The 50788-nt window shown below is 58.1% G+C and overlaps 1 long non-coding RNA gene across 1 annotated transcript; it reads left to right on the top strand.

The window, feature by feature from the left end:
• Window positions 1-7030: 7030 nt before the first annotated feature.
• Window positions 7031-33272, top strand: LOC117645218. Its single transcript, XR_004587712.1, has 3 exons — window positions 7031-7097; window positions 26616-26658; window positions 33214-33272. It is a non-coding gene; the product is annotated as an uncharacterized LOC117645218 (long non-coding RNA).
• Window positions 33273-50788: the final 17516 nt, after the last annotated feature.

Genomic DNA, 50788 nt, shown 5'->3' with positions numbered 1-50788 from the left:
GTTTGACGCTGGCACAGCCCGCGTTTGACGCTGGCACAGCCTCGCTTTTGTGAGGCTGGCACAGCCTCGCTTTTTGACGCTGGCACAGCCTCGCTGTTTGACGCTGGCACAGCCTCGCTGTTTGACGCTGGCACACCCTCGCTGTGTGAGGCGGGCCACAGCCTCGCTGTGTGAGGCTGGCACAGCCTCGCTTTTTGACGCTGGCCCCGCCTCGCTGTTTGAGGCGGGCCACAGCCTCGCTGTGTGGGTGGCACAGCCTCGCTGTTTGACGCTGGCACAGCCTCGCTGTTTGACGCTGGCACAGCCTCGCTTTTGACGCTGGCACAGCCTCGCTGTGTGGGGCTGGCACAGCCTCGCTGTTTGACGCTGGCACAGCCTCGCTGTTTGACGCTGGCACAGCCTCGCGGGTGTGAGGCTGGCACAGCCTCGCGTTTGACGCTGGCACAGCCTCGCTGTTTGACGCGGGCACAGCCTCGTGTTTGAGCTGGCACAGCCTCGCTGTTTGGGGCTGCCACAGCCTCGCTGTGTGGGGCGGCACAGCCTCGCTGCTTGACGCTGGCACAGCCTCGCTGTTTGACGCTGGCACAGCCTCGCTGTTTGACGCTGGGACAGCCTCGCTGTGTGAGGCGGGCACAGCCTCGCTGTTTGACGCTGGCACAGCCTCGCTGTTTGACGCTGGCACAGCCTCGCTTTTTGACGCTGGCACAGCCTCGCGTTTGGGGCTGGCACACCCTCGCTGTTTGACGCTGGCACAGCCTCGCTTTTTGACGCTGGCACAGCCTCGCTGTTTGACGCTGGCACAGCCTCGCTGTTTGACGTGGCACACCCCTCGCTTTTTGACGCTGGGCCAGCCTCGCTTTTTGACGCTGGCACAGCCTCGCTGTTTGACGCTGGCACAGCCTCGCTGTTTGAGGGCTGGCACAGCCTCGCTGTGTGAGGCTGGCACAGCCTCGCTGTTTGACGCTGGCACAGCCTCGCTGTTTGACGCTGGCACAGCCTCGCTGTTTGACGCTGGCACAGCCTCGCTGTTTGACGTTTGGCCAGCCTCGCTGTGTGAGGCGGGCCACAGCCTCGCTGTTTGACGCTGGCACAGCCTCGCTTTTTGACGTGGCACAGCCTCGCTTTTTGACGCTGGCACAGCCTCGCTGGTTGACGCTGGCACAGCCTCGCTGTTTGGCAGCGCCCCCCCCCCCCCCCCCCACTTTCAGACACAAAAGTCCATTCTGAGCTCAAAAAAAGAAAAATACAGCAAAGTCGCAAATTCTTTGATTTTTGGCTTCTTTCGCTTCGCTCGCGGTTTTTCTTAGTTTTCCTCCATTTTTGGGGGTTTTTGGCTCGCTTCGCCCACCAATAAAGCGTGTGATTAAGCTCTAAAAATGGCAAAAAATGTGTTAAAGTCTAGAATTGTGTGAATTTTTGCTTTAAACTCGCTTCGCTCGCTGGATTTTGGGAAAACTATGAGAGAAGTCTAAACCCTATTGGATGTTGCCCCTTTTAAAGGTAGGCAAACCCCAAAAATTTTTTAAAAAAATTTCGCCCCCCCCACCAGAAAGTACTTCCGGCGGCCCTGGCCGCGAGGCCGTCGCGCTTCCCCTGCCGCGACACTGTCGCGCTTCCCCTGCCGCGACACTGTCGCGCTTCCGTTGCCGCGACACTGTCGCGCTTCCCCTGCCGCGACACTGTCGCGCTTCCCCTGCCGCGACACTGTCGCGCTTCCCCTGCCGCGAGGCCGTCGCGCTTCCCCTGCCGCGACACTGTCGCGCTTCCCTGCCGCGAGGCCGTCGCGCTTCGTCGGTCAAGTCAAAAATATAGGGTAGGTCAACTGTGGGGTGGGTCAACTTTTTTTTGGTAATATTTATATTACTCCTATTTATATTCCCATATTTATATTCTAATATTTATATTAATATTTTTATTAATTAATATATAGGTAGGTCAACTTTGAGGTGGGTCAAGCTACATAGACTCGTCGAAATCCTGGACGCGTTTTGAGCCCCAGAGTCGCTATATGGGGCTCGAACTGAGCGTGTGACCCCACCAATGGATTCCTCGTGCGGAGAGCAATCCATTGGTGGGGTCACACGTTCGGTTCGAGTCCCATTTAGCGACTCTGGAGCTCAAAACGCGTCTAGAGTTTTAGCCGCCTCCACCGGTCTTCTGGCCCACTGTGCCACGCGGGAAGGGCTTTCGCCAATCGGGCCGGCCGGCCTGCAGTCTCGCGGGACCGCTTCCGGCGGCCTCCCTGCGCGAGTGCCACTTGTTCGCCTTGTTTACGTCGCTCGCCCGAATTACTCTGATTTCCGAGCTGCCCGGCCACGCCCTGTCTCTCTCGCGCGCTCGCGCACCGTCAGGGAGCGAGGGAGACAGGGCGACGGAATGAGCGCTGCTGGGCGCTGCCGGGCAGGGCGCCTGTTGCCTGTTTCACTCCTGATATTGCTTCCCTCCTATCAGCTTCCGAAGCACCCCTTTCTCAAGTTTCATGCGCCGTGGAGGCCCACGCCTCTGGAGCCCTCCCTCCCCGCAGGGCCCACGGCCCCGGGGCCCTGCGACGTTCACCCGGCCTCTTATGCGCGAGCCTTCGCCTGTTTTATCTCCTGATTGCCATCGGCCAGGCGTCGGGCGGGCCTCGGGCTGGGCAGGCCTTGGGGTGGCAGATTCGGCAGCAACGCAGTGTTAATTCTGGGGTGGGGGCGGGTTGGTGGTTATTGCGTTGCCTTGAGGTTCGGCGTCAACCACTCCCGCGTGCGTGCGCAGCGCGTGCGTACCCCCAGCGCGCTGACGAGACTGGCACGGACGCGCGGGGAGGTTGGCTGTCACGGGGCTGCTCGCCTCAAAGAGCGTGAAGGGAGTGAAGCCTTCGCGGAGCTATCTCGTGTCGCAGGGAAGGTGCGGGGCTGGCAGCAGTGTGCGGTGTCGTTCAAGGTTGCCACCGGTTTTCGCCGCATACGGTTTTTTGCCGTAAACGGTTTTTTTTTACCGTCTACGGTTTTTTTTGCCTTTTACGGTTTTTTTTTGCCGTATACGGTTTTTTTTTTGCCGTATACGGTTTTTGGCCAGCTGGTGCATCGTGGGAGGTCGCGGCAACACTGCTGCCGTTTGGTTTTGGCCGCTCTTTTAGTTCCTCCGCTGGCCGCCCGGAGCGCGCTGCGCGCCACACTGTTATTGTCCCCGAACCGCTGACCTGGAACACAGGGCCCGGCCCGGGGCAGCCCGGGGCTAATCTGGAAGTGACACACTGGCCCTGTTGTCGCGGCGCGGCCGCCCTCGCCGCCCGCGACGCACGAGGACCGTTGCACAGTGTGCCCGAAGACCGGCGCAGGCGGCTAAAGCTCGAGACACGTTTCGAGCTTCAGAGCCGCTAAGCGGGACTCGAACCGAACGTGTGACCCCACCAATGGATTGCTCTTCGAACGAGGAATCCATTGGTGGGGTCACACGCTCGGTTTGAGTCCCATTTAGCCACTCTGAAGCTCAAAACGCGGTCTGGATTTCGACCGCCTCCCACCGGTCTTCCGGCCCACTGTGAGCCGAGCGCACCGCGATCACTGCGTCATCGACGTGTTTTCCCGCCTTTTTACGCCGAGCAAAAAAAAAAATAACAATAACAAAAACAAGCCTTTTGTTTTGCCGGGACGCGATTGGCTGGGAAGCAGTGAGCAGCGCAGCCAGCGCAGCCAGCGGGGCGGTGAAAATAGGCGCACTCGATGCGGAGACAAAGACATAGGCGTAGCGCCTGTAACGGGGACGAGCGCCGTCTCTGTCGCTCTCACGGGCCGCCCTTTAGTGGAGAGAGAGAGAGAGAGAGAGAGAGAGAGAGAGAGAGAGAGAGAGAGAGAGAGAGAGAGAAGGCTGCTACGGCAGAGGACAGGTTGCACCGCAGGAAGACGGCTGGTCGCGCCCTTAGGCGAGGCTACATTCTTTTCTGAAAGGGTTCAGCGACGTGAGGAAATAATTTGCCACGACGCTGCGTTCCAAAATTATCTCTTTCCGCCGTGCAAAGGGGCAAAAAAGGGGCGGGGGCACTCTGGCGGCTCACGCGGGGCCCGATACCGCTTTCAGCCAATCTCGCACCGAAACGCGGAAAAAGAAGGGATCAGAGTGGCCGATTTGGAATGATGAATAAATTTGGCAGCTTTTTCCTCATGGTGTGCGGGGGCTATGATTGGCCTGCAACTTGCGCTCGGCCGGGACAATGCAGAGGGGTTGCCTGCCTGGAGGGGGCCCTGGAGGGGCCCTGAGGGGGCCCTGGAGGGGGCCAGCTTGTTGCACGGCGGCCACACGGCCACGCCGGGGGAGATCCGATTTAGATGCAGCGGTGTGCACCCGGCGTGAAAACTTGTATATTAGAAATTAGCATTTTGATAGGAGAATCACGCGCGCGCCGTGTCTCTTTCGTGTCCCCCGCGGGCGTGGCGACCCGGCGCGGCGCGGCACGGCACGGCACGGCACGGCTCACGCGCCGCCCCGGGCGTGGCTTAAGAATAACCGTGGCAGGGCACGCGGCGCGCGGCACGCCCGTCGGGGTAGTCTAGACAAAGCAAAAGCGAAATGATACGACCGTTATTATGACTTCAAAAAAAAAAAAAATACAAAAAAAAATTTTTAAACTTGGCGCCCTCGTTTTCCCTCTGTTTTAATTAATTATCCGGCAAGTTCCGATATAGGTTTGGCCGAGTTTAATCACGCGACAGTTTTTTTGCCTCCTTTTTTTTCACGCGCCGCTTTGAAAAGTGAAAGTTTTTGGCGCGAAGAAAGCACTTTGTTTACGTCACTCAAAAAACGCGGCTCCGTTTCCTCCTGCCTCGCTGTGCGTCGCGCTCCCTCGCCTCCAGGCCCGGCGGCGGACTCGGGACTTAACTTTTATTCCGAGATGCCGAATGTGATATTCGCTTTGCCGAACACATCGCGTCAGGCAGCACACACACACACACAAGCCCCTGCGAGTAGCTGTGGGCGCTGGAGGCGGAAGGAGGAGGGGTAAGCAGTGCCAATGAGAGGGTGGCAGTAGCGGCGAGCAAAAAAAAGAAAAAACAAGAAAAAAGAGGGGCATTGGGACAGCCCGCGTGGAAGAGCGGTGGTGAATCGGGTGGAACAACAGCCAGGCAGCCCTTCTGGAGGAAGGCACCTTGCTCACACTCCCTGCTTGTGTCTGTCTGTCTGCCTGTCTGCCTGTCTGTCTGTCTGTCTGTCTGTCTGTTCGCGTGTCGACACTATGTGAGACAGAGAGGGGCGAGGGCCTTGTGGGTCTCTCTAGTTGCCACCAGGCCCCCACAGAAAAAAAAATTCTCCTGGAAGATGCCGCTCTTTTCACTTTTGAAACTACACGCTTAGGACATTTAATTATTTTCGTCTGATTTCGACTCAAGAGACGTGTTTTATGACCACAATTAATGAATGGAAATTTTTGCTCGGAGTGAAAGCGCTTCCGTTTGGGCCCGGCCTATATTTTGTGTAGGGTGGCACTAAGGGTGGCGTGGGCCGTCGCCCCGGTGCCGCGACGCAGCCTCCCCTACCTGCTGCGCCCCGCCCCGCCCCGCCCCGCCCCGCCCCGCCTACAAACGACACCCCACCCTGCCGTACCTTCGGGCTCCGGAAGTCCAGTAGCCTTAGGCAGGAAGTCGTCTGCACAACGCCCCCTCAGCCCCTCGGGGAAGCAATTTCTTTGACTCAAAAGATTTACGGGTCGGATATCAGCGGGGGGATCCCGGTGTCTCTCTCTCTCTCTCGCACCCGCGCGGGCCGCCCCTGGAGTGCGAGAGAGACAGAGAGAAAGCTCCTCGGAACCGACCTGCTGCCCCGCGGTCCGATCGCCGTGTTGCTGCTCGCTGTCTCTCTCGCACTCGCGGCGCAGCGACCCAATCAGACTCAATTTTCCTCTCCGAATTGAGCCGCCGATTTGCAGCGCAAATGTATTATTGGCCCACCTGGCGGCATTATGCCCCCGAATGTAATGAATGAATGAGCAGCCTTCTTCCTGGCGGGAACGAGGCACGGAACGCGTTCTACCCCGATTTGCGTCGGGTACCTGCATTTCGCTCACGTCTTTTTGACCTAGAAAATCTGTCCTCTGATTTGCCCTGCGTTCTGCTTTCGTTCACAACACAATTTCCACCCAGGATGTCATATCATCTGTTTATAAATATTTGAATTTTGTATAACCAAGTAAAATTTGATCTTATCGGGAGACTTTTTTTCTTTCTAGTGGAGAAAGCGCACTCGCAATTAAATGGTAATTACCGACCTTCCCCGCGGTGCTTGATCAACTGTGCCAACAGGTGACGGCGCTCGAAGCCCAAATTAACGGTACTTGTTCTCGGGGCCGGGCTTTGCACCGACCCCCTCCCCCTCTCCCCCCCTCCCCCCGGACGCTCTCAGCAGTCGCTTTGTGTGGTGCGAAACAGCGCACTCACTCCCCATGACCGTGGCAAAACTTTTCAATTTTAAGAAAATATCTGTCATTCCTGTCGTGATATTTCTCCCTCCATTGGCTCTTCCGTGGCCCGGCACTGCGAGAGGAGGGGGGGGGGTAGAAAAATGAGAAGGAAAAGGGGAGACCAGCAGGGGGGGGGAGAGGAGAAGAGGCCGTCGTGTGCTTGCCGGGGTCGTTGTCGACGTGGTGAACGGGTTGGAGGAGGGAAAGAGGGGGGGGGGACAGATGACTGCACGGATGCAGCAAAGGAGGGCACATCGCACAGCAGCAGTCCTCTGGAACACTGGAAAAAGGGGGTGGGGGTAGGGGGAGGGGAGTTCGGAGGACTGCGAGAAGAATCTTGGGAAGGGCGTTCCAAGGCGTTCCACGGTCGCACTTGAGCCCTTGAGGCATGTGATGGATTGCTCCATGGACACGGAAGAACAAACCCAGCACCACACACACACACACAGGGCGCGTTGAACGATCTCTCTATCCGATATCTGGACTGGGATATCCCGGCCAATCGGTCTGGTCTGGTCCCCGCTGGTCGTGGGCGAAACAACAAACCGGCCCGGCCTCGGCGCCTCGGCCTCGCGTCTGATGCCGTCTATTATTGTTGCAGGATGCTGGTTCCTCGTCTCGCCGCCTGGGGGCAGCGGCGGCGGCGGCGCTCCGCCTTGCTGAGGTACGAAACAACGGTGAAACTCGCTGCACGCGTGTGGCAACACAACTTCTTCAAATTTTTTTTTTATCACATTTTTTTACCCTCTTTTTATGGAGTCTTTTTTTTTTGCTATCGTTTTTTTACTTTCTCTTTTTTCTTGCGCTATTTCTTTTCATTTTGAACCTTTTTTTTGAAACCCCCGCAATCTTTTTTTGCGAAGACCTGTTCATTAGGTCCTTGGCGCGAAATTGAATACGGTACATCCGGCGAACATGTGATGGCGGTGGTGACAAAGTGCCCCGGCCTTCCCCCTATGGAGCCATTTGGCTGAAATCTCCCGAATCCATTAGTCGCCGGCCAATCCTGCGATCCTGGACGCGCCGCGCCACGCCGCGCAAAGCCAAGTACAGAGAAGCGGCTATTACCCATCCCGCTAACAACTATCCTCCCTCCCCTCCCCCTCCCCCCTTTCTCCCTTGGTCCGTGACCCCTCTGTCAACGTCATGCTGCCCACAGACCGATTGCTTTTTTTTTCGGTGGACTCCTTTTTTGTGTGCGTGGTTCGAGATGAACTTTGAAACGGTTCCGCCGCAGGCCCGGCAATGGATCCACCCACTGATACAAACAAATCAATTTTTTTTTTAAATACTTAAGTTTTGGACCTATTTTTTTTTTTTAAATTTGGACAGGGTACTCGACATTTTCATAAAACATGCAAATCCCTTGGGCGCGGCTTGTTTCATTTGAAAAACACACTTGCATTGTGATGGCGGTGCCCCGGCGCTGCCCCGGCGCTGCCCTTGCGGTGTAGTGTCTGCCCAAATGGAGCCGCGCCCACGCAGGGCGCCGCAAGCACCGCGCCGCCTTCCTCCCCCCCCCCCCCCAGTTCCCTTCGGCCCTTCAGGCGTCGCCGCCCTGACTGAGGGTTAGCGCACTCTACGGCGCGGCGTGCGACAACAATGGCCATCCCAAAACGGAAATATACATGTGAGCGGGCAGGCTTCCCCCTCCCTCTCGTGCAGGCCCTCAGGGCTCCCCCCCCCCTCGCCCCCTCCCCCTCGCCCACCGGAAGACCGACGGAGGAGGGGCTGCAACACTTGGTCCCGTAGGCCGGGCGGCCCGGGCGGGCCTTGGTGGTGGCCGTGGTGGTCGTGTCGGCGGTGTGGGGCAGCAACTCGGTAAACTAGAAATTGAAACGGCCCCGCCGAGTTAATTCCGGTGCGCACACCACTGCCAAATCAATTGAGGGCGTGATTTACACCGGAAGTGGACTGCCGTCGTCGTGGGGAAGTTACCTCCCCCTTCTTCTTCTTCTCCTTCTTCTTCTTCTTCTTCTTCTTCTTCTTCTTCTTCTACTTCTACATTCTTCGGAATCTCTTCCTCCTTTCCATACATGGGGGGGTTTTCCCGCTTCCCGCTTGACTTTTGATAGCGCCCCCCCCCTCTCTCTCTTTTGCAAGGGGGAAATTTATAGGGAACGGCTTCTTCTTGTTGAGGTTGGCATTCTTTCCGTCATTACTCTGGATTACGGGGGTCCCGGTCTGGCAGCGCGGCCGAGGGCGGCCCAGTGCTGGTCGGGACGGGCCGGGGATCCCGAAGGATTCGGGCGGGACGCGGACGGAGACGGGGGTCTCGGCGACGGCGGGCAGCGCGGAGCGCGGGGGAGCCCCCGACGAGCCGGGCCGGGCCGCACGCGCAACGCGCCAGCGCGCCGGGTTGCCTATCTCGCCATTGACATACCATTACCATTAAGGGCTAGACCACACATGATCGTATGCCATTTCGGGCCCGACACATGCTCGCCTGCACTGCAAAACGAGACATGGCCGTCCTTACTAGGGTGACACGTTATGCCGGCGGAGAAGAACCTCAATTGGCTACATGCTCCCACTCGCAGTATGACCAGTCAGAGAGGAGGTATACATCCCCGGGAGGGAATGCAGGCCTCCACCCCAGAACAGCCTCTTTGAGCACAACCGGGTCCGGTGCCCGCCTGCTTCGTCCCCTTATCTCGGGGATCAACGGCGTCCTCTTGGTCCAAATCTGGATGTATTGAGAAAGGTGTGCTTCGCCCTGCCCCTCTCTTCATGCGACCTGTGTCCTGGCGAGAGCATCCTGCGACCTTGCCGACAAAATAGAAAGCTTCATCCAACCGAACACCCGACCGACTACACACCGAATCGCCGTGCTGTGCATGTTGGTCTCGGATCTGCGATCTGGCGGCAATAGAGACATCCGACTGCTGGCTACCTGTAGACAGGACCGCCTGTGCGCGGCCCGTCACCGCACCACCGCGTCTGTTAAAACGAACCCCAATCGCAGGCGTTGATCTTCGGTCGCAAGGGGTCGGGCTGGGAGGTATGAAACGGTTCCGCCGCAGTGCCGGAAACGGATCCACTCACTGGTCCAAACAAGTAATTTTTTTTCAAATCTTAAGTTTTGGCGGATTTTTTTTGTGGAATTTGGACAGCCCCCGACGTTTTCAGAAGCCGGCAAACCCTTGGGCGGGGCTTTTTTCATTTGCAAAAGGACACTCGCATGTGTTGGCGGCCCCGGCCCCTGCACCCGCTCCGCTTGCGAGCCGTGTCTGCCCAAATGGAGCCGCGCCCACGCAGGGCAAAAAAAAGCACCGCGCCCCCGTCCTCGCCCCCCCGCCCTTCGGCCCTTCGGCGTCGCCGCCCTGACTGAGGGTTAGCGCACTCTCGGCGCGGCGTGCGACAACAATGGCCATCCCAAAACGGATGTCATGTGAGCGGGCAGGCCCTTGAACGTCTGTGCAGGCCCTCAGGCACCGCGACCCACCCGGAAGCCACAGAACCACGGAGGAGGGGCTGGAACACTTGGTCGTGGCCGTGCGGGCCGTGGAGCTGGCCGTGGGAACGGTGCCCCCCGGGGGCAGCAACTCGGCAAACGAACTCAAACCCCGCCGATTTAAATTTCCCGGTGCGCACGGCGAAATCGATTGAGGGTGTGACTTACCCCGGGAAAGTGGAGGCGTCGTCACCGAAGAGGAACGGACTACCCTTCCCTTCTTCTCTTCTCTCTACTGACTTCTTCTTCTTGTTCCTGTTGTGGAGCGTGATCTTGGGTATCTTCTTCGGAGATGCTGATGAGTAATTCTTCGGAGCTGCCTCGTTCCTTGGGGGGTTTGGGCCGCTTCCAGCTTGACTTTTGATAGCGCCGCCCCCGCACTCTCTTTTGCAGGGGGAAATTTAAGGGAACGGCTTATCTTGTTGAGGTTGGCATTCTTTCCGCATTACTCTGGATTAAAGGCCCGGTCTTGCACGCGCCCGAGGGCTGCCGAGGGCGGCCAGTGCTGGTGCCGCAGGATTCGGGCGGGACGCGGACGGAGACGGGGGTCTCGGCGACGGCGGGCAGCGTGAGCCCCGGGAAGCCCCAACGAGGGGCCGGGCCGCACGCGCGACGCTCCGGGGCCCCCCCGGGTTTCCTATCTCGCCATTGACAGGCGATCTTCCTCCACTCGGCCGGCCGGCCGGCCACGTTACCTGTGACCGCCTGGCGAGGCGGCGAGGAGAGGACGCAACGGCACTGTGAAAATGTCGGAAATGCCGCACTTGGCGACGGTTTACTTACATCAAACGTCATCCCTGATGATGACTGAGAATTTCACTGCAGAGAACCGAGGCTGCTCTCCGCAGCTCTCTCTCCTATCTCCCCCCCTCTCTCTCTCTCTCTCTCTCTCTCTCTCTCTCTCGCTCTCTCTCTCTCTCTGTCGTGCCGACTGCAGCGGCTCTCCTTGCAGTGCCGTGTTTGAGCAAGCGGACGCTCCGCCCCGCTTTGCCCCGCTCCGCCACACCGCCAGTTAATGAGTCACGGGAGGCGCCCCGATCGAGCGACCGACCAGAGGACCATTCCCCAGTTGTTTGTTTTCGAAGCGCAAACCAATTCTGACGCTCGGTGCGTGCCAGCGAGTGCCAGCCAGCCTGTGCGGACACCACCATATTTCAGCATCGGCCGGTCTTTTAACACTCGCCGACACAGAAATATGACCGGCATGGCGATGCGTGAGCTATTACCACGGCGACTACACTAGCGGGCGCCAGCGGCGTGGGAGGGGGGAGGGGGTAATCCCGTCCTTGGTGTCATAGTCGTTAGAATGCGCGTCGCAAGGCCGGCCATTGTATAGGTGGGGCCTCGGTGACCGGAAGAGAAGGGGGTGGGGGGCTTCTTCGCACCTCAGTGTCCCCACCCCGCTACTCCATACTGAGTACCATGAACCAAGGACCAGGGTACGGCCGGCTTTTCTTCTTTTCATCCATTCAGTACGGCGCCCCGACCCACCCCGCCCCACCCCGCCCCCCCCCCCGACACCTCCTCGGCCCCATTCAGGCCGTATGAAGCGCGATAAAGTTTAAATGCGATCCCCTCCAAAGTGCGTAAAATAAATTATTGACGCGCCCCCTCCACTCCACTCTCTCTCTCTCTTTCTCTCTCGCTCTCATTCTTTGCACGCGACACTCGCTCATTGTGCAATAAATAACTCTCATCCCGGCCGCTATCTCTCTCGCTCTCCAAGGTGTCGAGTCGAGTAGTGCGGCCTGCCGGGCTCGGCTCGGCTCGGCTCGGCTCGGCTCGGCTCGGCCACACCACACAACACACTCTTGGAATCAGCGAGCCGACAATACAGTGGCGTGGAGTTGGAGCGCCGCCCCGGTTCCCGGTTTGGCGCAGCGCTTAATGTGGGCGGCTTGCAGATGCGTCGCGGTTAAGTTGCGGTCATTTACAGCCCCCCCTCTCTCTCTCTCGCCCTTCCCCGCGATGTAAATTCGCGGCTGCTAACTTATGAAGAGTGCCGGCGCGGGCGAAAATGTTCCGGTGTGCGGCCGCTGTGCATGGCTGTGAGACTGATTCCGAGAGTCGTCTCTCTCGCACCCATGCGGGACGCCCCGCGGGAGAGACAGAACGAGTCGCGGAATCAGTCTGCTGGATGGCCGGATAATGGGCCAGTGTGTAGCCTGCCGCGTGAGCCGGACAGGCACAGAGGTAGATTTCCTGTTGGGTGGGAGAGGGAGAGAGAGAGAGAGAGAGAGAGAGAGAGAGAGAGAGAGAGAGAGAGAGAGAGAGAGAGAGAGAGAGAGAGAGAGAGAGAGAGAACAAAGGGGGAGATAGAGGGAAAAGAGAGTGGCCTGGACCATATGCGGTTTCCTTGTACTTTGTGGCGCAAGTCGAAGCCGTTGAAGCGTGGAAGCGTAAGCCACAGTCCACTTCCTTGTTCGCGCACGCGGCGGCGAGAGGAAGAAGGAGGAGGAGAAGAAGATGAAGTAAAAAATAATGAAGAGGTCAATTTGCATAATTGAGGGGTGGAACATGGTTTGGGTGCTTAGTTAGTGTGCACTGTCTTTGACCGAAGCGAGGGGGGGCTCTCCCCGGCTCTCCCCCAGAGCTGCCTTGGTATCCGGCCAATTAATTTGTCGCTTCTCCCTCTGTTTCGCGTTGCAGCGTGGCAACGGCGACGGGTAGGCAATCCGTCGCACGAGCATTTTTGCCTACCTCGCTGTTGGCGGGCGCTAGGATGCTGAAAGCTCTCCCTTCTTTCCCCCTCTCTCACCCCCCCCTCTCTCTCCCTTTGACTCCACCCCTCCTGGCGTCTCATTTCACCGACGACTCGCCGTAGTGATAGTGTCTCTTCCTGGGAGGTGTGTGACGACTCTCACTCACCCCTCCACCCGGCTCGTTCAATTCAACCCCAGTCGCACTCTCGCAGTGTACCCACACACGCTACCGCACGGTGGAAAACGAACCACAGTGCAGTCTGACAAAACTGAAAGAACATTCAAAATTTGAATGTTTTAAAAAAACCTGTTTTTCAAGGGAAATTATTTAAAAAATGTCACGACACCGGCTTTTGAAAAGACGTCAAAAAATTAGGAAGACAAAAAAAGGTTTAAAACAGCAAAATCGGGTGCCGAAGTTTCCGGACGAAGGCGGACTCGAACGCGGGCTGGGACACGGCATCCGTGCCGCGCCACGGCGGCCATGGCCATGCAAATCCAGGGCGCGGACGGGCCGCGAATCCCAAGCAGACCCAATAGGCGTTGTTTAGCGCACCCTGTAAACGGCCAGTACAAATGCCCAATCGTGTTTTTCATTTAAAAGCGTATTGCTGTTGCTGCTGTCGTCGTCGGGAGGGGTCGCAGACGCCACGTCGGAGTGAAGCCAGCTCTCTTTTTCCAGTGGAGTGCCACTGCGGAGCTTTCGCGGCTGATTTACCTGTCTGTGTTGACGGAAGACGCGTCCCGGGACAATGCGGCTGAGCCCTGAGCCCGCCTCGCCACGCCCGGGCCGGAATGGAACCAGCGGCAAGGTTATCACCGACGCGGGGCCAGACCCAATCTCATCATGTATAAACCTCAGCCTCCCGCCTCCCCCACCCCCTCCCCCTCTGCGAGCCCCGGCGCCCCGGCCGTTCGGGAGAACAGTAAAGACTTCAGATAACGACCGCATCATTATGGTTTACGAAGCCTCGCCGTGCCTACGCGACCTTGACGAAACAAAAACAAAACATAAAAAAGGGGGTGATAGTGATGGAATTTTCCGGTTGCGTCTCTGGTGAGGCGTGAGGCGGTAAACAAGGGGCTGTCGCAGTACTTCGTGCGGGGGGGCGGAACGGCTGACGGAGCGGTGATACAGATCAGTAGACTCTTCGCAGAACAGCGACTTTCTCTTCGCCATTTTTCCAACATACTAAGTCTGTTTGGCCGGAAGAGTTTCCTGTTTTAAACCAGCAACAGTGCGTGCGGGGCCGAGAGGAGTGGCAACATTTTCCCCCTCGGCAAACTTTGGCGGTGTGGTGTGTGGGGAAGTCCGCCCCGCTCTGTTTCGGCCAGAGTCACTTGGCCTTGGTCCTCGGTGTGGCCGGGCTGTGGCCGGACCCCCTCGTCATTATTCCGAACGCGCCTTCGGCTGTCCTCGGCTGTCCTCGGGTGTCCTCGGCTCCTTCGGCATGCCTTCGGCCCGCTTGCGACGGGACGCCAGCGTGACGAATGGCAGGAAGCAAGAGACGAATCCCTGTTTTTTGTATAAGTGGCGTCCTTCTCCGGTCCTCCATTGGCTGTGGAGGTGTGCTGCGGAGCTGCAGCCGGAAAACACGTGTGCAATCCATCTACTTCTCCATTCGGTTCCGGCGAAGCGAAAGTAATGCCCCCTCCCTCTCTCTCTCTCTCTCTCTCTCTCTCTCTCTCTCTCTCTCTCTCTCTCTCTCTCTCTCTCTCTCTCTCTCTCTCTCTCACACACACACACACACACACACACACACAGACACGACGTGTGCGAATGTTTCAAAATCGGTATAAAGACCTTTTTGCATTTTTTCCTAGGGTGAGCAATTAACTGGCTTTTCCTCCGAGCATTGTCGCCTTAAAGTTGGCCAACTTGTCTCTTAAACTATCTCAAATAATTATTTGTGCGCAATATGGCGTGTTTATTTTCCGGCATTCGCTACAAAACTTTGCGCAGCGAAACTCTCGCTTCCCCTTTAATACGCGTCGGCATCCCGGCGTGACGTATCCCTTCTCGCTCTCGGAGCTTTTGCCGTTTGCGCCCGGCGCGTCCAGCGGGCAACCCGCGTAGACCCTCCAGCGCCCCACGCCCTCTCACGTACACACACACGCACACACACACACACACACACACCTACACACACACACACACACACACAGCACGAGTGCCACGTAAACCACACGGCCGTCGACGGCCATCCAGCCGGCCCTTCCAAGGTGACTCCAGTGGTTGCCGGGAGCGCTATGCTTGCCGGACAAACTGGGAGGAGAGAGAGAGAGAGAGAGAGAGAGAGAGAGAGAGAGAGAGAGAGAGAGAGAGAGAGAGAGAGGGAGAGGGAGAGAGAGGGCGCAGCAGAAGGCGCACTGGGGCAGGGCCGCATGTGGGAGGCTGTGCAGACCGGGGTGCAGCCGGGACCCGGGGACCCCGTTGGGACGGGCCCGTCCCATGGGGTCAGCAGTTGTATCAGTGCCGGTCTCTGTCCTTGTCGCACTCACGGGGCGAGCCGAGTGGGTGCGAGAGAGACGGAGCGCTGGTCCGTGTCACGTGCCGGTCCGCAGTGTCCAGGCCCTCCAGGCCCTCCAGGAAAGAGCGCCCCTCCGCTCAAACAATGCCCGGCACGTGGGGGACAAATTAATCCTCGCGGGCTGCTTGCGCCCCGCCCCGCCCCGCCCCACCCCGCCCCGCCCCGCCCCGCCCCGCCCCGCCCCGCCCCGAATAGCGGATGTGGCTAAATCGACCAATCATGGCGGCTCCTGTCCTCCGGGACGCGCGTCTTACCGGACCGCAGAAATATTATTGGCCTGCCTTCGGCCTCGGCGACGCACTGTGTCGGTGGGACCGGATTCCTGTCCGCACCGCGTCGGGCCCGTCACGGTGGCGTGCCTCGCGTAAACAGCCAGCACATTGCTTGGCCCCCGCCAGTGTGTGTCCACCGGCACACTGGCCTGGGAGAGTTCCAACACCTCCTCAGTGTCCTGAGTCGTCTGTTTTCTTCGTTGTTCCGAGTGTATTTCGACGATTTGCGCGGACGAGGTTTCCTTGGCGAGTGGTGGTGATGACCATCACGACCATTACTGCAAATCATCACCACCGACTTCATCATCATCACCACCACCACCGCCGCCTCGAGACGCGAGCATGGTGCCGACTGTCGGGCCGCAGATGCATTACTTCGATAGAGGCGGCGTCTCTCTCGCACTCGCGGGGCGGCCCGCACGGCCCGCACGGGTGCGACAGAGACAGAGCGACGAAGCGGGCCCTCGGAGTGAGTCGGCAGGGAACGCGTTTCGGATTAGAAGAGATGAGTGGGGAAGGGGAGGGGGGCCCCCAACCCCTGCGCTCTTCCCACCCGCAGGCGCCACCACGCCACAAATTGTGCCCAGCCAGGAGCATAGCAGTGTGGTGGCTACAGCAATCGCTCCCCTCATGTAGGTCAAGATATCTAATGCCCCGCCTTCCACTGTCACCACAACCAAAATTTCACTGTAAAAAAAAAAGAAAACATTTTGCCTTTTTCTACCAGTTCCATTTTTTTTCACGCGCCATGGCGTCTTTTTTCCTTCCGTTTTTAACGCAGCTTATTGGACAGCGGCGCGCTTTCATTGGGAAACAGAGGGAAAACGGGGACAATGGGGGGAGGGGGAAGGGGTCGCCTTTGACTCGACCGGAAGACGCGAAGGACGAAGGACCTGCTAGTGTGGTGCCCCCTAGGGCGCGCGAAAGAAGTCGGCCGTGAAAAGAGTGTCTAATTCTTCTCGGCCCGGCGCGTTCCAACACCCAATCGACCAGGCTCGGCTAGTGTTACCCAGTTGTGTTTTGAAGCCGTAGCCAGCACTGTGCGCTGCGCTGAACCTCCGAGATCACAGTGTGCCCTCACCTTTCACCTGGTGGCGGTGTTTGCGCAAGGACGAGTGGTTGTGTTGCGGAGGCATCAAAGGACACGCTCGAGAAGCCCCCCCCCCCCCCTTTCCCAGCGCTCGCCCTCGCCCCACCAACATTTCATACGGAAGAATAACTACGTCCCGGAACATGCATTATGAATCCATTCGGCGAAAGCAGAGCTCTCACTCACACACACAGACGGGGACGCACACGTAAACGCACACATGTACATATGAACGCCCGCAGACACCCCCACACACAGACCGCACTCTCACAGACACAAAAGCGAACGCGGCTTCTTGGCATGGAGACAAAATTCTGCCGTGAGGGTCCCTCAAGCACCACTTAGACAGATGAAATATACCCAAATCACTACTGTGTGCCGGCGGCTGTGGAGCGCTAGCCGGGCACCGCGCTACGCCGCCAGCAATTTCTGACGACAGATCGGTTATACTTTCGTTTACTGTCAAGCGCGGCGAAACCAAGCGGCGAGACGAACAGTACTCCCTTCGCACAGCCAGGCCAATGGCCAGGCCGATGGCCCCGCCCCACGCACAGTGTTTTTTGGCCGAACCCACGTCTATTTCTTGATTCCCCCCCGTCGCCTTGTGTTTGATGCCCTGTGTCTTGAAGGGTGGAGCGGGGCGAGGGCGGAAGGGCGGGGAAGGGACAGTCCCTTTGCTGGTGTAGTGTCTGAGCCCGGACCAGCCGGACCTTGTGTGGAAATAGTTTGAAAGGGTCGACGCGCAGAAATAAAGGACTTGCCCACACCCCGAGAACAACCCGCAGAGAGTCTGGGAAGTCGCCCGGGTTGCGGTAACGCCACAGCGCCTTGGCCAACGATCATCTCTTTCTCGGGTAGGGTGGGCTGTGGGCACTTTCCAAAGTTGATGATCTTCCAGTTGGCCTTGTTCTGTTTCATTCCAACACGCTGCGCTCCGTTCTATTATTCAGGCTGAACGTTTAGGGGAAAAAATCCGCAACTGCTTTGTCAAATTGCTTAACTTGCTGCTTTAAATTTATTGTCACTGCCTTCGGGTCAGTACCAGCACCTCAATAAAATCTTCAGTCGTTTCAACCTTGCAGTGGTTCAAATCCACAGAGTGGCTTGATGCACGGTCGAAACGACGCAAGAATTTTCTGACTACCCTTCCTCCATAACCAAACGGAAAGTCCAAAGCCAGCCAGCAGGGCGCGAGGAGCCGGATGATTTAACCATGATCGTCATTTCCTCCGCGCGTCTCTCCTTTTGTTCCTTATTCTCATGCGAGTGAGTCAGGCTGGCGAGATTGATGCTGAATCCTGCAGGGGATAGATACATCAGGACCGAGGACGGATTCCTCTTATTGTGTCCCGCGGGTCTGATTTGGGGCTCCGGGGCGTTGCACCCCGCCGTGGCCCCGCGGCCCCGCAGGAACCGCGGCCCGAAAGCCCTGAACCGGCCGACCCCAGCTGCAGTACAAGGCGAACGTGACGTGGAGACTCGGCTAGAAAAAGCGCGATGCGCGGAGCACTAGGAAAAGCCGTGGATAGGCTGTTGTTCCACATGAACCAATGCTGCCGTCTTATTCCGGCGATGGTCCTCCCGAGACGGGGTTCATTTTCACCCTCCATTTACGCCAATCTTTATTATGTTCCGACGACCACTCCGACGTTGTCCTCTCGACTTTCCAGCCACTGCGGTGCAGTCGGTGGGGCCGCTTCGTCTTGCTTGCTCTTTGGACGGTGATGTGCGCGGACAGAGATGGAAGATTGTCGGGACTCACATAATTAATTCCCTTTTGAAGGTCTGTCTTCACCTTAAGCTGCTTGCTGACCTCCGTCACCTCGGCGGCCACTGCAAGCCTTGGTCGTCGTCCTGCACGACCTCGGCGACCACGTGCGTCGACGGCGTCCCTCCCACGGCCTCGGTCCCGCGCCCCCTCGAAGGCCCGAAGGCCCGAAGGCCTCCCCATTCTGGCCCCGCCAGCGCCACCAGCTCCGGCCGGGTCTGAGGACATTATTACCATGTCCGGCCCGCCCGTTGTCAGCTCAGGGTCGTCCGGAATAAGATATCTCTCGGCGCTGGGCGAGCAGCCCGTCCGGCCCGCCGTCCGGCCGGCCCTCTGGCGATGCGGACCTTCTGGCTTTCGTCGGGTGTCCACTCGAAGCGTCGCCGGCGACGATATTGCTCGCGCCCTATTGGCCGCCGGGCGTGGCCAATCACAAGGCTGGCTTCACTTCTAAACACCACACTGTGCGGGGCGCCTGCCTCGGCGAGGGTGGCAGCGGTGATTCAGGTCGACGGAAAGAAGGGGTGTGGGGCGTGGGAGGCGGCGGACCGCGCAGCTGAGGCCCACTGTAATGCTACGCAGAGGTGGGCGCCAGCCCCGCCAGCCCCGCCAGCCCCGCCAGCCCCGCCGGGCCCAAGGCGGCCAGGCGAGTGGCAGCCAGGCATACATGTTTGATGGTAGTGGCCGTCCGGGAAGGTCCCCACGGGCCTCGGTGGCGGCGGCGGCGCGGTGGCGGTGTTTGGGGCGTTCTTGGTCCACGGCCGGGGCCTGGGCCGGGGCCTGGGCCGGGGGAGGAGGCCTGCGTATCACAACCTCAAGCTGCTGCCCGCTGCTCCAAAGCGGTCTGGTCCTGCTCCCCTCTCCCCCCACCGCCTCCCTCCACCCACCGCAGTCTCCTGGGAACCCCGCGCACCTGGGTGTCGACGGACACACACACACACGCAGGTGGGCTCACACATTCGCACACGCACGTCCCCCGGACGCACACGCACCTGCTGCACCGCGGCGCGCTCGGCGGCCCCCGCGGCTCCCAGAGGAGCCGGTCCTGCGCATTTTCTGCCGTATGACGTGAGAGACGACACACTGGCGCGCAGCACTGCAAAACGAAGAAAAACAACGATTTCGGTGACTGAAACACCAGAGGTCAAATCAATCGAAAGAGCTCCCGTCTTCTTCGCGGCAAAGTGCAATGAGACGGCAGAATCAACGGTGTTTTCTTTTTATTCTATCTTTTTCTGGAGTGGAGACTGAAGGACGCGGAGCCAGACGGACAAATGAAGGGGAGGACTGAAACAAATTACGAGCTCGCTTTATTAACGCCATCGGAGGAGGTCATCGTCCAAATTACTTTCTTGCGTAAATGAAGAGTTTTTCGGAGTGAAGTAGTGCGACGGCTGCAGTGCTGCTCTGAGAGAAAAAAAAGCACAAAACAAAAAGAAGTCAACTACTTTATTGCACTTAAATAAGTAATAGTTGACACGGTGGGTCTCATGAAGCCTCAGCCCTCAGCCGAGGTATGAGACACGCCTTGCCTTCAGTGCAGGGCTTACGGTGGAGCCAGTAAGGCCCCGCTCAAGGCGTGCTCCTTCTGTTTGACGTTTTGGCTCGTTCTGTTCGCACACTGTGGGTCGCTGCTTTCGTTTCGTGGCCGCGCAGCCCAAGGGACTCCCGCCTGGCCCTGGAAAGGTCCTGGAAAGGTCCTGGAAAGGTCCCGGAATAGTCCTGGAAGGGTTCCGGCAGGTTTCTGGGAGGCGACAGGTGTGCTTTGGCTCCGCCACTGTCGGTAGAAAAAAAGGCCGTGTTTACTTTGCTTTCCCGTTCTGCGGGTGCAGGGGCCACTACGCAAATATGGGGAACGTGTCTCGAGACGTTCTTGAAAATTACTTTGAGGAACCACACCGACACAATCTCGACCCCCCCCCCCCCACACACACACACAAGGAGTCTCTGCGAAGTGTGCACGTGTCCGTGTAACGCCGCTGCACAAGTGCCACTTCAGAGGAAGCGTCGTTATATGTCGTCTCCTTATTTTTTTTAGAACCCGGAGAGTTCGTGCCCGATTTGCGTTCGCGCCCTGTAGATAATAAACGCGTCACAGGAACGGCTGGAGGGACTTTCCGTGGAAGGTGGCAAACATTCGATTTTCCCGTTTCTTAAAAAAGTTTCCACCCTCTTTTCCCTATATGCGACTTGCTTCGCTGTCTGTCTTTTTCTTCGGGGATAAGAGCAGTAAGGAACGGGGAAGTTGCGCGACTCGATTGCAGCATGCCAGGTGCTGTTGTTGTGTAGGTCCGCCATCAGCGCGACTTCACGACGAATTCCCGCCGCCATTTTTTTTGCTTGCCGTCCTGCAATAAACTGCAGGTGGGCGCGTTCGCGATCCAGGCCGTGTGCGATAAAATTGCAAACTCATCAATCTACCCCTCTATCTGTTTGCCGCGAGCGCGTTCGCCCCGCGTGACCCGGCCCGCCTGTCTATGGAGTGAACACACATCAAACCGCGAAACTCCGCGCCACTGGGCCCGGCCCGGCCCGTTCGCACCGCGCCATCCCTCACTGCTGGGCGGTGCGTTGACGTCCGCACTATTGGCGAACACGTGTGCGATATGCGCGTCCCTGCTCGGCCCCGGCGCGGTGCTGCTGCACCCTGGACAAACAAAGAGCCATTCAAGAGATAGCTTGCCGGCCGATGCTCCCTGCACAGTGAAACGACGTCGATCACGAATCAGAACGAGGCAGGTACCCCCCACACCACTGCACTGCGAAAAAGTGGGGGGGGAGTCGACTACGCTTTGTTGATATTCTGATAAGGGACTCACTCAGTACTTATGTTGACGCACAACAAAGTGATTTATATTTTTGTCAGTTAAGCTGTGTTTTATTTTACGCTGGTTGATTGTCTAGGCCTAACGTCAACTACACGAGGCCTACGACGAAAGGCCGCACTTTCATCCGATTCGGCGCTCCTTTTGTAATTTTAACCAGCCATCATGGCGCTCCTTGCGAGATCCGAATGGCACACACTCTGGCGCGCTCTCCGCATCAAATTGACACGCCGTATAGAGTTTGGGGCTCGGTGCGCGCTATGCGTGGCACGGCGTGGCACGGCGTGGCACGGCCGGGGATGAGCAAGGCCCGCAGCAATTACAAACTCGCCGCATCGACAGACCGGGAAATCCCTTTGGACCCTTTTCACCCTGCCTGCGCGCTGCGCGGTGCTGTGCGGTGCTGTGCGGCGCCGGCCCGCGCTGCGGTAACGTATGAACAAAGTTTGGTGCCGATAGGAACACACGTGGGGCGCGGCGAACATACACGCTACACCGTCTGGGCGCGAGGACACGCTTAACGCCGCAGTGTTTAGCAAAGTTTGAATGCGGTGTCTTCGTTCCTCGAGATGCAAATTCCTGCCTGGCCGCGCAGTGCCCGCGCAGTGCCCGCGCATTTAGCGTCCAAAGCGTGTGAAAGTTCGGGGCGCCCTTCGGGGTGGGAGGACGCACCCTAGCCTTGGCGGAGGAGCTAAACACTCTGCAAGTTGCAAAACGATGTTTGCAAATCCGTGCTATTTTTAAAGGGCTGCAAATTTGAAATGACGAAATTAGAATGGTGCTACCTAAAGCTTGGTCACGACAAAGCGACACAGTTAAACTTTCATTGTTGTTCCTTTTGAGGTTGCATCTTTCACTGACTCAGTGCACAGCTTTCGGTTTACACCACCGGGCCTCCAACACGTGCAGATTTTTCTCCTCCGGCGCTGGGCTGACCCACAGGCCCAAGGAAGGTGTCCTTTGTCCGCCGTGACGTCACTTTTTGGCTCGGGGCCCGACCTAGTGCAAGCCGCCACATGCCAGCCAATCAGACGCCGATAAATCTTGCCTCCCCTCCCCGACCCATTTCCGGTCGCTGATACCGTTCTGGTGCGGTCAGGGCGGCGGCGGCGTGGACCAGTGGACCAGCGCGCCTTGGGCCGAGACAGCCGAGGCGGCGTGGCTGCTGCACGTCTATCTCGACGGCCGAGGAGTGATAAAACTGTTTATTCTGCCGTTCGATTTACGGGCCCAGAATGAGGGTGTGCTCGCGATGTTTATCATTTTTTTGGTGTCTGGCATTTTGCTGTGGTGAACGCATGATCACAAAAAAAAATCGTGTTAGATCATGACCGTTGAAGTGACGAGGGATCTGGTAATTTTAAGTCTTTCAGCAGCAGTGGGCCGCTGTCCCCTTTTGCAGTGCAGTGTGCATCAACGGCAGTCCGCGGGGAAGAGGGTCCCGCCGCGCCGATTTGGGTGAAATATATTTATTCCGCTTTATCCGTGGCCCCCGACCGTCCCGACTGTCCCGTCGCCACGCCTGACTTTTCCTCTTGGACTTTTTTTTTTATTTCCGTCGCTGTCGTCCCGCGTCCGTCCGTGTTACGCCAAACCAAGGTGACGCAGCGGGTGGACTCTCTCTCCCTCTCTCTCCTCCTCTCTCTCTCGCTGTCTTAGTCGTTTCCCTCCTTGCACCTTTCTTGTGGTCTTTCCTCCCAGACCTCTTCTCCGATCCTCTCATTGAAAGTCTCTTCTAATGCCGCGCTCAATCCTCTCCCACCTTTCCCTCCCACGATCTTCTCCCACGATCTTCTCCCACGCTCTTCTCCCACGATGTTCTCCTCTCCGCCCCACCCCACCTCTCGATCCGCTCTCTGCCTCCCCCGATCACCGTGCCTAGTAGATCATGGCGAGCGGTTCCCCGGTGGCAGGAAGACCAGGAAGTGCCGCCTGGAGAGGAAGGAGATTTACTGAGCAGAACCACCCCTCCCTTTCCCCACCTCATCATTCCGTTCCCGACCTGCCCTCCACTAATAAATCTAATTGCGTTGGCCAGTGTCTGAGGCGAAATCCGCGAACGCCGCCATTTCGCAGTGGCGCGTTCTGCATGCGATATCGCGGGGATCTCGGCCGCGCCACACACCGGGACTCCTTCCATAAACCTTCGCGAAAACCCTTTTTGCCGTTCATTTATAACCCGGCGGGTTTACAAGGAGGAATGGGGCCTGAGTGCATCGGACCGTTTTTCGAGGGAGCCCGCCACAAGCCTCTCCGTCGCACCGCAACAAGGCGTCCTTGTCGCACCCTTAACTGCCGCGACGCGTCTCGGCTTTCTCACCGCCTGCGTGGCGCGGCGCGTGGCGAGCATTCGTGTGAAAGTGAGAAATCCTCTCGCACCAACGAAGACATATTCACGTATGCTTTCTGCCGATGCGCTGCGTCGCCCCTCGCAAAGGACTCGCCGGGGGGCCGCCTCAAAGAAACTCCGGCCGGCTTAGAGTTGCCAACTCCTTGAGATTCCCGCCGCATACCGCCGGGCCACCGCAGGGCTAGCCCAGGGTACCGCAGCTCGCCGCAGCTCCAGATCCCCGCAAGAAATTGACCGCCACGCCGTCGGCAGGTTGGCCAAGTTGAGCCGGTTTTTCATTATCATCCGGTTGGCAGCCGCGTAAAACACTCCGAAGAGGCTTTGGACCGAGTTCGGTGCACCGCAAGCCCCTTGGTAGAGCGTGTGCGGGGTCTTTGAGGACGGTGGCGACTTGATTATGACTGATGATGGTTTGCGTGTTTGAGTTGACTAAGGCGTCTGGACGAGAGTCAACAACCGCAGCAAATGTTTCATCAATGGTAGGCGCGCTGCGGAGCTCATTTCGACCGCGAATTCGTCTAGTTCATCATTTGCACTATGTGCGTAGTCAAACGACTATGCGCGCACACATGGCAACCCCACTTCGGCTCCAGGGCAACGTTCGGCTGTTTCACGGTCCGTCGAACAGTCAACACCAGCCAGGAACAACTCTGTGAGGGGCCTTGTGGGGGAGACGGGGCATGCGCTGTCGCCGCAATACGAAACACTCTCCTGGAGGTACATAGTGTAAACCACCCCTTACCAACCCTCTTCGAATACCGCCTGCACCGGATAAGTTTCTCAACAGCGCCAGGCCTGCATCAAAGCCGATTTTTTTAAATGCGCGCCGAATTATGAGGAAGGCCGGGCTGGGCAATACCTATTATGTTGGTTCGGATTTCGGACCGTCGTCTGCCCCACCCTCCCTTTTTACCGCGTTTCCGTCACCAAGTTTTAAAAACTTTGTAAAGGGACCCATCGATCCGGCGACACCCCTGTCACACTGCCTCCAGGAATGAGTAAAGTGAAGAGAGAGTTCCACACAAAGCATCCCTGCGCCGGGCAGGCCGTGCAGAGGCCAACAGCGCGTGAAGTGGGGCGGGCGGTGCAGCTTTCTGGTATTCACACACCACTGTGTCTTCCTTTGCGCGGCCCCGCAGCGCCCCGCAGCGCCGGCTGCACTGTAGTGTCGCCGCTCCCACCTTCTGCCCCGAAAGGGGCCCCCAAAAAGGGCATCAAGAGAGAGAAGGGCGCAAAAAGACGAGGAGTTGTCGCAATATCACAGCGCGCTAGCTGCGATGCGGCGCTCAACATCCTGCAGCGATGGCGCGCGCAGCGGAGCCGCGCCGGAGCCGTCTCCGACGATTTAAAAACAGACGAGACGGATAGTTTGATGAAAGAAGAAAGAGTTTCATCCTTTAGCCGCTCCTCCCTTTTTCGCGCGCCAAGGGTTCCCTCTTTCTCCTTTGCGCCCGACAGTCACCCGCTCTCGACGGAGATGAACGCCGGTTTCTTGTGACGGCTCCCTTTTTTCCCCGCGTCTTTTTCCCGCCATCTTCATTGTTTTAAAAAATAACCTGTCATTGTCGCACGCACTGACCATCCTTAGCGAGCATTGGACTCTGCTTTAATATCCAGCGTGACCCTTTTTCCTGCGAGTCCCGTCCCGACTGTAATTATCCTCACCCCCCGCAAAAATGATTGATCTTTCCGCGCCGCTGTGCTCCGCTGTGCTCCGCTGTGCTCCGCTGTGCTTGCAGCGAGAGCTTTCGAATCGGACGCGCGACGGAAGACCAAGTTTAGCTTCCTTTCGGAGAGCGCGCGCGCTCCTCTGCACTTCGGCTCCACTTCGGCGTCCTCTCGGCCACGCTCGGCTGGGTCATCGCCCCGTAATGAATTTTCACGACTTGGTAATGACCCAACGCCAAAGCACCGACTGCAGGGCCAGCCTCGACCGGACGGGCAGGGACCGCGCGTAAGCCGGGTAAACCACGCGCCGACTAACCTTCCCCAACCGGGCGGCCGGCCGCAAGCGTGCAAAGTCCGCGTGGTTTATGGAAGGGCCCGTAGCGCCAGCCAGATTTCAACGGCCTAACCTTGTCTTGAGTTACTGCTTGTACGAGGACTGGCGCTGTGTGCGTGACCGTGAGGGGGATGGAATTCGGGATGGGGTGGGGGTTGCGGACGGCCGGAGGACGGCCGGGCCAGGCTCTGTCCGTGCCGTACCTGGGGTGCAGTTACAGTTTGCCCAATCTCCAGATGTAAATTAAAGCTATATTTTCTCCAGCTTCAGAGGGGCCTTAAAAATGTAGTCGTGTCTTATGGCGATGTTCTTCAGACATTTATACCTTGGAGATATTTTTTTTTTGACGAGTGACGTTTTTTCTCGTCTATACAGGACACTCGACGCTCGCTCTTTCCAGTGCTGTAATTTATGTAGCTTCAGTCGAGCGTATCAGGTTCAGGTGTTGTTTCAACCCACGAAATGTCGGGCTGTCCTTGGTTCTGAAAGTTTATCCTGACCAGCGCTTTCTTTACGCGAGTCCTGAATGGGAGCGGTCCAGGGCATTGTGTGGCGCGACTGCAACGTACTCACGGCGCGTTTGCCCCGCCTTCCAGGAGAAGTTCGGGTATGAGTTCCGGGGTGCGCAGTTCCTGTCCAAACAAAGTATTTGACGCCTTGCTGGGAATCAAGCCATTCGCGCGCAGACACAATGAGCAGTGGCCTTGCCGGCCCACGGCAGCCCTCGGCCCCACGGCACGGCCATGCACTCCGCTGCCCCTCCCTGATGAGTTTCTACTTAAACGGCGGGGTCGAGGCGGCCCAGCGCTGAGGGCTGGAAGGGTCTGGTAGCAGGGTCAGGCCGTCCCGCAGGGCTCGCAGGGCTCGCAGGGCCAACCCAACCTTGCGGTCCTGCAAACCTCACCGACATCGCCGCTAGTGCCTCCACGCTCCCCACCCCCCGTCCCCACCTCGCCAACCCCATTCCCCGACAAAGACGGAACTATGCCCGCCCACGGACGCTGACATATTTTGTGGCCGTCTCCGCCATCCAGGACGCGACGCGCTCCTTAAATCGACGAACAAGTATCGCGTCGTCAAAGTTCCGCCGCGCGTCGGAAACTAAGTAATGGCGCATCACTCAAAGCAGGCAGCTACACTCCACGGCGTGTAAAGGCCGACACTTCTAAGAGGTTTCTTCTTTTTCAGATGTCACGGGACGACATCCTGATCGCGTGCGAACACAAAACGGGTAAGATAGCCGTCTTTAATTTTAACGTGAATTAAGAAACAATTAGAAGAACGTCGGACCGTTCCTTCAAGCGACAGCAAGTTGTGTTTGCCGTGTCTGGTCAATCCAGCATCTGTCCGTGCATTTAGGAGGACTGGATTTGCCCGCGGCACGGAGCAAGATGTCTGGTTTGTGTGCCCTTGACTTGGGGCTCGGGCTCGGTCCAGGCCGAGACAGATTTATAAGACCCCTCCCCCAGTTCGAGCCGGGGCCAGGTATGATTCCGTTCTCCCCCTCGAACTCTGCGACGGTCATGGTCAACTTGAGCAAACCCCCGGCTGAGGCTCCGGTAACTACCCCTCCAACATCGAGTTGCCGATGCCCGGCTTTGATCTGACGGGGACTCGGGCAGTTGTTCTGGCGTGAGAACCTCCCGGCACCCACAGAACGGGCCCCACTTCCCTCTGCCTGGAACTTCTCCTTGGCGCTGTCATCTTTATACAGGCCTGGCCGGAACACATGCAGGCCGGCTGACCGCAGGCAAGCCAGGCCGGCCTGGCCGGGCACTCGGCGGCCTCAGTGCTACGTCAGCCAGTCCGGCCGGCAAGTTAGCCACAAAGTGCCGCGCTGGCCAACCAAGCCAGGCCCCAACTCGTAAGTACCACGCCGGATGTGGGCACGCGTGCGTGTGGGTGTGGGGGAGAAGGACAGTGGCGGGATGAATGTGTAGCTGCATGGGCACACCATGGGCCCACGCAAACACCACTGCCAACTACAGCAAGTAGCACGCCCTTCCTAGCCACAGTGCTGAAAAGCGGTGCTTAACAACTCGGGCAGCTTGTTTTGCTGCATCCCCCCCCCCCCGATGCCCCACGGTGCAAGACGCCTTCCGATTGGACAGTGCGGCCCGTAGTCAGCCACCCTGGAGCCCCCTCTCTAGAGCCTGTACTGCTATGACCAGTAAAAACTACGACTGCAGCTTGTGGTTTAAGGAAGGGTGAGGAAAATTCCTCGGCCCATCCCAAAGAAGCACGAGGGACCTCTGCGCCTCAGTCTCGGCACCCCACAGACGAACAATTCGGGACATAGTCGGGGCTCCGCCCGCCGCGGCGGCACCAACTAATGGTGTCACAAGTGCGCGGGACCGAACATTGTCCGTTCGGTGGGTACGCGGTCCACCAAGTTGTGCGGCCCCTTGCCCCGGCGGCGCTGCAGTAGTAGTCGATACTCCCCTGCAACAAGCAGCTATCTACGCTCACTGTCTCGATAACCGACTATCTACGGGCGCTCTCCCGACAACCGGCTATCTACATGGGCTGTCTGGATAACCGACTATCCAACATCGTAGCGAGGTTAGGGTTGTCGTATAACGAAGTATTTTTCTCCATGACACTTAAAGCGACCCGTTTACACCATACTTAATCTTGCTTTGACAAACTTTTGACAAGTTTTGGTAAAGGTTTTGCGAGGGCAACTTAATTGGTTGGATAAATAAAAGCATTCAATCTCGCGAGGTGGAGAAAGCAGATAGTCGGTTATCCAGACAGCCCGTGTAGATAGCCGGTTGTCGGGAGAGCGCGCGTAGATAGTCGGCTATCGAGACAGTGAGCGTAGATAGCTGCTTGTTGCAGGGGGGTATCGTAGTGTGGTATAAGTTTACATCATAAAGGTCGACCGTGTCGCAGCGGCAGCTAGAGGCGCCCTTGTGATGGAGTGGACCGACCGCTGGCCAAAGCGCCAGTTCCCTCGGCGATGCCCTTGGCCCCGGCCGCTTTTTTACAATGCTAAGCCACACACACACACACACACACACACCAAGACACAGGGACAAGGCGGGGAGAGTGACAAAGAGGGGTGGTGTGGTGTTGCATGGTTTGGCGTTGAGCCCGCTCTATATACAGTATGTGCCTCCTGCTAGGAGGTCATAAGACGGGTGGGGGGAGGGACGGGAAGGGGTGGGGGGAAGTTCTTAACCGCTTATCGGCCCCCAGATACAATAGGGGGAGTCGTAGAGGAGCCTTATCTGGCCCGTGCGGACTTGTGAACGAACCATTGCCGGATCCAGGCCGATGGTGTGTAAAGACTGTCGCCAGGCCCCGTGGGGGCCCCGTGGGGGGCTGGGTCGGGCTGGGTAGGGCTGAGGGGGTGGGTTAGGTCCTGGACCGTGGATAATGCGGAGGTGCCGTGTGGGGGAGGGGGAGGGGAGGCAGGCCGCTCTCGTGTTACTACACAGCTTTTAGCTTGCGGCCGGGCCGCGGGCGGTTCCGTCTGCTCCCCATGCCGAGGTGGGCCGGCCCGGCAACGCCCGGCGACGCCCGGCAAACAGTCAGAACAAACTGATCCCAGAGGCAGACGGAGCGGCGGCGCGACATGAGGGATACATTTCACTAAACAAGAGGGCGCGTGTGGATTTTATCACGGCCGGTGTTTGCAATCCAGGCTCCGCCTCTCTTCCCCACTCCCAGCCCACACCCCAGCACGGTCATCAAGCCTCGACACATTTACTCGGTATCAGTGGTTCTGACATCATTTTTGTCCTCAAAATGTTGGTTTTACATTTCAGAACGACTCGCAAATGCAAATTCCAGGATGGTCCCCACCGACTCCCGCTATCCTCTGGCCGCTGACTGCGAGGCCACATCACGCGGCGACGCGTTGCAGGCTGGCAGGCAGGCACCGCCTCGGCGCAATCCTGTTCGAAAATACGAGCAGCTTCGTGTGACGCCCGACCCCGATGTTCATCCCCCTCGTTCGGTGCGCGGGCACCGCCGCCACGCCCAGCCAATCACAGTAAAACTTGAAGGGACGGCTGCCAAAATGCAAAGCAGCCGTACCAGCGAGTACCCGATGGCTTGCCCGATGCGGCGGCGAGATAGTACGGCGCGTTCGCGAGGCGCTGCCTGCGCTGCCTGGGCCTCCACTGGGTGACGTGGGCCGCCTGGCCGGCAACGCCCTGCCGCACACCCTCTTTCCAACTCTCTCTCTCTCTCTCTCTCTCTCTCTCTCTCTCTCTCTCTCTCTCTCCCCTCTCTCTCTCTCTCTCTCTCTCTCTCTCTCTTTTCTCCCCCCGGGACCCGGCTGACGCGGAAACCAGTGTGCTCCCCAGTTTTATTGATTTTTAACTAGTTTGGAGGCTTTGAAACGCCTACAAATATTTTCCCAGGGAAAGTTAAAGAAGAAACCACCAAGATGTGATAATAATCACAGCCTTTTGGTGCTCTTCTAGAGGATAAATCTACAACAAAAAACCCCATCAGCCGGCAACGGTCACAGTCATGGCGTCCCGCCAGGCTCTGGCCGAGCTCAACAACAACCATAAAAACAACCCCACCGTCCTCAGCGGCAACTCTGGAATGACATCTTGGCTAAAGACTTCACCCAAAACCATCACCAGCAATCCAACAAACCTTCAACAAGTCATCCACAAACAATTCATCAGTAAGTCAATTTGAATCGACTCACGTAGTTCTGAAAGTAGCCGCGGGTCCTTTCCCCGGGATCCAGCATGGCGGCCGCCATAACCCAACTGCCCCAACCCGACCACCAGGGGCCATCAGTCAAGACTAAAAGAACGCCCCCAAACCCAAAAACAACATCGGCAGCAGACGAACTGATGAAGCAATCAAACAAGTTCAACAAATTATGTGCCAACAAAAAAGTGTGCAATAGTTATTGAAAATACCCAAACTGTTTCTCAAGACTCAGCATTGAGAGCCGTTGCTGACTTTTTTTCGGGCGCTAATATCCATTATGTGACCCGATTTAGTGGCGCACGAATCTGCATGTACTTGTCAAACGAAGAATGTGTCAACAAACTTTGTCAAGAAGGGGGAAATAGTTATTGATGTCGAGTTTTTTCCAGTACGAAGATATGTTACCGGGGCCACAAATTTTGTAGTTTAAAATTTGCCCACCTGAGTTTTCTGATGACGACCCAAGAAACTGTTGGAGCCTTATGGTAGAATTGTTTCTGCACCATCAAACTCCGGTTAATACTTCTCATGATGATTTAAAAACATGAAATCCTGGCCCCGCTCAATTTACATAATGATACCCAGTGACTCAAATGACCCACCCAAAAGAATTTCCCATTGAAAAAATACTGAGGGACCAAAAGTTTTCTCTATGTCAACAGAGATATTTAGTGTGTGCACACTGTCTCGCACCAGGTCCATCAGAGAAAATTGCAAAAACTCCAAATCGACAACATCAACTTCCCAAATTTCAGCCTTCAGTGTCAACAAGACTCGTCAACACAAGAAAACCACTCCGCTCAACAGAAATCCAGGGGAACCCGCCCAACCTAACCTCTGATCCAACGACAAGTCTCTCCAGTCCACCCAACAACAACTGGCAGCCAAATAGTCACCAAACACCAATATTTGGGGGAACCCTTTTTCCCCAACAATTCAAAGCCATCCAACATCACTCAAGAAAGCCGCCTGCGTTGAACCAACCCCTGCCTCAACAAAAGAAAACCCAAAATTGTCGCCCCCTTTATGTATCCACTAGCTCTACTGAGGACACTGACTTTCAGGTTGTCAGCTACAATCACAAAAAGATGCTGCCCTTCAGAGTACCCTGTTCAAGTAACGGACACACAAACCCAGCAGTGCCAACGCTTCAGTCAAGAGAGTACTTCCCCACAAATGACGAAGATCTCACATCAAGCTCTTACAGTGGGGTGGTAAAAAGATAAGCCTGAGAGAAAAAAAGTCAAGAGAGCCAAAAAGCAAATAGCTGTCAACCAACTAATGAAGAAATGAAAAACAAATCATCATCCTAAGCCAAGAACATTTCCGCAGTTTTCTCTCTGAGTGTAGAGGGAAATGTAACTCAAAAGCTGTTGCATCTAAGTATACCAGTGACTTTAGTGCTTTAATTGCCAACTAAATGAGCTCAAATACTATGAAAAGATTTTAATTTACTAAGGAGACTAAAGCGTGCAGCTGAAGCTCTCATTTAACAATTAGTAAATTGTTATTTTTCCTCTCAATGTAAAAGTGTAAGTTACCTCATCTGAAAAAAATTGCCCCCAAAAAAAAAAAAAAAAATGAAAAAAAAAAGAAAAAAATGAAAAAAAAAAGGAAAAAAAAAAAAAAAAAAAAAAAAAAAGAAACCAAAAATGAAAAAATTTTAAAAATCTCTCTAAGTTAAAAAATGTAAAACCAGCACCAAAAACATAAAAATTTAAAAAAAACAGAAACTCTGCATGCATTTTGTGAAAAAAAAATTACACCACCCTTGGGCCCGAATGTGAAACAGAACCCCCCCAATAAATACTTTTAAAAACAAAAAACTCTCTCTCCTCTCCTCCCCAACCACACACATCCATCACACCACACACGAGGCTAAAAAAGGCCCCTCGCTCTCTAAACATCCTACTGGTTAAACACGGGTCGTAATTTTACCACTTTGCTCCCCCCTTTGCCACTGTTAACACGTGTGTTTGACTTTGGTTAACCATAGGGCCGGGAGCGAAAAGCCAGAGGTGGTGCAGCTGAAAAAATAAAAAACAACATTCAACAAAATGCTGAGCCCTGAAGTTACGTAAATTCATTAAAACAAGACCGTGGGAAAAGTCAACAATATCTAAGTTCCTGTTGAATATTTTCTGCAATAACTACAAGTGGATGAATAATTAAAATATTTATTTCGTGAAACTTGCGTGATGACCTTTCCGACAGTGTGACGACGCCACCCCCGCGACCCACCTGCGCTGATAGTCCCCGGTGTCGGTGCAATGACTGTGCAATGGTCAGAGTTATGCGGGCCGAGCGGTTCGTGAGCGGCCGTCCGTCAGATCCAAACAACACCCTGTCGCGCAGCCAGCCATTAAATTCTACACTGGAAACACCAGCGAAACAAACCGACTGGAACTGTGCGTTGCCTGTGTCATGACGGCAATAAGGCCAGAAGTTTCAACCGATTTAATTTTTTTTTTTTTTTCGGAGCAAGCGTGGCAAATGTGTACGTTTTGAGGTACTTTCTCGCGGGGTAGCCGGTCTTCCGGCTCGGCTGCACCCTCGTCCCGAGAACGTCTCTGGCAGTGCACCCGGAGCGACCCGGAGAGCCGCTGCCGAGCGCTGCCGGGTGTTTGCAGAGGAAATGTCCGCTTGGCAGTATCGAGTCGTACTTGTCATGCCGAGCGATGACGCGGCCCGTACTTTTGGCCGGACGGCCGGCGCCGGGCCGGGACCCCCTGGGCGGCCGCTGGCGCATGGCTGCCCCCGCACTGCCGCCATGGCGAGCCATGGCCATGGCTGGCGAGTCTTTGGCCGGCCCGGCGCTCTTAAACAATCCGCATGCGATGCTAGCGATGCTAGCGCCGCAGCGCCGCGCGGGCACTTCTGGCACCACGCCGAGGATAAGCGGCAGATAAGCCCCGGTCGATTGTTATATTTATTCCCCAGAAAGCGGCGACGGAAACGCTGCGGCAGCGGCGGGACCGAAGCTTGTTTCAGATTTGCGAGTGCCTCGCACGCCTCACTGGTTCGCCCAGTCTGCGTGCGAAGTTTACCGGGGGATTTTCGGAGAAACGCGACTGTTCGTTTCCACGCGTTTTCCTGTTTGCAGGATGACCGCCGCCGACTAATGACGACGTCGATGGAGTGGCCCGGCGTCGCGCTGCTGCTGCTGGCTGCGGCGGCGGCCGCGGAGGTCGCCGTCAACCCGGAGGCCGCCGTCAGCCCGCGGGCCCCGGAGGCGCTGCAGGCCGCGTGCGGCGGCACGCTGGTGGGCCAGGACCACGGCGTGCTGCAGACGCCCGGCTTCCCGGGGCCCTACCCGGTGCCCCTCAAGTGCACCTGGATCCTGGACGCGTCGCACCGCGTGGAGCCCAGCATCGCCCTGTACCTCAGCCAGCTGTACGTGCTGTCCGGGCTCAGCGTGACGCAGTACGCCTACTACGAGCGCGAGGACTTCCACATGGGCGAGCAGCAGGTGAGCGAGGAACAACAGCCAACGAAAACAGGGAAACAAGTGGGTGTACTACACGCCGCCCCGCCCGCCCCGGGCACGGCCGTGTTGAATCTTCCTCGTTGGCCAGACGCCGGTCCTCAGCGCGCTCGACACGGTAATGGCCCCACCACCGCCACTTAGAGCCACCGCATCACACGGTGCTCCACGGGGCCACCACGCCTGGGGCCGCGCCCGGGGCCCAGGCTGCGTCCACATCGCGTCCTACTTCCCCAAGTTTGGCGGCTTGCAAGGCGTCCCTGACCGCGGGCCTCGCCGTGGCCCGCCACCCTACCCTTGACAGTGTGGGCCCTTTTCTTCGCAAGCCCGCCCAGGCTCGGCCTCTCGCTACAACGAGCACACACGGCTCGTACTACATATCAATGACGGCCAGAAAGTTGGCGGCAGATAAGCGTTTCGGAAACTCCGCCTCTCGATTGCGGAGCCGTTTGCTGCGGTCCCCCACGGGGTCCCCGCGGTCGCCGCCCGTTTAACATATCACCTCCAGCTCCATTTCTCAGAGGGCTCGCTGAAGATGGCGAAGTCGCGAGCCCTGCCCCAGACACCCGCCGTAATCTCTGCCCCGCCCTCCCGTCTGGAATCCCCCCCCCCCCCGCGGCCCAGATTTTCCGCGTTCCCTGATTGGCGGAGCGCGGCGCCGGGGAAGGCCCGGCATTTTTAAGCGGGACAAATAATGCCAAATTATCCGGAAAATTGGCAAGTTTTCGGACTCATTCTCCACGTCAAACACTCATTTGTCCGCTGAGCCGCGCCGCGCTCCGTTTAAATTACGCGCCCCCCCTTGTACTCCGGAAGAAAAACCGGCCGCCGGATTCTGAGCGGCGGGGCTGCCCGTCTCTCTCGCACTCGTGGGGCGTGCCGGCGCGCAGTGTGGGTGCGAGAGAGACGGAGCGAAGCCAGGGCCGGAAGTGGAGCGAGGGCTGGCACTGCCGCACTGGAATTTCCGATCCGGTGTACAAGTTTTTATTCGGCATGTCACGGCGCGGAGACGGATCGATATTCTTGTGTCCGAGGCGGGGCGGGCGGGGGGGGCGGGGCGGGGCGGGGTGGCCAATGGCGCGGCAGGGCGCGGCCCCGAATATTTTCCGAAGGATGCCCATGCATTATTCATCTCATTTTATGCCGAATATAGTGGCGGCGGCGGTGTCTGTGTCTGCGGCGCGCCAAGTACACTGTAAAAGGCGTGCTCGCCTTGCCCCGCCTCTTTGCGACATGTCTACTTTTACGAGAGCAGGTCACAGACTGATTCCGAGAGTCGTTTCCGTCGCTCTGTCTCTGTCGCGCCGGTGCGCTCCTCGAGTGCGAGAAAGGCAGAAGACGACTTTCAGACTTTCAGAGTCCAGCCATTCGATTGTCCGCGATGATAACGCATCCGCTGCGAATCATGCTCACATTTTTATTGCGTTTTTTTTTCTTCCATTTTAGGGTAAGTACCGGAACCGCTTCGACGCTCGAGTTTTTCTGCGCAGTGCTCTCTGCGCGCGCGCGAACTCCTTCTTGCTTTCCCTTTAGCTGAAAACGATGTTTATTTATCGGGTCGGAGCGGCGCGATGAAACAGGCGCCGTCCGTACATCGTCCTTATACGAGCCGCGTAAGTCAGAGGCGCTGACAAATCCCCCAACTATAATGGAGAGACCGCGTACATCAGCATGAGTTTGCGATTCTGGTGGCGCGGCGGGCGCGGCGGGCGTTGGGACACCCCCTCGGCTCGGCCCGCGGCCCTCGGCTCGGCCTCGGCGGGCTTTCCCTCATTCCGTTCGTGCCACTTGCCATTGCCCGTTGGCCTCCTTCTCCAAGATCACTGTGCTTTCGGGGACGCGCGCCTCCGCGACTCGCCCCGCGACGAGAAGGGACCAGCAGCACGGAAAATGGAAAAGGTGGCTGGATTAGCAGTCAATGCCTCCGCTTTCACTGTTTCCGGGGGAACAAAACCGTAAGGCGCCAACGCGCGAACCAAGGTCACAGCGCACAGTGGGCCAGAAGACCGGTGGAAGCGGTCAGAATCCCGGATGTGTTTTGAGCTCCAGAGTCGCTAAATGCCACTCGAACCGAACGTGTGGCCCCACCAATGGATTGCTCTCCGAACGAGGAATCCATTGGTGGGGTCGGGGTCACACGTTCGGTTCGAGTTCTGCTTAGTGACTCTGGAGTTCAAAACGCGTCTAGAGTTTTGGCCACCCGCGCCAGTCTTCTACCCCCCGTGGCGCGGAACGCTCGGATTATTTGTATCGGGGGCTGACCGTAAATTTGGGCCCCGCGTGAACTTGGCCCAGCCACACAAACCAGCCTCGTGCACTGTAGGGGCTCGTCCTTGCGCTCGGCGTGGTTCGCAGTGCGGCAGCAGAGACGCTGCCACGGCGCGCAAGAAGGCCCTGTTGCGTGCTCTGTCTCTCTCCGGCCCATCCGCCAAGGCCGTCTGTCGCCAAATTTGTTCTCCTGCTCCAATTATAGGGCCGAAAGGAGCGCCCCCTCCGTCTCTCTCGCTCTTTCTTCCGCCGTCAATGAATCCGCTTCCTCGTCCTCGGCGGGGCGACGCGACAAAGGGAATCGACTCTGTGGTCGCGATGCTGATGAAGCGGCTGTACAAATTGCCAAGACGGCCATCATTGCGATTTTTCGTCCGGGTGAAAATTTGCAAAGTCAATGTTGCCATGTGAGCGACCCGCAGTGGGCCAGAAGACCGGTGGAGGCGGACAAAACTCTAGACGCGTTTTGAGCTCCAGAGTCGCTAAATGGGACTCGAATCGGGCGTGTGACCCCACCAATGGATTGCTCTCCGAACGAGGAATCCATTGGTGGGGTCACACGTTAGGTTCGAGTCCTGTTTAGCGACTCTGCAGCTGAAAACGCGTCTTTGGCCGCCTCCACCGGTCTTCTGGCTAGTCCACTGTGGGATGGTGTAACCCGGGCAGCTAGAGGCTGGCGCGAGTAAAGAACGACACTTGACGTGACGGCGGCGGCCTTCCTCTCTGGCTAGTGTCCTGTCGGGCGGCGTGCGGGGCAGCGCGGGGCCTGCGTGGGACTGCAGCCGCCCAATTTACGATTTGCACTCCGGTATCGGACAATGGGCACCACACCATTGTCGGGCATCATGGGGGCAAGGCCCTGGCCGGCCCGGCCAAGGCCAGCCACAACACGCCGGCCGGGGACAGTCCCCCCCGGTGTTGAATAATTCGAGTGGTGGGTTTTAGGGTGCGGAGGAAGCGGAACGTCTGTGCGTTGTGTGTTTTCGATCTGGGAAGCAGCTGGGGAATGTCTTTGACGGTCGCAGCGGCCACGAGACGTTTGTCATCAGGAGGAAAAGACAAGCGACGGAACTGGTACTGATAGTTTTCGCGAGAGCAGTCGTTCAGATTCGAGCTCACAGACCTTTTTAACAATTATCAAAGCCGGGCGCGCGCGGCACGCGCGAAAACGGGCAACTTTTAACTGCACTCCATCCCCTCGGGCAACTCGTTTAACAACTCGAAATGATCCGCCGGCTTGCGTTCCCTGCTGTCGGCGCGTTCGGGCCTTCGGGATTTAGCGCTTGCAAGTCAGAACTGCCTGATCGCTAAGCCCCCCGCTCTGCAGCGCGCTCTGCAGCAAATCGAAGCGTCTTCGAGATGTGCCGCGCGGAGCGGAGCGGGAAGCGAGGCCTCTGCAGGAAATGGGATACAGCGCCACTGCCTGCCGGCTGGAGCGATTCGCCCATTCGTTGCGAGTTCGACAACTCGCCGCCTTTCCCGGACTACCAGTTAGCCAAGGGCCTAGCCTAGGGTGTAGCCAAGGGCCTAGCCAAGGGCCTAGCCAAGGGCCTAGCCAAGGGCCTAGCCAAGGGCCTAGCCAAGGGCCTAGCCAAGGGCCTAGCCAAGGGCCTAGCCAAGGCCTAGCAAGGGCCTAGCCAGGGCCTAGCCAAGGGCCTAGCCAAGGGCCTAGCCAAGGGCCTAGCCAAGGGCCTAGCCAAGGGCCTAGCCAAGGGCCTAGCCAAGGGCCTAGCCAAGGGCCTAGCCAAGGGCCTAGCCAAGGGCCTAGCCAAGGGCCTAGCCAAGGGCCTAGCCAAGGGCCTAGCCAAGGGCCTAGCCAAGGGCCTAGCCAAGGGCCTAGCCAAGGGCCTAGCCAAGGGCCTAGCCAAGGGCCTAGCCAAGGGCCTAGCCAAGGGCCTGGAGGAATTTAGTGAGCGTGAAAAGTATTGCCGCAAATGACAACTTAGCGTCTTCTCGGTTCCACAGTGGGCCGATTCTACCTTTCCCAGTCACTTTGAAATCACCTCAGCCGCCGCAGTAGATTGAAAGCAAACCTGGCGCGTCGAAAACACAGCCGCGCTGCGCGGCGTCAGACACAGTCCCTGTCAGAGTGTCATGTTAACAGCCGGTGTGTCAATAAGCCTTACACTGTGCCACTGGATCCCCTGGCCCGCCAGCCCCGGCTGTCCCGCCTGCCTGTCGCGCCTCCTTCCCCTCTTTTCCCCCGGGGGGGGGGGGGTATCGGTTGGCCCTCCCCGCCCCTCCACCGTTAACGTCAGGTGCAGCGTGGCGTGGCGTGGCGGCGGCGGTCCCCTCTCCCCCTCCTTCTTCTTCTTTCCGCGGGGTGCAACGCACCCGGGGAGGCCTCAGCAATTTTCGTTTTGCGTGGCCCAGCGCGACAAAAGTGCCAAACGAACAATACTCCAAGTGATGACAAACTTTTGTACGTAGCTCTAAAAAAAATTCAAGGTCATTTTTCATTGTTTTTGTGTTGTTTTTTCAAATGAAAATGAAGACGGCGACGGCCACACGGACGGGTGTGGTTCAAATCCAACTTTGTTGTGCCGTTTTCGCGTGCTGCAACACGCAGTTCGTCCAACAAGGCCTCTGAGTGCGGTGGCTGCCCTGCCTGCCTGGCTGGCGGTGCGTTTCCTCGTTCCCACTTACACGTAGTCTTATCTGCTAATGGCCCGTACGTGCCCGCAGTCCCCGTGGCAGGCCGGGGCCGGCCCGGGGCCCGCGCGTAACATGTGGGACTTTGAACCCGGTACACACCGTAAGGCCTGCGGCACGGTCTGCGGCGCGGTCTGAGGCCCGAGGCGAGCGGATCTGGGCCAGACAAGTGGTAATACAGTCTTGAGCGCAGGCTTTACCAGTGCCTTGGCGTACAGTGTAGTGGTGAGGGCCACCGACGAGGTCTGCCACCAGCCAATGAGTCAACTGGAACAACCCTTCGACCAGTCCGGACAACCGGAAGTGAGCCAATGAGAAAATTTGCGAAAATGTGCACTGTTGAAAGTTAAGGCTCGGCGGTTTTGGTCGGTGCTTGGAGAGCTCGGAGCTTGGGCCGCCACCGCCGGCTTCATTGGCCAGAGCACTGTAGGGTGGCAGCTGCGGGCCAAAACTATGAAGAAGAAATGAAGCTACCCTAGGCAGGGCTGCAACGAGCGGAGTGCCACGCCACGCCTGGCCACTTCCACAACAGGCAACTTCTCAAACTCCCCTCATTCCCGCTGAAAGAATGTTCCGAGTCCGCCCCGCCCCCCCGCCCCCCCCCCCCCCGCCCCGCCCCACCCCGCCCCGCCCCACCCCGCCCCGGAGGGGGGTCCCCCGCAGGGGACGGTGTCGCGGGCGTGGATAATTTGTCCGGAAGAACCTTTGCTACCGTTTCCTCTCGACATTTCAACGCCACACACACACACACACACACACACCTCTTAACTTGCAACCTTTGCCCTTTCGTTTCGCGCGCTCTGCTGCCCCGCGTCCGGGTTGTTTTGACAAGTCCCTCGCATGCTTTTAACGCACAAGAACACCCCCGGTCCGGTTCCCTTTCCGGGAGTGCCCCCGCATTCGGTACACGGATGGGCTGCCCTCGCCGGGGGTTGTGGTCGCGGTGCACCGTGGTGGCCGAGGGCTGCAGTGTGTGTGCGTGTGTGTGTGTTTATGTGTGTGGGTGCACTGTAGGGAAAACGCGCCTCACAAGTTGTGAATTTTACCATGAACTTAGGTGCAACCATTGTTGTATATATTTAAAAAAAAATTATGAAACCCTCGATAAAACCTAAGGTACCCTTTTTTTTAAGTTTGCGGTTTTCTGGTGCGGATAGAGGAGGCCGAAATGATGGTGCGGTCCGTGCAGACAGTGGACGGCAGCCAGACCCAGGGACGGACCCGGTGGACAGATGAAGGGAGAAAGAGGGAGACGGAGGGGAGTGAGTGAGAAGAATGAGCAGGGCTAGGCAGCTAGAGGCATCAATCTCTCCTCGTCTCTTATTATCCCACAGGAGCCAATTAATTCGTACCCACACTGGCTGCCTGCCCGGCTGGCCGCATGCGTGTCGTTTTCCGCAGCAAAAAAAAAAGAGAGTTGGTCGCGAAGGCCTCTTGGAGGCCGTAGTTTTAATTAACACCGCTTCGCTATTTCACTGCCTTCAACTTCGGTTCTCTCCTTTTTTTTCCCTATCTGAACGCTCGACATCAAAGGTGGTTTTTCTCTCCCACTTCATCTAATTATTATCGCCAAACTCGTTGGAGTTGGCGCGGCATTCTCGCGTCCGGTAGTGCTGCTGGCTTCTGGCTTGCGCTGAAGGGCCCGGAGGGGAGGCACTGCTCGCACTGCACGCCGTTCTCTCCGGTTCCCCGTGCACAGTGGGCCAGCAGACCGGTGGACGCGGCCAAAACTCCAGACGCGTTTTGCGCTCCAGAGTCGCTAAACAGGACTCGAACCGAACGCGTGACCCCACCAATGGATTCCTCGTTCGGAGAGCAATCCATTGGTGGGGTCACACGTTCGATTCGAGTCCCATTCAGCGACTTTGGAGCTCAAAACGCGTCTAGAATTTTGGCCGCCTCCGCCGGTCTTCTGGCCCACTGTGCCGCGGCTCCCCCTGGAAGATCACTGACTGCGCGGGCTGCGCCGATCCTTAGCTCTCTGCCACGCCTCACTGAGCACGCCCTTCGGCCCCGGCCCATCTACCTGCTGCCAGCCCCGTCTGCCCGGCTGGCCCACCTGGCTGCCAGCTCGGCCTGTGCCCTTGTAAACCCCGCATGTCTTGGCCTGGGCCGCCTGGGCACTTGCTGCGGCGCGCTCCGCCCTGACAAGCTTTTCCGGAAACAAGTTGCTTCCCGGGGCGGGGCGGGGCGGGGCGGGGCGGGGCGGGGCGGGCGGCGGGGCGGGGCGGGGCGGGCTCTCTCTCTACCTGGAGAGGCGTGTGGCGTTCCACTTGCTTTTCCCCTGGCCTTTACTCGCTGCATTCGTGACCTACATCGGTCAGGTCTTCCTGCTCCGCCGGCGAGTGTTGTTTGTTGTAGACGAATCATTGGTGGAGTCCTGCCGATACCCGGGCCACCGCTTTTTTTGTTTCGCTAGAAGCGTAAAAAGGACTAGACCTCATCGCTTTTTTTTGTGCGCCCGCCATTCCCAATACGATTCCGACGAGTGAGTTTCGGTTTCGTACTTTTTCCGATGGAGCCGACGTGTGTTCTTGCCAAGGTTCCACGCGCCTCCACTTTAGAAATTAATAAAAAATACGAGGAAAACATCGAAGAATCTTTGGGCAATTCGTTTGAAAGCTCGCTGTGAAATTCCAAAGGCTGCGTTCTACGTGTGAAAACCAAACTGGCCCGCTTGGCTTGCGCATTTTTTGTGACCGAACACCTCTGGGGGCTCGTCCGCCCCCGCCCGCCTCGCAAACGACACTGCAAAACAAAAAAAATATTCGGGCGTGATTGATCCTCGGTCCTTCCTGGTCCGGCCTCTCCCACTTCCGGCAAGCCGCGGGCAAGTTTCCCGTCTTTGTCTTGTCGCGCCAACAAAAGCGCGGCCCGGCGCTCCCTCTGACGGCATTTCACATTCACCTCGCTCGCAGCAAAAGCCCTCGGAAGTAAAAAGTAATTCCAATGTTGATCCCCGGCGGGTCGATAGTTTAAACGCTTCATTCGTCGTGATTAGCATAAGTGGCCGAGTTCGCTCTCTCCTCCCCTGAGGACGCTTCTGCCCGGCCAGCCCGGCCAGCCAGCCGCCCCACCGGAACTGCTTTCTCTTTCTTTGCCTGCAGCAGAGGGGGAGGGCTGGCGATCCATGTACACGTGGCGCGCCTTCTCTCTCTCTCTCTCTCTCTCTCTCTCTCTCTCTCTCTCTCTCTCTCTCTCTCTCTCTCTGCGGCCCACGCACGTCCGGGAGGTGTCCGAGGTGTCCCCACCACACGCGGACCCATTCAGTCTAATGTGCCCAGGCCCTCGCGACAAAAGCACGATTTAACACGGGCGCACGCACGCACACACACGCACACACACGTTGCCGGTCGGGCGGTGCTGCTCCGTGACGCGCTACCCGGCGTCGAGTGGGCGACACTCATCCCCTTAACTCGACAGCTGATATTGTGTGTTCATTGGTTTTTGTTGTCTGTTTTCGTTCCTCATTGCGGTGTTTGTTTGGCAGCTGCTGGTGGTGACGGAGCAGAACGCGCTGTCGTCCAGTGTGGTGGTGGCGCGCTCGCCCTACCTGGTGGTGCGCTTCGACGGGCAGCGCCTGGAGGGCAACCAGCTGCGCGCGCTGCCCCACCTGCTGTCCGTCTTCGGCTTCAACGCCACCTGGGAGGCCCGCGACGGCGACCCGCCGCCGCCGCCGAGGCCCGCCTGCTCCGTCAGCGCCTGCTCCCTGGCCGGCAGCTGCCTGGCCAGCGCCGACTTCACGTGAGTCACTTGTCTTTTTTAAATAAAATAGGTGACCTCTTTTTTTCCAGAATTAAAATAAAAAGTTGGAAACACGTTAAGCAGGCACGACTCTCACGCAATCGGAAGTGGTGGGTTCATCGAGCGCAGACACTTACCATGCTCAGGCGGCGTACCTCACCGTCGTTGCTCGCAGTGTGGGGGTCAGGTTGGCCACTGCACTGCCAGCACTCGCACTGTGGCCGTGCCAGCCGACGCTGCAAGGTTCACTGCCTTTTCTCTTGCCTTCGCCACGCGCTTCGCTTTGTCAGTCGAGTCAACTTTATGAACGTACTCACCCACTGGGCGGGGCGGGGCGGGGCGGGGCGGGGGGGGCGGGGCGGGCGGCGGGGGAGGAGGAGCTCCCTTTGAGCAGGCCCGGCTTGTCACCATAATTAATGGTTGCGTAGGGACCCGGGAAAGTTTTTCCTGTGCGGCTTCCTGCAAAGTAAAATACGGAGAAAAATGAGTGCTGCCGTGTGGTCAGTCATGCACACACGCACACACGCACACACGCACACACCTGAGAGGCAAGACCAGCAAAGGCAGAAAAGTGGAGAAGCCCCGCCGCGCTGCGCGGTGCTGCGCCCGGACCGAGGTCTTGACTTCTGCCCCGTTGTGTCTGCCGCAGGAATTTCCGGTGCCACTGCTTCCCGGGACACTCCGGGGAGGACTGCGGACGCGGACCCGGCTGCCTTGAGGGCGTGAACCCCTGCCGCAACGGCGCGGTCTGCAGGTAAGTCGCTCTCTCTCTCTCTCTCTCTCTCTCTCTCTCTCTCTCTCTCTCTCTCTCGCTCTCTCTCTCTCTCTTCCACGCACGTCGTTCGATAATGACGTGGCAGGCAGCATGGAGCGCCTGCAGTGCCGGGGGTAGGCCACGCGCTGCGCTGCGGCGTCTGCCGGGTCGGCCTACCCCGAGGTTCGCAGGGGCCCGCCGAACCAGCAGACTGGTTCTGAGAGTCGTTTTCGTCGCCCTGTCTCTCTCGCACTTACACGGTATGCGCCTGTGAGTGCGAGAGAGACAGACTCAAGGCAACGCGGAAGACGGACGGCCACGGCGCGGACACTGCGACATCGTCGAACACGGCGGACGCTCCGCGCTTCCGAGTACAGTCGCGGAGCCTTAATTCGGACCCGGGGGGACGTGAGTCGGACGTGAGTCGGACGTGAGCGTGAATTAGCGCGGGCTTCGGACGTGGGAGCGGCTGCGTCAGGGACGCCGTCAGCGAGGGCTCGGCATTAAAGAGGTAAATCTAGATGCATGTCGACAGCGGGCCGCCACACAGTGGGCCAGAAGACCGGAGGAGGCGGTCAAAATCCCGGACGCGTTTTGAGCTCCAGAGTCGCTAAATGGGACTCGAACCGAACGTGTGACCCCACCAATGGATTGCTCTCCGAACGAGGAATCCATTGGTGGGCTCACGTTCGGTTCGAGCCCTATTCAGCGACTCTGGAGCTCAGAACGCGTCTAGAGTTTTGGCCGCCTCCACCGGTCTTCTGGCCCACTGTGCGCCGCCGCGCTGCAGCGAGCGATAAACGGCGGCGACAGCGGCAGAGAGATATCGACCGCACGGGACAGCGGACATCCCTCTCTGCAGGTAGCAGCTGCCGAAGCTGCCGAGCGGATGGAGGAAGGAATCAAGGCTGAAGGGGGAAAGTTTGCTCTTGCGCGGAAGCCTAGGTGGGACGGGAATCGACCAAAAAAGTTCAAAAAAAAACTTGAAAAAACTTTTGAAAAATTTTAAAAAAGGGTGCCTTAGCTGATGTTTACCATGCTCGTTTTTTTGACTAGAAATTCACATGCAACGATTTTTTTCGCGTTGTAACGTGACTAAGAAGGTCGTGAAGCGCGAGTCGGAATGGCTTGAATTTTGTCTGAGAGAAGGAGGCAGACCGTGCGGCGAGGCGAGCGTCTTCTCCATTTCCCGTGCGAGATAAGCCGGGGCCAGCGGTGCCGTTATTGCCTGTTTGTCTGATGTGTCACTTTTTAATGAACAGACGCGTGGCGATCCCTCGAGACGCGCGCGGAGGACCTCGTTTGGAGAGGGAGAGGGAGAGGGAGAGAGAGAGAGAGAGAGAGAGAGAGAGAGAGAGAGAGAGAGAGAGAGAGAGAGAGAGAGAGAGAGAGAGAGAGGAAAAAACAGGGAGGGGGTCAGGGTGTCAGGCAGATACTGGGGCGCTGTGGGCGGGCGGCACGCGGGGCGGCACGCGGGGCGGCACGTTCAGTCAAGGATTTAGATAAGGGAATCTCCCTGAGGATGCCTCGCAGTGTCGTGCCGGCACGGTGCCGCGCCACTTCGGGCGACGTCTGTCTCTCTCGCACTCACCCGGGACGTCCCGCGGCGTCCCGCAGGGCCGTGCGGGTGCGAGAGAGACAGACGCAAGGAGCCCTGCCCGGAGCCTCTGGAAACCTTGGAGCCCGGTGAGAGGCGGCATATGGGGCAGAAACTCATACCCTGTGTTTTTTCTCCGCCATTACATCCGGGGCGGGGCGAGCCGGGCGAGCCGGGCGAGTCGCGCGCGCCGCGGCGCTGCCTCCAAGAAATAAAGGGAAGCAGTGCAAAAAGGTTGGCCGCCTCTCGAATGGGGCCCCTGCCTCGCGCTGCCTCCAAAAACGCAGCAGCTGTCTTCTCGCTGCCGTGCTTTTTTCAGTTTGGTTTATCAGTTTTTTTGTTTGTTTTTTTTTTTTCTGTTTTTGCGAGTGTGGCGGCACCAGCCTCATTAACCACTGATCGCGCCGCGGGCACCTCGGGCAGCGTGAAGACGATGAACACGTCGCGAAGCGCGCCTAGTACACGCGAAGTACGCGTACGCGTCCCGCGGACGGACGGCGCTCGTAAAGACGGATTCCAGCGACCCTCACCCGACGCCCCTGCACCGAGCCAGCCCCGCCCACGCCTTTAGCGCGCGTCACAGAGACGGGGCGGGGCACCCCGTGCGTGACGCTGTGTGTGTGTGTGTGCGTGTGCGTGTGTGTGTGTGTGTGTGTGTGTGTGTGTGCACGCGGGTTTGGAAACCCAGCCAAGTCTGTCTTACAGGAGGTCCGTTTCCATTCTCCAGGAGGCCTGTTTCTCCAGAGGGTCCACTCTCCAGCAAGGCTCGGGTCCTCCAGCAGGGTTCTCCAGCAGACAACCCATTCCGTTCGACGCGCCTACACTGTAATTCCGGCAGCCCCCCCCCCCTTCAGTTGCTTTCTCACCACATGGCTGCTCACTATCCCCCCCCCCTCGGGAATCCCGTTGGTTATGCAGTCATCGTGGCAGCCCAGCTGCATCCCGGCTGCGCCGCGTTCGCCGCGCACCCTGCGCCCCCGCCCCCGCGCCCCGCGGGCCCGCCCCCCGCGGCGCCCCGCGCCCCCCGCGCCCGCCCCCGCGCCCGCCCCCGCGGCCCCGCCCCCGCGCGCCCGCGCACCCGCCGGCCCTCCGCGGCCCCGCGCCCCCCGCGGCCGCGAGCGGAACCACCGCCGGATGGGATTCCCCGAATCGCTGGGCACCTGCGCGCTGCTCTACTATGCTTTTGACCTCATTCGATTACCGGATCTCCCATCCACTGCAAACACTCTTACCTGCTCTTTCTTGTTCCTGTTGTTGTCGTTGTTCATTTTTGTTAGTTTGCTGGCGACGATGATAACAATTCTCCCGGTCTCAAACAGTCACTCTGGCTGGCTGGCGCGCGCATCGCGCGCAAAAGCAATTTCCATAAATCGGAATCAGCAAGGGGACACCCCAGGGGTCCCCCCTTCCACTTTCTGGCGTCTTATGTTGCAGTTCCGGCGGCGGATGCAACAATAGACCTCTATGTCTTCTCGCCACTAAATCCCGCGCGGCGCGCGCCCTCGGACCGATTCCGAATAGCAGTGCCCCGTCGCTCTGTCCCTCTTGCTCTCGCACGGGGACGTCCCGCGAGTGCGAGAGAGACTCTCAGCCGTATGAAGTGCACGGTGATCAAGTAGACTCAGACGCATGGTTTTTTTTCTTTCCATATCACATAAGTCAATTAGTTGGTTGCAGCTTGCGAGTTCGGCCGTCCCTCCCTGGAATCCGATTGGTGCTTGCAGTGTGTTTGTGACGTCATTGCTGGTGCCGGGCCGGGCCGCCACAGCGTTCCAGGAACTAGCCCGCTCCTCTGGCGGCGGGACCGCTCCGAACGCTGTGAATCAGATCAATCGCGCGTTTGGTGGCGCGGCCACGCCGACCCACCTGTAGCCCCCGGCCCGGCCGAACCGCGCCGAGCCGCGCCGAGCCCCTCGCTTTGACATGTCGATTGGCAGCCAATCAAGCGAGCTTAAGGCGCGCCGGCCGGCGGCGGTACGGCCCGCCCACAGCTGCGGAGGGATCTGCGTGGGAGTGTGCGTGTGTGCGTGCGGTCTAGTCTGCCTCTATGATTCTGTGTGTGTGTGTGTGTGTGTGTGTTCGCGTGTGCATGTGTGTGTGGTGACGTACCGCGACCCCGTAATGAGCGTAGCATGTCGCACGGCAGGGCGACGACGGCCAACTCCGTGTGCGACTTTACTCTGATGGCGTCCCCCCCCCCCTCGCCAGGAGCGGGCGACGGGTCCACTGGGTGGGGCGGCGACCCCTCCTCCTAAGCCTTCCAGGACGGTGACATCTCTCTCCGTCTCTCCCTGCCTCCTGACTACACACACACACTCGGAATCGTGCATCGCGCGCGGAGAGGATCCAGAGGAACTTGAGCTGTCTGGCGATGCCGCGGCCGCGGTGCCGAGGCCGTGCCGATGCGAGGCCGGGCAGGGGGCGGGGCGGGGCGGGGCGGGGCGCGGGCGGGGCGCGGCGGGGCGGGGCGGAGAGGACTAACTGCGCCACGGCGCCTCGGGGAGGTGAGGTAGGTCTACGCCGCGGCCGACAGCTTGGTTAAGTTGGCCAAGATCTCGAGGGCGAGGAAGAGTGTTTGTGTGTGTGTGTGTGTGTGGCGTGCCACTTTCCGCGAACCGGGCGTACCTGTCACCACCACACTCTTACGTACGCGGGCTCACACACACACACACGCACATACACACACACGTGCCGATACGTTTACACGAATCAGAGGCAAACCTGTCCAATTTGGGGTTAGTTGTTGATGTGGACAGTTTTTTTTTGTTCGTCGGTGGTTTTTCACACGCGCCGGTTATTTGTTCTGACGAGGACGCGTAACGGCAGCGCATGTGGGTCTCAGTCGTCAGTGTGTGTGTGTGTGTGTGTTGTGTGTGTGTGTGTGTGTGGTGTGTGTGAGCGTGTGTGTAAGTGTGCCCAGACAAACCACTGAGGTCATAATTCTGCAGAATGAAGGGAAAATGTCGCCGCATGCACATAGCGCGACTCCATCCCGTTTTCTTCTTCTTCTTCTTCTTCTTCCTCTTCTTCTTCTTCTTCTTCTTCTTCTTCTTCTTCTTCTTCTTCTTCTTCTCGTCCTCCTCCCTGGTGGAGGCTTGGGCAACCCAGCTCAGGCAGGGCCCTGTATCCTCGCTGGGTCCTTTTTCACGTTGATAGTCATAGTATACATTCCCTGCCCCCCCCCCTTTTCCTTCATGTCCGCGTGTTATTTCACTCTCCACCGTCAATGCCGCCATCCATCTCACCATGCCACGCCGAGAGAGAGAGAGAGAGAGAGAGAGAGAGAGAGAGAGAGAGAGAGAGAGAGAGAGCGTGTCTCTAACCTCGACGTCTTGGTCGTCCGGACGCCAGATGCTTGCCGAGAGCGATGGTATTCCGCTAACACGCGTGGCTGACATGACAGTGTAGGACGCCGTCAACTCGTGTAGAACTCGCTTCCTTTTCTGAGTAACTTTAGGATGGCTAAGCCCAGTTCGTTTGTAAATTATTTGCTTGAAGTGACAACCGTTTTAATCGTTAATTTACTATTATTCGAGAGTGTGTACCCCCTGCTCCACTTTTTTTCTCGCTTCTGCGCGCTGTTCGTTCCCCTTTTGTCCGCGACGTTCAGCCTGCTTGCAGTTTCCCGTCCCTTTTGTTTTTCTCTGTCGGTCGTTTGAAGCAGATGCACCACGTGACTGCGCACGCGCGCCTCGAGTGCGAGAGAGACGGAGCGAATGAGCCGCGGCCCTTGGAATCGGAGTGCGTCGCCGGGACGGCACCGGGACGGCACCGCTCGCCGTCGAGTGGTTGGGAGGTACGGTGCGCCTCGTCGCGCGCATCGTCGCTCTGTCTCTCTCGCACCCATGGGCCGCCCCGCACCGGTGCGAGAGAGACAGTGACACCACACAGTGGTCCAGAAGACCAGTGCAGGCGGCCACAACTCTAAACGTGTTTTGAGGTTCAGAGTCGCTAAATAGGGCTCGAACCGAACGTGTGACCCCACCAATGGATTCCTCGTTCGGAGAGCAATCCATTGGTGGGGTCACACGTTCGATTCGAGTCCTATTTAGCGACTCTGGAGCTCAAAACGCGTGTAGAGTTTTGGCCGCCTGCACCGGTCCTCAGGCCCACTGTGCAGCGGGCCCTGCCCTCGGCCCAGCCCCCGGCTCAAGGTACCCGGTCCGGTCCCCGCCGGTACCCGTGGGGCTGCCCGTCCGTATCGGCACCCTTTGTGTTCGGACGCAGTTTGAATTTACGACGCGCACGACAAAAGCGCGCGTCCCGTGCAGAAAAAAAGAATAAAAACACAAAAAAACTAGTAATAATAGTAATAACAATGATTTGGTGGAGCCTCAAAGGTAATGGCGGGGGATAACGCCGGGCGGTCCATCAGGTGGCGCTCGATGGCAGAGATGATCCGATAGCGCCCGCCCGGCCCCGCCTCGCCCCGCCCCGCCCCGCCTCGCCCCGCCCCGTCCCGCCCCGCCCCGCCCCGCAGAGATGACCCAATCAGGCCCCGACCCACTAAACCACAATCCCAGTACACCGCGGCTTTTAGGTGCACCGCGTCCGACGCGGGTGGCAACGGCAAGCCTCCCGACTAGGCCACTGCAAGGACCGCTGGGCGCACTGTGTGCGATCGAGCCAGTCATGAACCAGGACGAAAAACAAGCACACGATGGATTCCTCCTTCGACGGGTGGTCCATTGGTACCACCATGTGGATGATTGGAGCCCCATGTGACGTTGGCGCTGAAACAGTGTGGTGTCTGGCCGGGCCGCCGCACGTATTCCCGTGCCACCTACGTGCCCGCCGCACAGTGGGCCGGAAGACCGGCACGGGCGGCCAAAATTCTAGACGGGTTTTGAGCTCCAGAGTCGCTAAATGGGACTCGAACCGAACGTGCGACCCCACCAATGGATTGCTCTCCGAACGGGGAGTCCATTGATGGGGTCACATGTTTGATTCGAGTCCTGTTAAGCGACTCTGGAGCTCAAAACGCTTCTAGAATTTTGGCCGCCTCCGCCGGTCTTCTGGCCCACTGTGCGGCGTGCCCTGCCGCTCCCCGCCATGTCGGTCCCCATCGCGGTCCCGCGCGTGACGTCACGCCGTGACCCGGTCCGCCGCAGCGTTCCGGTTCGCGTTATTTTTCATGGCCGTGCCGCGCCGCGCCGTGCCGGTCCGCCCGGCCGTGGCGAGCCGAGCCAAGTCGTGCCGAGACCAGCGGCGCGCTGGGCTGCATGGCTGCATGGCTGCATGGCTGCATGGCTGCATGGCTGCATACGTGTGATGTACACGCAGAAGGTCCTCTGCTGCGACCGGCGGGGCGCACAGCGCACATAGAGCACGGAGGGGTGGGGGTGGTTGCGGTGCCTCTCTCTCTTTCTTTTCTCTCTCTTCTCCCTCTCTCTCTCTCTTCTTTTCTTCTCTCTCTCTCTCTCTCTCTCTCTCTCTCTCTCTCTTTCTCACTCCCCCCTATTCTCTCCAGGCATGCGACCCCCAACGTCCGGGATGACGTAAAAATGCATTGACCCTTATCAAACGTTTTTTTTTTTACATCTCTCTCTGTTTTTGCGGTGTAGTCCGCGCGGGGGACAGCGAGTCAGCTGCCGTGGGGCGAGCGGGTGGGTGAAATGACATTGGCGGTTCGGCAATTGCTCTTTTCGGTAGCCACACGACAGTCTCGACAGACACAAGCAAAAAAGGAGCAGCGACGTCTGCTGGCATGACAAGCCGCGCGTGGGACATGGCGGAGAGAGAGAGAGAGAGAGGAAGAGAGAAGAGAGAAAGAGAGAGGAAGGGGGGAAAAAGAGGGAGGAAAAAGAGGGGAGGAGAGAGGGAGAGAGAGAGAGAGAAGAGAGAGAGAGAAAAAGGGAGAGAGAGAGAAGAAGAGAGAGAGGAGAGAGAGAGAGTAGGGGGAGGGGGGAAAAGGAGGAAAGCAAAAGGGGGAAAGGGGAAAGGGGGGGCCCCAAAAAGGGGGGGGTTTCCCGTAGTTTCCCCGAGAAACCCCACGGGGTTGCCACCCCCATAATTAGCCCGGTTTTCAATTTTTCCATGAAAAACAGGGGGCGGGGGGCCGGGAAAAAATTACGGGAGCCCTTCTCTTTTTGGGGGTCTTTCCCCGCCCCGCCCCCCCCCGGCCCCAAAGAAAGAAATTGGTGGAAGGCCGCGTTTGCTAAATGTCTCTCGCACGAGTT

The sequence above is a fragment of the Thrips palmi genome, unplaced genomic scaffold (genome assembly GCF_012932325.1).
Source record: "Thrips palmi isolate BJ-2018 unplaced genomic scaffold, TpBJ-2018v1 HiC_scaffold_18, whole genome shotgun sequence".
In the NCBI taxonomy this organism is placed as follows: Eukaryota; Metazoa; Arthropoda; class Insecta; order Thysanoptera; family Thripidae; genus Thrips; species Thrips palmi.
Note: the sequence above shows the minus strand (reverse complement) of the source record. Positions and strands in the feature narration are given on the sequence as shown.